This window comes from Desmodus rotundus, chromosome 12 (genome assembly GCF_022682495.2).
Source record: "Desmodus rotundus isolate HL8 chromosome 12, HLdesRot8A.1, whole genome shotgun sequence".
Classification (NCBI taxonomy): Eukaryota; Metazoa; Chordata; class Mammalia; order Chiroptera; family Phyllostomidae; genus Desmodus; species Desmodus rotundus.
Genome location: NC_071398.1, coordinates 65,430,726 through 65,491,673, shown reverse-complemented (window position 1 = coordinate 65,491,673; position 60,948 = coordinate 65,430,726). Strand labels below are relative to the sequence as shown.

The 60,948-nt window shown below is 45.2% G+C and overlaps 1 protein-coding gene across 1 annotated transcript; it reads left to right on the top strand.

Annotated features, from left to right (window-relative positions):
- The first annotated feature begins 847 nt into the window (after nucleotides 1-847).
- On the top strand, nucleotides 848-53,982 carry CD58 (CD58 molecule). The gene is made up of 5 exons (XM_024570643.3): nucleotides 848-992; nucleotides 33,739-34,041; nucleotides 39,411-39,674; nucleotides 48,016-48,084; nucleotides 50,636-53,982. Exons 1-5 carry the CDS (start codon nucleotides 917-919, stop codon nucleotides 50,674-50,676), a joined length of 753 nt encoding a protein of 250 aa, XP_024426411.2. The 5' UTR covers nucleotides 848-916; the 3' UTR covers nucleotides 50,677-53,982.
- Nucleotides 53,983-60,948: the final 6,966 nt, after the last annotated feature.

Here is a 60,948-nt window from a genome sequence, read left to right as displayed (position 1 = left end):
TGGGAGAGTTTCCTTAACTCCCTCCCTGGGCAATTCTGCCGCCTCTCTCCCAGAGAAAAAGGGGGCGGCCGGGGGGCTGACGCAGCGGCCGGTTCGGGGGGTGACCCGCTCTGGGAGCCGGCGGACTTGAGGGGCGGCACCGTCAACCGAAAGCTAGCAGCTATCGGGCGGGAGTCCCGAGCGTCTGCCCCGCCCAAGGGGCAGAGCTTTTTGCGGGCCTAACACTAGGCCAACGGATCCGACCCCTCAGCCCGAGGGGATCCGCGGCTGAAGGGAGGGAGCAAAGAGGGAAACGGAGGGGGGAAGCCACGGGGAGGAAATTCTAGCCGCCCCCCCCCCCGAAGGGACCACTGGGACTGGGGGTCAGGCTGCAGGAGAAGGTGGCGCGCGCTTGAACGAGCAGAGAATGGAGTCCGAGGTGCTGCTCCGGGAACCCCACTCATCCCAGCAGCGCTCTGGCAGCCCCCGTGTCCTTTTAACACCCGAGGGAAGCGTGGCTTCAGGAGGCCGCGTGTCCCGGGCAGGAAAAGCGGGCTCGGCGCGGCGGCGGCTGCCAGGAAGCGCTGCAGGATGAAGCTCTTCAGAGCCTCCCTGCCCCGCGGCAGAGCTCTGACGTTCCTTCAGGGCCCAGCACAGCGGCAAGCATCTTAGGGGGTGGCGAACGCCCCGCTGTAGAACCACCTCCGTCCCGCTCCCAGGCCAAGGGACAGTTCTAGAGCGCACGCGCGAGGCCGCGCATGCGCGAGGGGGGAACTCCGCCCCGTGCTGTGGCAGACGCGGTGGGCCGACGCCATGGGACAGACGGAGGGGGCGTGGCGTGAAGGGGGCGTGGCGTTTAGGGGGCGGGGCGAGGGAGGTCCTGGCGGGAAGCCTGTGGCTGCTACGGCGCCGCAGGCATTTGCGCTCCGGAGGGGCCATGGGCACGGTCAAGGTCTCCGGGCGGACCGCAGTAGCAGCGGTAATCAACCTGGCCATCCTCCTGCTCCAGTTTGGTGAGTGGCGGCCTTCCCAGGAGTCCCCGCGGGGACTAGGCGGCGCTGGGGTGTCCGAGGTCCCAGGACTTTGGGGCCGGATGGAAGGGTGTGGCCCGAAGCGACTGCAAGTTGGGTTCGGGTTGGGGGAAGGGTGACAGCGGGTAAAAACGCCGCGAGCGAACCTTGTCTGGGAGAGAGAGTGGTCACTGCATCTGCAGGTCCCCCTTGGGTGGGCCGGCAGCAACTGGGACGTCAGGCGCCGGGATCGCGTTTGGGAAGGAGACGGAAAGACTCCAGCGCGTTCACCCCAGCCTGCGCTGCCTCCTTCCTTTCCCTGGAGTTCTTTTTAAGCCCCACCGCCCCCCATCGCGGTTCCCCTTCCCACCGAGTGTTCCCCGGAAGGGTGTGCCTTTTTCTCAGACTACAGTCTGAGTCCCTTGTGCCGGGGCAGGAGAGACCGACCCACCTGCCCAACAACTGGTTTTGCCGAGGCCACCGCTCCTCTCCCCGCGGCGTCGGCGGGCTGGCCCCGCGGAGGTGGGCCGGGGGGAGGGCGGAAAGAAGTGTCCGTAGGCGAAGGTCTTGCAGAAGGAGTCCTCAGTAGGGCGGCAGGTGCGCCTTTCCTCCTGCTTCAATGCGTAAAAGAAGTTCCTGCCGTGTGTCTAGAGCTGCCCCCATCCCTGTCACCATTCTTCTAATCGTCACAGCAGCCCAGGAACGTTGGTTTCATTGCGCCCATTTCTATCTCCCCACCCTCAGAAACCCTTCCACACACACATCCCGAGTCAAGTGATGGCCAGACCCCTGGAGCATAGTAATAACCCCCTTAACTAGCTTTTCTCTATTCCTTGGGGTTTCCCATCGGGGTCCCCTTAGCACTTCCTACCAGATCAACCTTCCGTCTCCATTCTGCATTCAGCATTGACGGTGTGCCTGACAGGTACCTTCTTCCCCGTCTCCGGAGTACAGCCTAGGGGGAGGGGCCGAACTCTGCTCAAAGTACCTCCTTGATAAGACACAGAATTAAATGTAAGAGAGGTTACACGTGATGCGTTTAATGTGCGTGGGGTATGCGGCGGGAGAGGGCAAAGAAGTGTCCTTAGGTGATGGCCTCACTTCACATACCTTTTGTGAAACGGACTTCATGAAAGGGAGAGCATTTGACTGTGGCCTCTGGGGACAGGTGGTTTGTGGACATGATGTGGGGCAAGATTCCAGGAGGAGGAGAGCAGGTAAGAAAGACAGGGCCACCCAGTGTACAGGGGGAGATAGGGCAACACAGAATCATTTGGTGTCACTGCAGAGGAAGTGTGTCCACTCGAGCTGGAGCCCTAGGTGTCCCCTTTGGGAGTTTGGATTCTCTTCTCCAGGCAAAGGAGAAGTCTTCTGGAGCCTGTCAGGCCCAGAACCAGGCCCTTAGGAAGAAAACTCTGGCGGGAGCGGAGAGGAGAGACTGCGGTTGAGAGGAACTGAGGGCAGAGACCATCACAGGGCACAAGGAGCTGGGAGGCTTTCACAAGCCAGGGTCTACAGGACAGGGGGAGAGACCCGTACAGAGCTGATCTCTCCCCAGTTCCAGAACGCACCTTCGGTGACCGTTGTCTGAACCCATGGTCCCCTCAACTGGAAACCCAGTTTACTCAAGTCCCATATCTTCCAGCAAGATGTTCGGAACAGTTCCATCAAGGTGGCATCTGCCACCTAGTTCATGTATTCATTCAGAGGTCATGTCATTTAGCAGGCACGAATGTCACCTGCTCTGAATAGGCCATGCCCTGACAGAGCCGAATGGATGGTGTACCCCACAGAAGGTGAGCCCTTTGGGGTGCAGCCTGCCTCACTAGGGGAGCTGCCTGCCAGTGACTGACAGCACCAGTTCTAGAGTCAGATGCCAGGCTTCAGACCCCGGATCCACCCCTCACCTGAGTTATAACTTCTTTAAAGTTACCACCCTTCTGTGTGCCTCAGTATCTTTGCCTTTGATGAGAGAGAGAAGGAGAACCACCCACGTGAGAGAAGGGATAATAACAGTATCTACTTCATAGAATGATGGTGAACATCAGTCATTCAATAAATACTTCATTGAGGGTCAGCCTTGGGTCAGACACTGTACCAGGGCCTGAGGATGCAGCACGGAGCAGACTCCTTCCTGCCTTTGGGAAGCTTATGTTACAGTGGGGGAGACGGTAAGTAACTGAACAAGTAACTGTGTAGATATGGGGTTCATTTACTCATTGGTAATGCAGAAGGGGAGGGGAAGTGGTTAAGATTTCCTTTTAAGTGTTAAAAACTTGGGAACATTTAAAATGTTTAGAAGAGCTGCCAAAAATAGTCCAGTGAACATTTTGTCACACTTGGTTTACTTCTCTTTTTTGGTACCTACATGCATATACTTAACATTTGTTTATGCTAAACCATTTGAGGGTTGCAGCTCCTCCCAATATTTCATCATGTGTCTTCTAGGAAGACCGTTGTCTCGTCATAGAGCCCAGAAGCCAAAGATGGCTCCCGCTGCATTTGGAAGTCACGCCTTTTTAATCCCCTTTAACCTAAAACTTGTTAACTTTTTTTTTGTATTTTGTAACATCACTGTTTTTGAAGGATTTGTTGTTTGATACAATGTCTCTCCATTTGGATTGTCTGTTTCCTCGTGTCTATGATTGGACACTTTCTGGGGCGGGAGTTTTTTGTAGTGCATCTTGGTGGTGGATGCAGCTCAGGTGTCTCATTACTGGAGATGTTAACTTCGGTTATTTGGTTCAGGTGAGGTTCATCAGCTTCCTTCATTGTAGAGGCACCTTTCCCCTTTGTAAGTAGTACATGATTTATTAAGGAACACTTTGAGATTGTGTGACTATACTGTTCTCCAACGATCTTTCCTGCAATGTTTTAGCATCCAGTGGCGATTCTTCCCTGAGTCCATTGTCACTAAAATATTTGTAGATGGCAATTTTCCATGCCTATTTTTCTTTATACATTATTGACATTCTTTTTTTTTTTAAGATTTTATTTTATTTTTAGACAGAAGTGATGGGAGGGAGAAAGAGAGGGAGAGAAAACATAAATGCGTGGTTGCCTCTCATGCGTCCCTAACTGGGGATCTGGCCTGCAACCCAGGCATGTGCCCTGACTAGGAATGGAACCGGTGACCCTTTGCTTCACAGGCCTGTCCTCAATCCACTGAGCTACACCAGCCAGGGTACGTTATTGACATTCTTCAGTAATGAAGAACTTCGGCACCTCCCTTTTTCATTTCCTTGGTTTATTATTAGTATGGACTCATGGATGTTTTCTAAGGTGGTATTCCTGCATTGTCCATTTTGATGTTCAGTGATCCCAGATTTGCAAGTGAGATCCTTTACAGGCTTTAGCTCCCTTTAGCCACATTTCTGAGAATTTTTGACCACTTCCTTTCTTTCTGGCACAGAAAGAAGTTCTGGGCTCCTTTCGTACTTTCCTGCCTCACCCTTGGAATGCTAGATTTCCTTGTCCCTTTTAGTGGGGGCAGTATTCAGAAACGCTCTGAGCATGCTCAAGGTACTGGACTCGTGGCTCCAGGCCCTGCCTGCTGCCCGAGCTCGGAAATAGTGTTTACGCAGAGTCGTGGGTTTATTGTGTTAGGCTAAGGCTAATCCTGTCATTTGATTCTTCTTCCTTCCCCTCTCTTCCATTTATGCGTCTCGCTGCTCCACCGTGAAAATATACTGAAACTTACCAGCCTAGGTATATTTTCGAAGTTTATGGGGAGATATACTGAAGCTTAGTAGCATCAATATATTTTCCTAATTTATGTTAAACACAAAATAGTTTCATAATTGCTATACTATTACCGCTACCAAGCACAAACATTACTAAATACAGTTGAAGATTTCTTTGCTGTCCTTTTTATTTTTCCATATATCCCACTGGATATGTACAGAATACTGGATTTTAAAGTTACTTGAATCAACCTTTTCTTTCTCTTCTGTGTGATTATGTTATCAATTTGTATATAGTTGCATTAATGGGTTCTGTTTATTCAACTTAAGGTTTTTCCGCCTTACTTTAATTTTTAAATATGTAATATACTAACATTCAAATCACAGCCATATAAAAAGATATGCTCAGAGAAATCCTATTGTCTCCCTCCACTCCCCACCCATAGTATATAATTTGTTTCTGTTTTGTCTTTCTTGTTTTTGTTTGCTGATATAAACCGATACATATGTTTATTTCTAAGTCCTTTTCTTAAACAGCAGGTAACATACACTGTGTATATATATATACACACACACACACACACACACACACACACACACACCCTTTTGTACCTTGCTTTTGTCGATTAACCATGTGTCTGGAAAATCATTCTCTGTCGCTTCATAGAAATCACCCTCATTCCTTTTGCACAGCTGCCTAGTGCCCCATGGGGCGGAGGTATGATACTTCATTTGGCCACTCTTGGGTGGTCGGTATTTTGTATACTGTGGGCAGGAGAGGGTCTCTTTAAAAGGGTGGCAGTGTAGACTTAAGAAAGCGAGAGAGCAGGCTTGGTGACCGATGGCGAACTAGTAACCCAGGCAGAGAGGATGGCAGCAAAGCTCTGTAAAAGGCTTCAAGCATTTAAGGAACTTCAAGGAGATAATTTTATCGGAAAGCATCAGGAAATGAAGTTGTAAAAGCAGTCAGGACTGGATCCTAGAGATGACGTTTTGTGGGCCCTTTAAAAACTGTGACGTTTTTACTCCCAGCAACATGGAAAGGTTTGGAGGGGTTTTGAACTGGAGTGAAATCGTGATGCCTGGAGTGTTTAAATGAATTATTCTGAGTGCTGGGTGAGAATAGTCTGTGGAGCCCAAGGAGCGAAGGAGCAGCACGGAGCGGTTCGGTTAGGTTGGGAGGCTGCGGCAACACTGCAGACAAGAATCAAGACTCTGGGGGCAGGTGAGAAGTGGGAGATACTGGGATGTGTTTTGAAGGTAGAGCAGGCAGGATTTTGGCACGGGATTGCGTCAGTGGGTTGTTGATTTGTGTACTGGGCAAGTAGCAAGTTCAAAAACAGGAACTGTTATTGTATTAGCTCTTTTTAGCCGAGCCTGCCCTATTCTGATGCTCTTTACCTTTTATGGATCCCTCTTCTTGTCAGCTGTCTCCCCAACTAGTGTTTGGTCCCTTGTATGCAGGAACCAAGGCATATACTACTTCATAAAAAAATTCCTTCCATTGAAAAAGGAATTCCTACCTTTTGCAACAGCATACATGGAAATGGAGAACATTATGCTAAGTGAAATAAGCCGGTTGGTGAAAGACAAACACCATATGATCTCCCCTCTAAGAGGAATCTAATGAGCAAAATAGAACCAGAGGCATGGAAACAGGGGCAGACCGAGAAAAATAGAACCAGGGGCAGACCGACAGTGACCAGAGGGCTGGGTGGAGGGGGATAGTGGTGGAAAGAAGGGGAAGGGCCTAGTCAGAGAACATGTATGGATGACCCACGGACATGGACAACAGTGTGGGAATGGACTGTGGGAGCGGCATGTGGGATGGGTGGAGGAGGGAAAAGAGGGAAAAATTGGGACAACTGTAAAATAATACCAACAAAAAATTAAAAACAAAAAAATTCCTTTAGGTATTGAAAAATCTAAACAATGAGATAATACCACATTTGTCAAGCGTATCTCCATTTTAACCCACGTTATGATGTGAGACTTGTTCATGAACTTTGCTGCAGTCCAGATTCAGGGAGTCTGTGTGGTGCGTTCCTGTCGGAAAATTACGCTCAGTCTTACAATGCGGTGTGAATCATGACAGCAGCCATGAATTAGGCACACGTTCTGTGCTGGGTGCTGTGCTTAGTAGGTTAGATTTTTGTTTTCATTTCATTGTCACATTGTTATGCTTTTTAGATTTTATTTCTTTATCTTTAGAGAGAGGGGAAGGGAGGGAGAAAGGGAGAGAAACGGGGAGAGAAACGTCGATGCACGAGAGAAACTTTGATCAGTTGCCTCTTGCACGCCCCCAACTGGGGACGTGGCCCACAACCCAAGCGTGTGCCCTGACTGGGAATTTAACCTGCGACCTTCTAGTTTGCAGGCTGGCGCTCAGTCCACTGAGCCACAGCAGTCAGGGCATCACACCGTTTTTTTAAAGGCAGGGACTATTAAAGAGAACAATGCTTAGGCTAAATACCTTGTTTCAAGTTCACACAGCAGGTATGGGTCCGAGTGTGCGAGAACCCAGGTGTCTGGCTCAGTTTCTGCTTCCCTGACCCAAGATAAGCGTCTGTTTGAGCCTTGGTGAAGCCATAGGCAGTCTCTTTATGTGACATGTACACATTGTCCAGTGTAATTTTGCTGAGGCATGTGAAATTACATAGGGCAGCACAGTGACCAGTCCCATTGGGCCGTATTCATATCATAGTCTACGGTAGGGGCGTGGGAAGACCTTTGGGCCCCAGAATTCAGAATGATAGTTATTTATGTACATTTTGCTCTAGTTACACTCTATATACACCCACACCTCACTCCTAAATACCTTTGCGTAATTCCGATAACATTATCATATTTACAAAAATAATAATCTCATAATATCCCCTAGCTTCTATCCTCACTCAGATTTCCTCACTTCTCACAAGAATGTCTTTTTGAAATAACAAAACAGGATCTAGTCAAATTTTACACGTTGCATTTGGTGCTATGTTTTTGGCGTAATTTTGATAGGTGTCTTTTAGAAATTTGAAAGAGACTTGGAACCACTTTTTAAGAACTAGATCTAGGAATCTGTGCCATTGCCCTCGGTCACACTAACGTTCCTTTAGCAAAAACAGGCTCCGAGGGGAAGTGTTGGTTTCTCTGTTTAAAAGCAACATCAGCCCCGATTGGCACAGGTGTTCTGTCTTTGATTTCTTCTCACTTGTTTCTTCTCCAGCAGAAAACTTTTTAAAGCTTGCCCTCGAGGGCACGGCTCCTTAGATTCTGCAGTGACAAATCACACTTTCTCAGGAAGGCAGGCGGAACCAGGACACCTGGCATTCCCTGCGCTCAGACAGATTGAGGTTTGAATGTGTGCAAGAGTGAGACCGAGACCCTGCCCAGCTAAGTGCCAGAAAACGTGTCAGCAGGGCCTCTTTGGAGGTGGCTTCTGTGTCATCTGCCAACCTCCAAGGAAAACGCCTGTCAGGTTCGTTATAGACCTGATGCTCTCCTTTGGCTTCTTCCCCTTGTCCCTTTGGCCTTCCACTTATCAGCTGCTGCTGGTGCCTAGGCTGGTGAGCTCTTAGCCTACGTCCCCGGGGCTCCAAAGGAAAACAGTGGGAGTGACGAGAAACCATGGCCCAGAATCACTGAAATAAATTCATGTCTGTCCTCTGCCCCCAGTTGGGAGCCATTAATCCAAAGGTCTATCCTTGGAATCATTGGCAAATATAGTTTCCACTACGGTCGGTTCCCTTTTCATGTTGCTGATGTTTTCTTTAGCCGTGCAGAAGCTTTTTAATTTGAGGAAGTCCCATTTGCTTATTCTTTCCTTTATGTCCCTTGCTGTAGGGGACATATCAGTGAAAATAATGCTGTGTGGAATATCTAAAATTTTCTTGCTTATGTTCTCCTCTAGGACTTTTATGGTGTCACAATTGTGTTTAAGTCTGTTATCCATCTTGAGCTTATTTTTGTGTATGGTGTAAGTTGGTGGTTGAGTTTCATTTTTTTGCATGTAGCTGACCAGATGTCCCAACACCACTTGTTGAAGAGGCAGTTTTTACTCCATTTTATGCTCCCGCCCCCTTTGTTGAATGTGAATTGACCATAGAGACATGGGTTTATCCTGAACTCTATTCTGTTCCATTGATCTACGTGTCTGTTCTTCTGCCAGGACCAGAGTGTTTTGAATACGGTGGCCTCGTAATATAGTTTGATATTGGGTATTGTGATCCCTCCTACTTTGTTCTTCTTTCTCAAAATTGCTGAGGCTATTTGGGGTCGTTTATGGTTCCATATAAATTTTTGAAATGTTTGTTCTATGTGAAATATGTCATGGGTATTTTAATAGGGATTGCATTGAATCTATAAATTGCTTTGGGTAGTATGGACATTTTGATGATGTTAACTCTTCCAGTTCATGAACATGGTATATGCTTCCGTTTGTTTGTGTCTTCCTTAATTTCTTTCTTCGGTGTTGTGTAGTTTTCTGAGCACAGGTCTTTTTACCTCCTTGGTTAGGTTTATTCTTCAGTACTTTATTTTTCTTCTGGCTATAGTAAATGGGATTGTTTTTCTTGATTTCTATTTCTGATAATTTGTTGTTGGTGTACAAAAATGCCTTCAATTTCTGAATATTGACTTTGTATCCAGCTGTTTTGCCAAATTCTCTTACTAGGTAGAGTAGTTTTTGGTGGAGTCTGTAGGGTTTTCTATGTACACTACATGTCATCCACAAACATTGACAGTTTTACTTCCTCCTTTCCAATTTGGATGCCTTTTATTTCTTTTTCTTGTCTGATCTCTGTGGCTAGAACTTTGATCTCCAAAATATATGAAGAACTCACATGACTCCACTCCAGGAAGACAAACAGCCCAATTAAAAAATGGGCAAAGGACCTGAACAGACACTTCTCCAAGGAGGACATACAGAGGGCCCAGAGACATATGAAAAGATGCTCAGCATCACTAGACATCAGAGAGATGCAAATTAAAACCACAATGAGAGACCACTTCACACCCATCAGAATGGCCATCATAAACAAATCAACAAACAGCGAGTGCTGGCGAGGTTGTGGGGAAAAGGGAACTGTAGTGCACTGTTGGTGGGAATGCAGACTGGCGCAGCCATTGTGGAAAACAGTATGGAATTTCCTCAAAAAACTAAAAATGGAACTGCCTTTTGACCTGGCAATTCAACTGCTGGGATTATACCTTAAGAATCCTGAAGCACCAATTCAAAAGAACCTATGCATCCCAGTGTTCATAGCAGCACAATTTACAATAGCCAAGTGCTGGAAACAGCCTAAGTGCCCCTCAGTAAATGAGTGGATCAAAAAAACGTGGTACAATGGAATACGATGCAGCAGAAAGAAAGAAGGAGCTCCTACCCTTCACAACAGCATGGATGGAACTGGAAAGCATTATGCTAAGTGAAATAAGCCAGGCGGTAAAAGAGAAATACAATATGATCTCACCTATAGGTGGAACCTAATAAAACAAACAAACAAGCCACCAAAATAGAACCAGAGACATGGAAATAAAGAACAAACTGACAGTGACCAGAGGGGAGGGGGGAGGGGGGATGGTGGGGGAAAGAAGGGGAGAGGTTGTCAAGGAACATGTATAAAGGACTCATGGACAAGGACAACGGCTAGGGCAGGTAGAATGTGGGAGGTGTGGGGGTGGGTAGGGCAGGGGGAGAGAAATGGGGTGAAAATGGGGACAACTGTAACTGAACAATTAAAACAAAATAAAACAAAACAAAGGTCTATCTTTTATGACCATCTATTCTATCAACCAAGTCTCCATCTGAGGGAACCAAATAATTTCAATAGGCTCGTTCTTAGGAAGTGAGCCCCTTTTGGTTCCTGGTGACAGTCACTTTCTTTTCATAGTATTTCCAGAATGTCTGTTGGGATTAGAGCCTGAACTTCAGTCAGGCTCGCTGGTGGCTTCTTGAACGTTTCCCCCACACAACAGTTAAAAACTGGGGAAAAATCAAGGTTAATATGCACATTCATCAAATATAAGAAATTCAGATTCATAAGAAAGTAATAAGGCTATGTCATAAATTAGTTGTAATAGTTAAGCTACTAAATGGACAATAAAAGGGATTATAAAGACATTTTTTAATGAAATGATCAATAGTGTATTGGAATACCTTGAATCAGACTTTAGAGAATACATTTAAAAAGACCGACAGAGTCTTAAATTGCTGTAGTGAGAACCTAGTTCCCCAAAGCAGGCTGTAGATCTCAGATATGTTCTAAGATAAGTACAGTCGAAGGCACACGGAGCTTTTGAGCGTGACGGGTTGCGGACATCTCGAAAGCACAGGCTGAGTCTTGCTGGCAAAGAGATTCTCTTTAATAACAGATTTCATTTAACCTCATACAGCCACCGCATTTTCACTTCAACATGTAGTTGATATAAATAAGAGATTTTGACATTCCCTTTTTCATACTTAATCTTCGGAGTCTGGTTACTGTTTTACACTCACATCTCACTTCGGACTGACCACCCCTTGTGCTCAGGAGCCACCTGCGGTTAGTGGCTACTGAAGTGGGCTGCCCCAGGAAGCAGCTTGGGAAGGGAGAAAGAACCAGAAAAGGAGAGTGTATTAGCATAACGGAAGACAGAAACGCTCAAAAGGAAGTCGATTCAGAGAATCAACTGAATTCTGGTTGTGCTCACCCAGGAGGCAAGGAGTAGCCTTGACGGCCGAGGGCACATGTGAGGCAGGTTCTGGGGGGTTTCTGGGACTGGGGGCCCAGGGCACACATTGCTTTCCGGGAGTCAGGTGGCTGCAGTTTCAGTCTGAAATAGACTGAGACAGCGAACAGTGCTGTTGTAGCTGAGAGCAGCGGATTTCTGCCTTTGGCAACTATGGAAACAGAAATTACTGACTGGGACTGGGTGGGGTGGAACCCACCTGGGAAGACCGAGGCAGCCCACGTGGTGGCTGCGGCGCAGGGTCGGAGCCGGACCCGCCTGCGTCCGGACCCCAGTTCTGTCCTGGACCAGCCGAGTGACTCAGGGAGCTTCCGAACTCTCCGAGCCCCAGGTTCCTCTCCGACCCGGTGCTTCTCACTCTTTGGAATGCTCTTCCCCATATTCCACGCCCCTCCCTCACTTTTTCTGGGCCCTGCTCACACACCAACTACGACCACCTGGCATATAATGTCAGCCCTCACTAGTACCCCTGCAGTACTCTGCCTCACTTTCTCAGTGGCACTTAACATCGCCCAACACAAAGATACTTCTCCATTTTTTGTGTTCCTGCCCCAGTCACTCTAACGAGGACTGCAGGAGGCCAGGGCTTAGTGTTGGTGTACCACGGTGCCCTGACTGCTTGTTGCCGGGCCGGGGACGCAGGATGGGCGCAGGATGTACACTATTGGGTGAGTGAACATGTGAATAATAAGTCCAACCTCATGGAGTTGTGTTGAAGAGCAAACGAATGAAGATCGATCGATCGATCTAACTTTTTAGAACAATTGCTTGGCACACAGTAAGCCCCAAAATGTAGTGAATGTTTGTGCTGCTGCCATGTTGTTAAATGTCCTCAAACTAGGTTAAAGAAACAAGTCTGCACTAAACTTCTTTATCATCTGCATATCTGGTGAGCATATTTCAACCCTGAAACGGGGCGTGGGGTCTGACGAACTGAGAATATTTGCGAGCTTACTAAGGCAGGCAGTTGACACCAGCACTGGCCTAGTCATTTGGGGAGCGTGGCCACTCTTGCGTACCTAAAGGGCTGTGCCTGTGTACAAACAGGGACTTTGTTTCCCAGACTGCCAGCCAGCTCTCTCGTCCTCCACGTGGGTGTCAGCTGAAAGTGAGATGTTATTTTTGAGAAGTGAGAGGGTCCAGATTTCCATCCCAAGTGACCACGTCTGCCTCAAGGTGCTGCTGTCTCCAGGCTCCATCCATGCTTCGACCAACCACCGTTATGACGTCATACATACCGGGGAAATCCCAAGCTTATATACATTTGGGTAATGAAACTTTTAGGGGATTTTTTCTTTGCATCAAGTAAGTTTTTACCTTAACTCCAACTATCTGTAGGCCATGAGAACTCTAAAATTGTTTTAGAGAGAGAAAGAAGTCTTTTAAAATCACATTCACTTCTAAGAGAAACCTTTTCTCCAGTCCTGGAAGAGTGCTTAGCTTGTCTCAAAAAAGGGGCACCAATACAAGTTGCATCTCCTTGAACTTCAGACAGGCTGTTAACTGGGACTGGGGGCGACACCCCTGAGTGGGAACAGGCTTCTCAGGTGCGGTGCCCTGAGCCCCACCGCACCTGATGGGTGATACCTTGTTCAGCTTGCAGGGGAACAGGAGACAAAGGGATCGTCTCAAAAGGAAGAGCAGTGGGGCAGGAGTCGGGGATGAGGAGCCAGCAGACCCTCCAGTCTGGCTCTGGCGCTGGAGGCACGTGGGGAAAGAAAGGGGCCTGTTTTGACCACATCTGAGGGGTCCCAGGCCATTGATTCTTCAGCTCCAGTTAAACATCTGTATGTCTCCCTGAAGTCACGGGCCTTCGGCCAGGTTCCACAGCAGTTTGGGGTGGCATGGAACTCACGGTCTGGGGCAGCTCAGATTTGCTATTCTATCAGGAAGCCCTGACTTTGGGACTCCATTTAAAGTGTATTTTAATCAGTTTTGTTAATTCACTTAACAAATACTTACTGAGTTTCCCTAAGACTTATTTGATGGCTCCTTGGATGGATGGATGGATGGATGGACGGATGGATTTGCTCTGGCTTTTCTCCCTCCCTGCATTCAAGTCCCTCTTGTCCCCTTTCCCCCTCACTTTTTCACATCTCACTTTTTTTTTTTTACTTTTTAAATTAAATTTATTGGGCTGACACTGGTTAATAAAATCATATAGGTTTCAGGTGCACAATTCTTTAGCACATTATCTGTATGTTGTATTGTGTGTTCACCACCCCAAGTCAAGTCTCCTTCCATCACCATTTATCCCCCCTCTACCAGCTTCTACCCCCAGCCCCATTCCCTCGGGTAATCACCATACTGTTGCCTGTGTCTATGAGTTTTTGTTTTGTTTTTGTTTAATCCCTTCACCTTTTCCACCCAGCCCCACAACACACCTGCCTCTAACAGCCTTCAGTCTGTTCTCTACCTATGATTCTGTTTCTGTTTTGTTTGTAAGTTTATTTTGTTCATTAGATTCCACATATGACTGAAATTATGTGGTACTTGTCTTTCTCCATCCATGCTGTTGCAAAGGGAAAGACTTCCTTCTTTTTTATGGCTGAATAGTATTCCACTGTGTAAATGTACCACAGCTTTTTGATCCACTCATCTACTGATGGACTTGGGCTGCTTTCAAATCTTGGCTATTGTAAATAATGCTGCAGTGAACATAGGGTGCATACAGTCTTTCAAGTTAGTGTTTTGGGTTTCTTTGGATATACACTTAGAAATGGAACTGCTGGGTTTTAAGGTAATTTTATTTTTTATCTTTTGTGGCAACTCCATACTGTTTTCCACAGTGGCTGTACCAATCAGCATTCCCTTTTCTCCACATCCTAGCCAGCACTTGTCTGTTGATTTATGGCTGATAGCTATTCTGACACATGTAAGGTGATATCTCATTGTGGTTTTAATTTGTATTTCTCTGATATTAGTGACACTGAGCATCTTTTCCTTTGTCTATTGAGCAATTATGTCCTCTTTGGAGAAATGTCTCTTCAGGTCCTTTGCCTATTTTTAATTGGATAGTTTGGGGGGCTTTTTGGTGTTGAGTTGTATAAGTTTTTTTAATAAATTTTGGAGGTTAACCCCTTATTACATGTATCATTGGCAAATATGTTCTCCTATCCAGTGGGGTGTCTTTTCATTTTGTTGATGGTTTCCTTTGCTGTGCAAAAACTTTATAGTTTGATGTAGTCCCATTTATTTTTTCTTTTGTTTCCTTTGCCTGAGGGCATGTATCAAAAAAAAAAACATTGCTACAAGAAATGACTGCCTAAGTTTTTTTGTAGGATTGTTATTGTTTTGAGTCTGACATTTAAGTCTTTCATTCATTTCAAGTTTATTTTTGTGTGTGATGTAAGAAGATGGTCTAGTTTCCTTTTTTTTTTGCATGTACCTGTCCAATTTTCCCAACACCATTTATTGAATACACTGTCTTTAGCCCATTCTCTGTTTTTGCTTCCTTTGTCAAATATTAATCGACCATGAAGGCATGGGTTTATTTCTGGGCTCTTTATTCTGTTCCATTGATATATATGTTTGCTTTTATGTCAATACCATGCAGTTTTGATTACTGTGGCCTTGTAGTATAGTTTGATATTAGGTAGTGTGATTCCTCCAACTTCGTTCTTCTCAAGATTGCTGTGACAATTTGAGATCTTTTGCAGTTCCATATACATTTTTGGAATATTCTAGCTCTGTGAAATACGTCATTGATATCTTGAGAGGAATTGCATTGAATTTATAGATTGCTTTGACTGGTATGGACATTTTAATGATGTGAATTCTTCCTATCCATGAACACAGTATGTGCTTCCACTTATTGGTATCTTCTTCAATTTCTTTCTTCAGTGCCATGTAATTTTGTAAGTACAGGTCTTTTACATTCTTGGTTAAATTTATTCCTAGGTATTGTGTTCTTTTTGAAGCAGTCATGAATGGGATTGTATTCTTAATTTCCCTTTCTAATAGTTCATTATTGGTGCATAAAAATGCAACTGTTTTCTGGTATTAATTCTGTATCCTGCTTCTTGACTGAATTCTTTTATCAGTTCTAGTAGTTTCGTGGTGGAATCTTTGGGATTCTCTGTGTACAGCATTATTTCATCTGCAATAATGACAGTTTTACTGTTTCCTTTCCAATTTGGTTGCCTTTTATTTCTTCTTGTCCAATTGCTGTGGCTCGGATATCCAGTACTATGTTGAATAAGAGAGGTGAAAGCAGACACCCCTGTCTTGTTCCCAGTCTTAAGGAAAACACGGAAAACACTGACAGTTTTTGCCCACCACGTATGACATTGGCCACAGATCTGTCATATGTGGCCTTTATTACGTTGAGGTATATTCCCTCTGTTTCCACTTTGCTGAGAGGTTTTATCATAAATGGGTGCTGGATTTTTATCAAATGCTTTTTGTGCATCTATTGATGTGATCATGTGGTTTTTATTCTTTGTTTTACTTATGTGGTGTATCACATTTATTGATTTCCAGATATTGTAACAACCTTGCAACCCTGGAATAAATCCCACTTGATCATGGTGTATGATCTTTTTAATGTATTGCTGGATCCGGTTTGGTAATATTTTAAAATTTTGATTGATTTTAGAGAGAAAGAGAGGGAAGCAGAGAGAGAGAGGGAGATTGAGAGAGAGGTTGGTTTGTTGTTACATTTTGTTTTTATGCATTATTGGTTTGCTCTTTCATGTACCCTGACTGGGGATCAAACCCACAACCTTGGCATATAAGTACGATGCTCTAACCAGCTGAGCCAATGACCCTGTGCCTGTAATATTTTGTTGAGGATTTTAGCATCTATGTTCATCAAGGATGTTGGCCTATAATTTTATTCCTTTGTGGTGTCTTTTTCTGGTTTTAGAATCAGGATAATGCTGTTCTCTTAAAATGAGCTTGGGAATCTTCCGTTCTCTTGAATTTTTGGAATAGTTTGAGAAAGATAGGCGTTAGTTCTTCTTTGAACATTTGGTGAAATTCACCTGTAAAGTCCGGTCCAGGACTTTTGTTCGTTGTGAGTTTTTTGATTCCTGCTTCAGTTTCATTGATTGTACTCTGTTTATTCAGATTTTCTGATCTTCCTGATTTAGTTTTGGAAGATTGTATGATTCCAGGAATTTATCCATTTCATCCAGACTGTCCAATTTGTTGTCATTTTTCTCACAATCCTTTGTAAAAAAATATTTTCTTTCAATTCTTTGTATTTCTTTTGTGTCAGTTGTTACTTCTCTTTCATTTCTGACTTTATGTATTTGGGTCCTCACTGTTGTTTTCCTTGGTGAGTCTGGTTAAAGGTTTGTCAAACTTGTTTATCTTTTCAGAGGACTAGCTCTTATCTTCATTGATCTTTTGTAATGTTTTTACAGACTCTATTTTGTTTATTTCCGCTCTGATCTTTATTATTTCCTATCTTTAATTCACTTTGGGCTTTGCTTGTTCTGTTTTTTAAGTGAAAATTTAGATTTTTTCTTGCTTCTTGAGGTAGGCCTGTAATGCTATGAGTTTCCTTCTTGGGACTGATTTCCCTGCATCCCACAGATTTTAGGCTGTTGTGGTCTCATTTTTGTTTGTTTCAAGGTATCTTTTAATTTCTTCCTTGATCTCATTGTTAGCCCATTCATTGTTCAGTAATAGGTTATTTAGCCTCTATGTCTTTGTATATTTTTCAGTCTTTTTCTTGTGATTAATTTTCAGTTTCATACCATTATGGTCAGAGAAGATGCTTGATGTGATTTCATTCTTCTTAAATTTATTGAAACTTGTTTTGTGTCCTAAAACCTGGTGTCTCTGGAAAAGGTTCCATGTGCACTTGAAAAGCATGTGTATTCTGTTGCTTTGGGAGGAAATACTCTGAAGATTTCAATTAGATTCATTTGATCTAGTGTGTCGTTCAAGCCCACTGTTTCCTTATTGATTTTCTTTTTGGAAGATCGATCTATTGATGTCACTAGGGTGTTAAAATCCCCTACTATGACTGTGTTACTGTCAGTCTCTTCCTTCATGTCCATCAAAATTTGCTTTACATACGTAGGTGTTCCTGTGTCGGGTGCATAAGTGTTTATAGAGGTTATATTCTCTTAATAGATTGATCTTTTATCATTATTTAGTGTCCTTCTTTGTCTCTTACATAGCCTTGGTTTTAAAGTTTATGATGTCAGATATAAATATTGCTACCCAAGCTTTTTTTTTTCCATTTTCATGAAATATCTTTTTTCATCCCTTTTAGTCTGTGTGTCTCGTTCACTCTGAGATGGGTCTATGGTAGACGGCGTACAGATGGGTCTTGTTCTGTTATCCATTCAGCTACTCTGTGTCTTTTGATTGGAGCATTTAAGCCATTTACATTTAAAGTGATTGTTGATAGGTACATATTTATTGCCGTTGCATTCTTTTTTAAAATAATTCCCAAATTAATGTATTTTTAAGTATAAGTATTTTTAAGTATATTTTATTTTTTACACTATTATGGTCATCCCATTTTTTTCTCGCCTTTATCCCCCTCCACCCTGTACCCCTCTTCCCTCCAACATCCCCCCCCCGCCCCTTAGTTCATGCGCATGGGTCGTACTTATAAGTTCTTTGGCTTCTCCATTTCCTATGGTATCCTTAACCTCCCCTGTCTATTTTATGCTTACCAATTATGCTTCTTATTCCCTGTACCTTTTCTCCCATTCTTCCCCCTTCCCCTTCCTACTGATAACCCTCCATGTGATCTCCATTTCTGTGATTCTGTTCCTGTTCTAATTGTTTGCTTAGTTTTTCTTTTTGAGGTTCAATTATTGATAGTTGTGAGTTTGTTGTCATTTTACTGTTCATAGTTTTGATCTTTTTCTTAGATAAGTCCCTTTAACGTTTCATATAATAAGGGCTTGGTGATGATGAACTCCTTTAACTTGACCTTATCTGGGAAGCACTTTATCTGCCCTTCCATTCTAAATGATAGCTTTGCTGGATAGAGTCATCTTGGATGTAGGTCCTTGCCTTTCATGACTTTGAATACTTCTTTCCAGCCTCTTCTTGCCTACAATGTTTCTTCTGAGAAACCAGCTGATAGTTTTATGGGAACTCCTTCGTAAGTAACTGTCTCCTTTTCTCATGCTGCTTTTAAGATTCTCTGTCTTTGACCTTTAGCATTTTAATTATGATACATCTTGGTGTGGGCCTCTTTGGGTTCATCTCTTTTGGGACTCTGCACTTCCCGGGCTTGTGTGTCTTTTTTCTTCACCAGGTTAGGGAAATTTTCTTCCATTATTTCTTCAAATACATTCTTGATCCCTTGAGTTCTCTCTTCTCCTTCTGATGTCCCTGTGATGTGAATATTGTTATGCTTCATGTTGTCCTAAATGTCCTTTAAACTATCTTCATTTTTCAAAATTCTACTTTTCTTTTTGCTGCTCTGATGGGTGGCTTTTTAATCTTGTCTTTCAAAACTCTGATTTGATCCTCTGCTTCATCCATCCTATCATTTAGGTTTCTTTCAGTGTATTCTTTTTTTTTTAATCCTCACCTGAGAATATCCTTAGAGAGAGAAAGACAAACATCAGTTTGTTGCCTCCTGTACGTGCCCTGACTGGGGATTGAACCCGTAACACATGTCTGTACCCTGACCCAGAATCACACCCACAGCCTTTTAGTGCATGGGATGGCACTCCAGCCATCTGATTCCCCTGGCCAGAGCCCAGTGTATTTGCACTTCAGATAATTGTACTCTTCGTTTCTGTTTTTTTTTTTTTTTAATGGTTTCTATATCCTTTTCCCTGCTATTGAGCATCCTTATAATCATTGCTTAGAACTCTATATCTGATAAATTGCTTGCTTCCATTTCATTTAGCTCTTTTCCCCTGTTCTTTCATTTGGTGCACGTTTCTTTTTCTCCCCATTTTGGCTGCCTCTTTGTGTTTCTTTTCTAGTACTGGATAGATCTTCTATGCCTCCTAGTCTTGGTGGGTGGCTTCATGTAGTAGGTGTCCTGTGGAGTCCTGTGGGCAGTCTACTTGATCACCTGAGTTTGGTGCTTCAGAATGTCCCTTGTGACCGGGAATTCCGGCCAAAGTGGAGGCATGGGTAGACACAATGTGCCTCCTCGCACAACCAAAAGAAGGACAACAACAAATTTAAAAACAAAAAAAACAACCAGAACTGACAGAAAATGAAACTGTATGGAAGTCCGACAACTGAGGAGTTAAAGAAGAAACATTCATCCAGACCTCTTGCTGTTAGCCTGTTCGTGTGTGCCCTCGACCCCCAGCTGGCTGGCTGTGAGGCTCAACCCCGGCCACCGGTGCAAGCTGCCGTGCAGGTGCCGACCACACAAAGTGGAATTCACCCCCACAGGCCCTGGTGCCGGCCCAGATCTCCCTTTGGACATGCCGTTTGTGAGGCTTGTGGACCTTGCTCTTATGTTGTCTGAAGCTGGCCCTTGGGTGTGTTAGTTCTGGCTTCTTGGGAAGGACCCTGGTGTAGACCAATGTCGATGCTGCCAGCCACTGGCCCTGGGCAGTCCTTGAATCTACAAACAGTTCCCCATTGTGGCTGCCTCTGCTGTGCGTCGGCATACATGTTAAGGACCAGGCTGCACACCAAGGTCTCCTTTTACCGGCACCAGGTCCAGAGACAGGTCAGTGAAAGTTCCAAGGCACCCTGAGACCCATCTTTGTCTGCCCTTGCTTGGCAGCTGCTTGGCAGGCGCAGGCACTGAGAGAGCGTGTGGCGGCACTCAAATTGCACGAGGCAGGCGTTTTCTCAGTGAGTCACCAGGTAGGAGTGACTGGTGCTCCCCAGATGGATCCAGGGTCAAACTCTGTGCCAGTGCTGCACCTCAGGCCACTCAGCAAATGTCCCTGCATGTACCAAGTCTACATGCTACCCACTGGTGCTCACACACCTTTGTACTGGGGCGGGGCGCCAGGGAGCGGTCAGGCTCAGGCAAGCAGAGTTTATCAGGCCCACACAGACCAGTATTTGGCCACATTAGGAAGGGTTCTGCTCGGGCCGGGCATGCAAGGGGGAAAATCCATATCTCACCTTTTGTTTGCCATTATCCACAGCATAAACCTTTTAGGCCTTCCTTTCAACTTAGTTTCTTATGGTCTTTAATTATGAAACCCTGTCTTATTTTCCTTAGTAACATGTTTAAAGAGATAAGTAACTAGATAAAAGCCACACCCACACTTGGGTTTAAACTTGGATTCGCATGAACTGTTTTGGAGATCTGGGTTCCCCACTACCTTGCTCAATCAAACCTCCATAAACTCACCTCCATGAGGTGGGTTCTGGGAGGGGCACAGTGGCTTGCTCTCTGAGGTCCTCACTGGCCCTGGCATTCCATGATTTGGGGGCCACCGAACTTGGTGCCCCACCTAGGTACCAGAGGTACGCTTGCATCCCGCGTAGAGTGGTTTGACTTTCTCATTCCCGGTGTTTGCTGTTCCAGTACAGTCTAGAAGCTGCATCTTGAGAAATCCTGTATCATGTCACTGCTTGCACAGTAGCCATCTACGGCAGTGGTTTAGGGCATTCTGGGTCAGACTATCTGGGTTCAGATCCAGTTTCACCACTTGCAAGTTGCAACTTCACAACTAGCAAGTCGCTTAACCTTTGTGTGCCTCGGTTTTGTCATCTGCAAAATGGGGTTAAAAATAACCTGCCTAATATGGTTTTTAAGACGATGCATTGAATATATGTTTGTAGAGCTCTTCCAACAATGCCTACTGGACAGTAAGTGTTAGATTAAATAAACTAAAATGCCCTGGCCAGTGTGGCTCAGTTGGTGGGAGAGTCATCCTGTAGACTGAAAGGTCATGGGTTTGATTCCCAGTTAGGGCACATACCCAGATTGTAGGTTTGATCCCTGGTCAGGATGCGTATGAGAAGGCAACCAATTGATGTTTCTCTCTCTCTCTCTCTCTCCTTCTCTCCTCCCACCTCCTTGTCCCCCCCCTTTAACCCCCCTCTCTTCCTCTGTTCCTCCCTTCTTCCTCCCTTCCTCGCTAAAAGCAATGGAAAAAAAAAAGACCCTCAGGTGAGTATTAAAAAAAATGAATGAATGAATGAATGAATGAATGAATAAATAAAACTAAACCTGGTTCTCAGCCTAAATCCCAGGACCCAAGTGAAAATGTGCAGAGGAATTTGTGGCTGGGAGCAGTGGGGGGTCCTTTTCAGTAACCCGATAGTTACGGTAGCCATGTTCTCTAAACCAAAACCAGACACTCCATTTGCAATATTTCGCCTGTACTCTTGGCTTTAAGCCATATAAGACGAACTGTCAAAAATGAGGTGTAATGATGATGTTTTGTAAGGATACAGCAACAGATTACTTGACATTGAAGTTGTTTTCAGACAGATGAGTCCTGCCCATGTACGCATTAGGTACTGTCCTTTCATGTCTTTAGCAAGAAAAGATCACTCAATAGTCTTCCAAACAAGTGAACCTCCCATAGTTACAGCAAAATTATGGCTAGCAGGGGATGTCTGCTTAGGCAATCACATTAGGGAGAACACGTTTTTTCCCCTCCCTCTCTCTCTGCTTTTAAACAGCAAACGTTCACTCCTTGCCCAGTTTTCATACAGCCAGGGTCACCTACAGCAGATGCCTTGGGGGTAGCCAGACTCTCAGACAGAAAAGGGGAAAGCCTTGTGGAAAGCCTCCTTCAGGCCAGTCATTTTGCAAAGCCTCTCAATCTTAATCAGGCCTCAGAGGAATCTTTTGTGGTCAGCATTATGATTCTCATTGTTTTAGCTGAGCAAACCTGCGCTTGCGGGCTTTTGAGAGTTCACCCCGTTCCTCTCTGGCTTGGAAGTCTCTGAGGTCCCCTTTCTCACTGCTCACTGTTACCAGCAAAGCCATCAGCTCCCTGCCAACTGCTTTGTTTTGCTGTGGTTGGTTTGCTTATTCATTCATTCGTGGTGTGTCACCTCTGAAGAAAAACTCATTCCACTTTCTCCTAAGTTTTCATTGGGAATTATCATATCAGCGATTTCCTTTAGAGTTAAGTTTGGAAGTACAACAGGAACGACTTTACTGTAGGAAGGAAGTGATACACAGAACCGCTACAAGCATGGTGATTCTCAAATCTACCATCCCCTGTCTACGGAATATCTCCACTTGGGCATCTTACACTGTCAGGAACTGTAAACACGATCTTACAGCTCAAGCCTGGTCCCCCTCCCTGGGGTGCCCTACCTGAGGCAATGGCAGCACCACTCACCTTGGGGGAAACAAGAAATTTATGACATGCAATGAACTCTTACACTTTTTTGAGAGAAAGACAAGCAACCTAATAGAAAAAATGAAAAAGGATATGAAAAGGCAGTTGTCAGAAAAGGCGACCTAGATAATCGACAAACAGAAAGACACTTAAATCTGTAGATGTCAGGAAATGTGAATTCAAATAGCAGTGAAATGCCACATTATGTCTGAGAGTTAAATGTGCAGGAAAAGTCACCAAATGCCATTAGGAAAGGGCAACTTGGGCATTGCTCACGGTAATGTAAATTGCAGAAGTCCTTTTTAAAAATATATTTTATTGATTATGCTGTTACAGTTGTCCCAGTTTTTTCCCCTTTGCCCCCCTCCTCCCAGCAACACCCCTCCTCGCCTTAGTTCATGCCCATGGGTCGTGCGTGTGAGTTCTTTGGCTTCTCCCTTTCCTATACTGTTCTTAACCTCCCCGTGTCTGTTTTGTGCCTACCAATTATGCTTTTCAACCCCTCCATCATTTCCCCCATTCTCCCCCTTCTCCCTCCCAGCTGATAACCCTCCATGTGATCCCCATACCTATGATTCTGTTCCTGTTTTGGTTGTTTGCTTAGTTTTGTTTTGTTTTTATTTTGTAGATTCAGTTGTTGATAGTTGTGAGTTTGTTGTCGTTTTAATGTTCATAGTTTTGATCTTCTTCTTCTTAAATGTTAAAGTTCCTTTAACATTTCATGTAGTAAGGGCTTGGTGATGATGAATTCCTTTAGCTTTACCTTCTGGGAAGCACTTTATCTGCCCTTCCATTCTAAATGATAGCTTTGCTGGATAGAGTCATCTTGGATGTAGGTCCTTGCCTTTCATGACTTTGAGTACTTCTTTCCAGCCCCTTCTTGCCCACAGTTTCTCATGAGAAATCAGCTGACAGTCTTAAGGGAACTCCTTTGTAGGTAACTGTCTCCTTTTCTCATGCTGCTTTTAAGATTCTCTCTTTAACCTTGGCATTTTCATTATTTCATGTCTTGGTGTGGGCCTCTTTGGGTGCAACTACTTTGGAACTCTCTGTGCTTCCTGGACTAGTAGGTCTATTTCCTTCACCAGGTTGGGGAAGTTCTCCTTCATTATTTTTTCAAATAAGTTTTTATTCTCTTGCTCTTCCTCATCTCCTTCTGACACTACTTTGATTCAGGTGTTGGTATGTTTAATGCCTCTCCTCATTTTTTTGAATTATTTTTCTTCTTTCTGTTATGGGTGAATGCTTATTTCTTCGTTTTGTTCCAAATTGTTGACTTGAATCCTGGCTTCCTTCCCTTCACTGTTGGTTCCCTGTATATTTTCTTTATTTCACTTTATATAACCTTCACTTCTTCCTTTATTTTGTGGCCATACTCTATCAGTTCTCTGAGCGTGCTGATCACCACTGTTTTGAACTGTGCATCTGATAGGTTGGCTATCTTTGTTCGTTTAGTTCTTTTTCTGGGGTTCTGCTCTGCCCTTTCATTTGGGCCATGTTTCTTTGTCTCCTCAATTTGGCAACCTCCCTGTGTTTGTTTCTGTGTATTAGGTAGAGCTGCTTCGACTTGGTGTCTTGGTAGTATGGCCTAATGTAGTAGGGTCCTGTAGGGTCCAGTGGCACAGTCTCCCCTATCACCCAAGCTGGGTACTTGAGGTGCGCCTTTTGTGTGGGCTGAGTACACCCTCCTCTTGTAGTTGAGCCTTGGTTGCTGTTGGCAGGTCAATGGGAGGGATTTACCCAGGCCAGTCAACTGTGAGGATTGGCTGTGATCACTGACCATCAACCTCCATCCTTCATGGAGGATCAGCTGTGCAGGGGCAGGGTGGTGGTGCTCTGTTGTGGTCTGTAGCTGCCCACGGGGTGCACAGGCCCTGGGGTTTCCCAGGTGGTGCAGGCCAAGGTCAGCCCCAACCTGTGTTCTGCCTGGAGCCACCCTGCCTGAGCTATAAAGCAGTCTGAGATGGCTGCTACTTGTGCGGGGCTGGAGATTCCCAGGTGAAGCCAAGCTGTGAATCTAAGGCTGGCTGCTGCCAGTGCCAGGCCTGGGGCTCACTAAGGCCAGCTGTTGCTTGTTTGAGAGGATTTAGGAAGTTGTGAAGCCTGAGCCAAGGCCAGCCATCCATATGGAAAAGCAGCTTGGGTGGGACTGTAAGTTGGGTGGGGTGGAGTCTCTGGGATCTCCATGACAGGTCAAGCAGTGTTAGCTCAAAGGTTGATGGAGTCTCAGATATGACACCAACTTTCCTTCTGGATGGATATGGTTTCTGTAATTCCATAGTTGTCAGACTACCTTTCAACTCGATTTTTGATGGTTCTAAGTGACAGTTGTTCTATATTTTAGCTGTAATTTTGATGTGGTCGTGCAAAGAGGATCTGCCTACGCTGCCATCTTGACTGGATCTTCACAAAACTTTTTTTCGTAAGCGGTGCGGCAGCCTCTAAGAAAATAAAAAATCTACCCTTTGATTGAGCAACACTGTATACTCTCCCACAGATACAAAACCATAAGTACCTAAGGACATGTACACATGGGTAGTTATTGCAGGGTTACTGCAATAGAAGTAGCGAGGGACAGATGGGGCATTCAGCAATGGCAGTTGCTAATTCATTATGGTGCATTCATAACCTGGAATAACATGCAGCCATTAAAAAGAGTAAAGCCAAGAATATTTCGGTCTTGAGGGGGCTAGCAAATGTTCAATGACCCCGACGGTGTAGAGGGGGTGAGAGGCTTCATTCAAATCCTTCGTCATTTTTTTGGTACTTTTTCCCATTACCATTTATCCCCCTCTTCTACCTCTACCCACCCCTCCCTCCCCTGCAGTCACCACACATTTATCCATGTCCATAAGTCCCTTATCTTGTTTTGCTCGACCCCTCCGCCACTTAGAGCTGTCAGCCTGCTCTCTGTCTGTATTTTGCTCGTTAGTTCAGTTTGTTCATTAGGTTCCACATATGGGTGAAATCATATGATATTTGTCTTTCTGTGACTGGCTTATTTCACTAAACATAATGTTTTCCAGGTCCATCCAGGCTGTTGCAAAGGGTAAAACTTTATTTCAACTGCCAAATAGTATTCCACTGTGTAACGTATCACACCTGTTTTGTTCACTTACCTACCGATGAACACTTGGGCTGCTTCCAAATCTTGGCTATTGTAAATAACGTTGCAATGAACATAAGGGTGCATATATTCTTTCGAATTAGTGTTTTGGGTTTCTTTGGATAAATTCCCAGAAATAGAATCTCTGAGTCATAAGGCAGTTCCATTTTAGTTTTTGAGGAATCTCCATACTGTGTTCCACAGCGGCTGCACCGAAGTGCATTCCCACCAACAGTGCACGAGGGCTCCCTTCCTCCATGCCCTCGTCAGCACTTGTTGTTTGCTGATTTGCTGATGGCAGCCATTCCGACAGGTGTGAGATGATGTCTCATTGTGGTTTTAATTTGCATTTATCTGATGATTAATGATGTTGAGAAACTTTTCATGCCAGTTGGGCAGCTGTGTGTCCTCTTTGGAGAAGTGTCTATTCAGGTCCTTTGCCCATTTTTAAGTTGGATTCTTTGGTTTTTTGTTGCTGAGTTGTATAAGTTTTTTAATAAATTTTGGATGTTAACCCCTATTACATGTATCATTGGCAAATATATTCTCCTATTCAGTGGGTTGTCTTTTCATTTTGTTGATTGTTTGCTGTGCAAAACCTTTTTAGTTTGATGTAGTCCCATTTGCTTATTTTTTTCTTTTGTTTTCCTTGGCCAAGGAGATATATCAAGCAAAACTATTGCTACGAGAAATGCCTGAGATTTTACTACCTAAGTTTGCTTCTAGGTTTTATGGTTTCAGGTCTAACATTTAAGTCTATAATCCATTTCGAATTTATTCTTTTTATAATAACATTTTTAGAATGAGGGCAAGGGAGAGAGAAAGAGGCAGAGAAACATCAATGTGTGGTTTCGTCTTGCACGTCTCCAACTGCGGACCTGGCCCACAACCCAGGCATGTGCCCTGACTGGGAATTGAACAGGTGACCTTCCGGGTCACAGGCTGCCACTCAGTCCACTGAGCCACACCAGCCAGGGTGGTATTTGGGGTCTTTTGTGGCTCCATATACATTTTTGGAATATTTGTTCTAGTTCTGTGAAATACGTCATTGGTATCTTGAGAGGAATTGCATTGAATCTATAGATTGCTTTGGGTAGTATGTATGTTTTCATTATTTTAATTCGCCCTAACCATGAACATGGTACGTGCTTCCACTTATTTGTATCCTTTTCAATTTCTTTCTTCAGTGTCTTATAATTTTCTGAGTACGGATCTTTTACATTCTTGGTTAAATTTATTCCTAGGTATTTTGTTCTTTTTGAAGCAGTCATAAATGGGATTGTATTGATGTGATCACGTGGTTTTTATCCTTCGCTTTGTTTATGTGGTGTATCATGGTATTGACCTGTGAATACTGTACCAACTTTACATCTCTCGAGCAAGTTCCATTGATCATGGTGTATGATTTCTTTCATGTATTGCTGTATTCAGTTTGCTGCTATTTTCTTGAGGATTTTAGAATCTCTATTCATGAGGGGTATTGGCCTATAATTTTCTTTCTTTGTATTGTCTTCATCTGGTTGTGGAATTAGGTTAATGCTGGCCTCATAAAATAAGCTTGGGAAGTCTTTCCTCCCCTTGATTTTTTGGAACAGTTTGAAATGGAGAGGTGTTAGCTCTTTTTGGAGTGTTTGGTAAAATTCACCTGTGAAGCCATCCAGTCCAGGGCTTTTGTTTTTTGGAAGTTTTTAGATTGCAGCTCAATTTCAGTAGTTATAATCTGTCTATTCAGATTCTCTGGTTCTCCCTGGTTTAGTTTTGGAAGATTGTATGTTTCTAGGAATTTATCCATTTCTCCCAGGTTTTCCAATTTGTTGGTAATATTTTCTACAGTTCTTGTATTTCTATGACGTCAGTTGTTTCTTCTCTTTCATTTCTGGTTTTATATATGTTGGTCCTCTCTCCTTTTTTATTGATGAATTGTGTTGAAGGTTTGTCACTATTGCTTATTTTTTCAAAGGACAAGCTTTTGGTTTCATTGATTTTGTGTATTGTTTTTAAGACCATTTCATTTATTTCTGCTTTGATCTTTATTATATCTGTCCTTCTACTCACTTTGGGCTCTGTTTGTTGTTCTTTTTCAGGTTCCTTTAAGTGTAAAGTTAGATTGTTTATTTGAGAATTTCTTTGTTTCTTCATGTAGGCCTGTATGCTATGAATTTCCCTCTAGAATTGCTTTCCCTGTGTCCCACAGATTTTGGATTGCTGTGTTCTCATTTTCATTTGTTTCAAGGTATCTTTTGATTTCTTCCTTGATCTCATTGTTAACCCATTCATTGTTTAGTAATAAGTTATTTAGTTTCCATGACTCCATATTTTTCTGTTTTCTTCTTGTGATTGATTTCTTGTTTCATACCATTATGGTCAGAGAAGATGCTTGATATGATTCAGTCTTCTTAAATTTATTGAGGCTTGTTTTGTGTCCTGACATGTGGTCTATCCTAGAAAATGTTCCACGTGCACTTGAAAAGAATGCATATTCTGTTGTTTTGGGATGAAATGTTCGAAGATATCAATTAAATTCTTTTGATCTAGTGTGTCATTTAAGGACGTCTGCTTATTGATTTTGTGTTTGGAAGATCTATTCACTGAAGTCATTAGTTTGTTAAAACCCTCAATACGATTATATTACTGTCAATCTCTCCTTTATGTCCATGAAGATTTGCCTTACATATCTTGGTGCTGCTAGGTTGGGTGCCTGAGTGTTTCCTAGGGCTATATCCTCCTGTTGGATTGTTTTCTTTGTCATTATATAGTGTCCTCCTTTGCCTCTTACCATAATCTTGGTTTTGTCACACAAAAGTATTGCTTTCCCAGCTTTATTTTTCTTTCCATTTGCATGAAATGCCTTTTTCATCCTTTTAGTCTGCCTGTGTCTTTCCTTCAGAGGTGTGTTTCCTTAGGACAGCATATATATGGGTTTTGTTTTCTTATCCATTCAACTCCTCTATGTCTTTTGATTGGACAATTTAATCCATTTGCAATTTAAAGTGATTATTGATAGATATGTATTTATTGCCATTTTATTTATTAACTATTTTCTTCTTTTGTTTTCTTCTTCTTCAACTAAGCCCTTTAACATTTGTTGCAATGCTGGTTTGGTGGTAACAAACTCCTTTAGCGTCTTCTTGTCTGGGAGTTCTTTATTTCTTCAATTTTAAATGATAACCTTGCTGGGTAAAGTAGCTTTGGTTGTAGGTTCTTGCTTTTCATCACTTTGAATATTTCATGCCAATCTTCTCTGGCCTGAAATATTTCTGTTGAGAAGTCAGATGATGCTCTTATAGGAGGTCATTAGTAGGTAACTATCTGCTTTACTCTTGCGTCTTTTAAGATTCTCTCCTTGTCATTAAGGTTTGCTATTTTAAAATATGATGTGTCTTGGTGAGGGCTTCTTTAGGTCTGTTTCGTTTGGGGCTCTCCACACTTTCTGGACTTTTGTGTCATTTTCTTTCACCAGGATAGGGAAGGTTTCTGTCATTATTTCTTCAAATAGGTTCTCAAATCCTTGCCCTCTCTGTTCTCTTCCACAGAGGGAGTGGAAGGTGCTGCTATTCCTGTGATGTGGATGTTGTTACACTTCATGTTGTCCCAAAGGTCCCTTAAACTATCCTCATTTTTGAAATTTCTTTTTCTTTTTCCTGCTCTCATTGATTGGGGTTTTCTTGGATGATTTTTAAAAAATTATATTTTATTGATTATGCTGTTATAGCTGTCCCAATTTCCCCCTCTTTGCCGATCTCCATCCAGCACCTTCCACTCACTCTGTCAATCCCACACCACTGTTCATAGCATATAAGCTCTTTGGCTCCTCCATTTCCTATACTGTACTTTACATCACCATGGCTATTCTGGAACTACTTATTTGTACTGCTTAATCCCCTCACCTCTTCACCCATTTGTACTGCTTAATCCCCTCACCTCTTCACCCACTTAGTCAGACACGAGGGGGTGGTCCCCCACACCTCTCCTATATGGCAGCCATCAAGATGCTTTCTGTATCCCTGATTTTCTGTTCTTCTTATTTGCTTAGTTTGTTTTTTAGATTCAATTGTTGATAGATATGCATTTATTGCCATTTTACTCATAGTTTTGATCTTTTTCTCAAATAAGTTTCTTCAATGTTTCGTATAATAATGATTTGGTGATGATGAACTCCTTTAGTTTTTTCTTGTCTGGGAGGCTCTTTATCTGCCCTTCAATTCTAAATGGCAGCTTTGCTGGGTGGAGCAATCATGGCTGTAGGTCCCTGCTTTTCGGTACTGAATATTTCTTGCCCGCCCCTTCTAGCCTGCAAAGTTTCTTTTGAGAAATCCTGCTGAAATAGCTGAAAGTCTTATGAAAACGCACCTGTAGGTAACTAACTGCTTTTTTCTTGCTGCTTTTAAGATTCTCTCTTTAACTTTTGGCATTTTAATTCTGATATGTCTTGGGGTGGGCCTCTTTGCATCCATCTTGTTTGGGACTCTCTGTGCTTCCTGGACTTACATGTCTATTTCCTTCACTAATTTGGAAGTTTTCCTACATTATTTTTTCAAATAAATTTCCAATTTCATGCTCTTTCTCTTCTCCTTGTGACACCCCTACGATGCGAATGTTGGACCTTTTAAAGTTGTCTCAGAGGTGTCTTACACTATCCTCATCTTTACTGATTCCCTTTTTCTTCTTGTTGTTCTGATTGGTTGTTTTTTGCTTCCTTATGTTCCAAATCATTGATTTGATTCTTGGCTTCATCAACTCTACTGTTGTTTCCTTGTAAATTGTTCTTTATTTCAATTAGTGTGTCCTTTGTTTCTGACTGGATCTTTTTTATGCTATTGAGATCCTCACTAAGTTCCTTAAACCCCCTTATAATCAGTGTTTTGAACTCTGAATCTGATAGATTGCTTATCTCCATTTTGTTTGGTTCTTTTTCTGGAGTTTTGATCTGTTCTTTCATTGGGCCATGTTTCTTTGTCTCCTCATTTTGGCAGCCTCCCTGTGTTTGTTTGTATGTATTAGGTAGAGCTGCTATGACTCCTTGTCTTTGTAGCATGTCCTAATGTAGTAGGTGTCCTGGAAGGTACAATGGCACAGCCTCCTGTATCACCCAAGCTCGGTATGTGAGGTGCACCCTTTGTGTGGGCTGAGTACACCTGTCCTCTTGTATTTGAGCCTTGCTTGTTGTAGGCAGGTCAACGGGAGGGATTTACCCAGGCCAGTCAGCTGCAAGGACTGGCTGTGACCACTGACCACCATCCTCAGCCCTCTGTGGAGGATCAGCTGTGAGGGGGTGGTCCTGGTGTGGGGCTGGACACCTTGCTCCTGCAATATCCCTCCTGAGTATTTATCTACCAGCCATGGGTGTGGGACCAGCCCAGTTCATGTCTCTACCCTCCTACCTGTCTGGATGGATGTGGTTTCTTTAATTTCATAATTGTCAGACTTCCGTTCAACTTGATTTCTGACCGTTCTGAGTGATGGTTGTTCTATAGTTTAGTTGTAACTTTGATGTGGTTGTACAAGGAGGTGAGCCGTGTTTACCTATGCTGCCATCTTTACCGGAAGTTCTGATTGAGTATTTTTTTTCTACCTTGTCTTCCAAATCACTGATCTGATTCTTTGTTTTATATAATCTACTGTTTATTTCTTCCTGTGTATTATTTATTTTAGGTATTGCATTCTTTATCTGACTGGTCCTTTTTATGGTTTCTATGTCTTTTTTTTATGTTGTTGAGCATTCTTATACCTATTACTTTGGGTTCTTTATCTGATGAATTGCTTGTCTCCATTTCATTTAGTTCTTCTTCTGGAGAATGCTCTTTATTCATCTTGGTCCTGTTTCTTCATCTTCCCACTTTGGCTGCCTCTTTTTGTTTGTTTCTGTGTAGATATGCAAAGACTCTGTCCTTAGTCAGACACTGCCTGTTCCTGGCCTGGCCAACCTGACTGGAGCTCTCAGTGATGCACAGCTTGTGTTCCCTCTGCTGGTCCTGGGCGCATTTGGAAAGGACCAATATGTGGACCAAGGCTGGCTTTTCCTGGCACCAGGCCCTGTGGTGCATCAGCTAAAGTCTCAAAGCACCCAGAGATCTGCCCTCACCTATAGGCTGCCTGTTAGGCTTAATCACTGAAAGAACCTGCACCTGAACTCTTTAGCGGGGTTAAGCCCCACGGGGCAGGGTGAGAGGACTTCGTGCAGGTGGGGCTATTGCTTACCCCTCGGCTGTGCCACATGGAGGGGAGTTCTCTTCCTGAGAAAGACTGCCTCTACAGCATGGGAATGATGAGTACAGCTGTCCTAGCAGCTGATGCTTCAGCTCTCTCCCCAGAGCCACCAACCCCAGACGGTCCTCATGTGGCATTAGTCCACTCTGCCCTCCCTCTGCCAGAGCCCAGGGTAAGTGGCTGCAAACAAAACCTTGTGTGTTGATCTTTTAGAATGGTGTCTGCATCTCTAGTTGTCTCCCCCTGGCAGACAGAAATCTCGCTGCTTTCACACTGGGATGTTATGTGGGCAGTTTTTCTGGTTCTGGTGCTCTAAGCCTGGTTTGCAACCCCCCTGGCTGCTGAAATGTCCCTCTGGAATTTCAGCTGCTGCCCGTGTGAGCCCAGCCTATCCTCCCATGCCTCCACACTTCGTATCAGTCTCGTTGTGGTGGTGTGGTTTCTTCTGTTAGTCCTTGGTTATAGGGCTTCTCTCCAGCTAGCCTTCAGTTGGTTATACAGGATGATTTTTGTATACTTTGGTTGTCACTCCAGTTGTTCCTGGGAGGAGGTTAGTGTAGCTTCCACTTACTATGCCACCATCTTGGTTCCTGCCTTTGTCAGCCTGTGTTGACAGGACTCCCACTAGTGGGACCTGACTGGAGTCCATCAGAGAGGCTAACACGGCTTGTGACAGCAGGTTTGAATCAGCTCTAGCATGCCACTGTAGTCCCCGAGTCCTTAATCTTCCTCATAACCTGACTTGCTTCCTGTCATTGTTTTTGACCTCAGTAGCTCCCCTGTCAGCCAAGAAAGAGGCTTGCCTGACAGTCACCATCAACTCTCCCCTCCCCCTCGTCCCCCACAGCCAGGAGTCAGTGAACCCCTGGGATTTCTCTGTCATGTGGATCTTGAGTCTGTGCACTTGTGCATCCTGAGTCTGGTCCACCCTATCTGCCAGTCTCTCCTCGCTACCGCGCTGCCTCTGTTTTGCTCTTTCTACCTCTGTGCTTGCGCCTGGCAGCCATTGTTCACTCTGCCGTCAGCCTGTGGAAACAGATTACAGCATGCTTGTCTTCTGTTTACAACCGCTCTGTGGCTGTCCCTTGCCACTGTCCTAATGAGCGTAAGTTCCAAACCCTTAGCATATCTTGCCTAACACCCTCCAGCCCCCTGCTCGCATACCAGTTCTACCTGCCACTGCCTGCCTCTGCAGCCTCCTTCCCGACTCCTCACTCTGTTGGTCTCTTCATTTCAGCCATTGGAATTGCTTTTATGTCCTCCGACAGACCAAACTCCTCAATCAGGACATGCCTTTGGAGTGCTGCTTCCTCCACCTGTATCTCCACTCGCCTCCCCTCCTTATCCAGCCCTCAGCTGGCTAACTCCTCTCATCCTTCAGTGATTTGCCACCCGGTGTCACTTCCAGCATGACTTCCTGGGTGAAGGCCCTTACCTAGGTGGTTGTCCTTGCCTTCCCAGTGTCTTCTCCATGGGGTGAGGGGGGTGAGGCTCCTCGAGGGCCTGGAGTGATTCTTGTCGTCTTTGCTGCCATATTCCCAGCATTGCCCACAGTACCTGGCATGCAGTTCGTGCCCCATAAATCTTGGCTCCACCTCCTGGATTTACGTTGGCCCCAATTAAAGAGTAAATGCTCCATGGTCAAGCATCTGACACTCGCTGTGCTTTTTGTCAGCAGTGGATCAGCTTAGCACACAAAGTAGCTGGTGCATCATTTTTACCGCTCCATTTAACTCCTTTCCCCAAAGAGCATCTTGGAAGATGGTTTGCTGTTTTTGACAGCAAAGTGATGCTGTTTTTTCTAACCAATTATTTTGTTCTCCTAGATTTCAGCAGCTCTAAGAGCTCATCGCTATTTTCAGCTGTGGGAACTGTGAACGGGAGTGTCATTCTGTCTCCATCAAACGTGCAACCCTTTACAGAGATAATGTGGAAAAAAGGAACTAATAAAGTTATTGAATGGGATTCAGATGGCGTCAAATCTTACCCACCTTTTGACGGTAGGGTTCGTTTGAACAATACCTCAGGTGACCTCCACATCTCAAATTTAATACCATCGGATGAAGGTGAATATGAAGTTGAAATGCTACACTCTTCAAATGGCATGAAATTTTACCTCACGGTCTTTGGTGAGTATTACATAACTTGGTTTGTTTAAAATGGCAAATTTCCAACTTTTTAAAGAGACTTATACAAATTAATGGCTTGTGAGAAGTAAAACAGTTTGTTGTCACACGCAGGCAGAGTTTTCCTCTCTTTCTGGTACATGGTGCCTCTTTTAGCTCCCGCATCATCCTCTGGGCCAGGCGAGGCGAGAATGTGACTGAGGTGAGGAGGGCAGCACCATCGGACAATGCCCTGGCGTGGGATGCCGTGGCAGCAGTGAGCTCAGATCTCTGAGCTCCATGGATAGGGGATGGTGCTCTGAAAGTTAGAGTTTCTGTTTCCTCCTGCAGCCCACCCAGGAGAGGCTTTTCTCTGTCATTTTAAACTGGAACTGGAGATACGCTACAGGTTCCCCCACGCTTCTCCTTGATGCTTCTAGGTTATTCTCCCTCCCTCACCTCTAGAGTCCCTTCCTCGTAGCTGCCGTCTGTAGGTGCGTGAGTACCGCCCCCCCCCCCCCCCCCCCCCGAGTGCTGTTCGTTGCAGAGTCGCTGAGAAATAATGTACGTGCATCACTGGATGAGTTTCGGGCGTGCAGCACGGTGGGCTGACGTGCACAGGCTGTGAAATGATGACCGCCACAGGGTCGGCTAACACCTGTCTTCTCACAGAGAGACCTGAAGGAGAAAAGGAAGAAGAGAAGAAAAGGGATAAAAAGTTTTTTTCTTGAGTTGAGCAGTCCTAACAACTTTCCTGAGTGTCCTTCGGCAGTGTTAAGTGTCCCTGTCATGTTGGACACTACAGTCCCAGTGCCCGTTATCTTGTCCTGGAAGGCGGTGCCTTTCTACCACTTCCTCCAACTCCTCCTCCCCGTCCCCTTCGCCTCTGGTCTTGTCTTCCTCTGAGTTTGGTGGTTCTTCCTTTTTATAGATTCTCCATATCAGTGTAATTATATGGGACAGCATTTGCCCTTCTCTTTCTGACTCATTTCTCTTGACGCAATGCCACCATGACCCACCCATGTTGTCGCGGATGGTAGGGTATTCTCTTTTTAAATTTTATTCTTCAGTTACAGTTTACATTCAGTATTATTTTGTATTAGTTTCGGGTGTACAGTATAGGGTATAGACTTTACCAATATTTACAGTATGGGGATAGACTTTACCAATATTTACGGTATAGGGGATAGACTTTACCAATATTTACGGTATAGGGGATAGACTTTACCAATATTTCAAGTCCCAGGATTTCTTCATTTTTTATGACTGAATAATACTCCTGTGTGTGTGTGTGTACCACAACTTTTTTATCCATTCACCTGCTGATGGACACTTAGCTTGTTTCCGTGTCTTGGCTACTGTACATAATGCTGCAGTGAATGTCACCCCAGTTTTTCTTGATCATTTTAGTGCCTGGTTCATTCTCACTGTTTCTGCTGTTTCTGCTGTCATAATTCTTGATGACTGTAATATTGAAGTAAAAGTTATTTGAATGTCCTGATTTCTCAGACCTTGCTGCCCTCTCCTGTAATGATGTTGTTCTCCATGTACTTACGGCCCCCAGGGATGTAGCCTAGAACTTGTCGTTACTGGTCATTCTGATCCCTCCTGTTTGAGGCTCACTTCCTGTGCTGTGCTGACTCTGGGAGCCCTTGGGAAGCTTAGCGAAGGCCTGCAGAGGGGCGAGTGCGGGGAGGCGAGTTTCCAGCAGGGAGCAGTGACATGAGTAGCATTAAATGTGGGACTTCCAGTCCTGCTTTGGGAATATTGATTTTAGCCTGTGGCAGCGAGAAGCCACTGTATCCAATCCTGACGAGGGGTGTGACCGATGAAATATATTTTTTGGAAGATTAATCAGTTGGTAGATATTTATGGTGGATTAAGAAGAGACACCAGGTTAGAAGCTACTGTGATTCTTCGAGTAGACAGAGGTATTGGTAATAGTTGTTTAGAAAGCAAAGAATCAGAAGATAATACCAAGAAAAAGTCAACAGTATTGAGATTGTGTTATAAAAAGACATAAGATGACTCAAGGTTTCATACTTGAACGGCAAAATGATTGGTTATACTCTTTTTCTTAGAAATGAGGAAGTCACACTTTTTTGAGGGTGTGCTTAAGTGACTTGACATTTTCCTGCTGGAGACACCGGACCTAACGGGAGACTTGCAGAAAGGGTATTTCAGACGTGGGGGTTTCCTGGCGCCTTTTCTTTCTATGTATAAGTTGCTGTCTAGCTTTCCCTTTTCCTGCAAAGTCCCCTTAAAATTTCCACTAATAACGTTTATTAGTTCTTTCACATCCCCTCACGACCTTTATTGCACTGGTGATGTCCATGGAAGTAGAGTGAGCTGATCTGCCTTAAATGGTTCAGATTGGTGCATAGCCTGTTATTAAAGTTAATGGGAATCTACAAATGCCATCTCATGTATACAAAAGAAATTCTTACAGAGAGCTGAATTAATTAATTATAAAGCAACTAAGTTACCTTAGGGGATGGAGTAGGCACCATTTCTTGCCTGTTTAATGCTGCTTAAGGTACAGCTGTACCTTTGTTACATATAGCAGTGCGAAGTCCCCTGGGAGAGAATATTAAGGCTATAGGCCGGAGGTGCTGGTCTGACCCAGATGCTGCGGAAAGGTTTGCGTGCTTTTTGGTGAGCAGATAGGCTCAGCTCTTCCAGGTTAGGTATGTGATGATGGCAGTGTAATGAGATTATACAGGAAGAGCTTCTGTATAGCTAAGTGGGGGCTAACGGCCTAGAAGATACTACTGGCGCTTCCGTGTGTCTCCCCTCACAGCATTTTTATATCCCGCTTGACCATTACAATGTTCTTATAAAGTATTATATTCCCTTTTACAGATGAAAAGGAGATGGGCTTTGCCATGGCTTTCTCCATTTGTAAAACAGGAACCTGGGTTGGATGTTTTCTTTAAGGTCTTACAGCTCCTATAAGAGCTGCGGTCCAAGGTCACACAGCAAGCCAGGACTAACACTCACACCTCCCAGCTCCTGGTCAGTGACTCTGTCACTGTATCACACGCCCTCAGGAGGCGCTTGGGCTTGCTGACCTTGAGCTCCATTATTATGATTGTCAACTCATGTCATCCTCATCACAGTTGTATAGGGTAGATACGATTTGTTTTCTTAACGTGTGGGACAGGAAGCCTAGGCACAAGGGATTACATAACTTGCCCAGGGTCAAGTGGCACTCAGTAGTAGAGTGGGCTGTGAACCCGAGGCCGGCAGTCCGTGCTCGTAGCCACCATACCATTGCTTGTGGGAGGTGAGCTATTGAACTGACGTTGTATAGAGTGGAGAGAGCAATTTGAACACTGTCTCTCTGACTCTATTTATCTATCCCTCCATCCCTCCAAGTGTCCAACATCATCCTCCATATCATTTAGAAGCCAACTGTGTGACTTGTATTCTGTCAAGTGCTATGGCTAAGAGGTGAATATTTCCTAGCTTTGCCCTCCAAAGGCTCACAGTCTGAGGGGCTCCCAGGCACCTCTGTTCAGTTTGGAAAGTGAGGAAAGACTAGACGTGGCCTAGCTGGATCGAGAAACCAGAGTCTGTGACGGAACACATGGGGTGCCCACATCAGAATCACCAGGGGTGGTGCGGCCCAGGAATCTGGGTTTTTAACACACACCTCAGGCGACTCTTATGCCCACTGACATTGGAGAAATGCGTCTACAGAATATGTCTAAGGAAGTGGGAAGCTCAGTTTCCTGCCCCTGAGCAATGCCCAGCCTCGGGGCAGAGGCAGGCGTAAGCACGTGCAGTGCCTGCAACAGGCACCTCCATTTCTTAGCTGGAGGGGCCTCTGGAGCTGCGGCGGGGTGTGCTGGGCGGGTCGGACCTGAGGAGGCTGGGGGGCGAGGGCTGTGGGCACCCATCTTTTAAGCCAACTAGAGCAACTCCTTATCCTTTTGAAGGGTAATGGTCAGCTGCTTAAGATTGAATTTGGAGAAAGGTTTCCAGTGCTTAAAAATGATGAAAATTTCTGCCCTGGCTGGTGTGGCTCAGTGCACTGGGTACAGGCCTGTGAACCAAAGGGTCGCTGGTTCGATTCCCAGTGAGGGCACATGCTTGTGTTGCCGGCCAGGTCTCCTGTGGGGAGTGTGTGAGAGGGGGTGTGTGCATTGATGTTTCTCTGCCTCTCTTTCTTCTTCCCTTCTCCTCTCTCTAAAAATAAATAAATAAATTCTTTAAAAAAAAGATTAAAATTTCTTTTAAAGAAAAACTTGGTGGCAGCAGAACAAGTTATGTGAACCATTTTAAACCTAAAAACTGAGGACGCCCCAAGCAGAGAGGGGAATCCTGTGTGACTTGGGTCTCTAACGAGGCAGGCCGCGTGTCTGAGCGAGAAGGAATTTAGGAGGAGAGTATGAGAGGAAAGACGAGTTGGACACTTCCATTTTTAGATTATGTTTTGGAGCTTAAGTGTTCCTTTGTATTTGAAAATAGTATTTTTAATGGCAGCATAGTATTCCGTCATCTTGGTGAGCAACGCTGTACTTTGCTTTTTAGGAGGTGTTTATAAAGTATTGGGATTTTATTTCCCAAATGGTCCCATGACTTCTGTTTTGCATATTCCATATATATGTACATGTTTTCTCAGATCTCATATGATTAGTTTTAGGGGGAATGTAGAGATGCGAGAAGGCATATGAATTAAACACACAACCAGTGGGACGGATCAGCATTAAGATTTTAGGGGGCAACGATGGCGCACGTGAGGTGTGTCTGAACCTGTGGTGTGTGGGTGTGGGTGCCTCAGCCAGTGGGGTCGCCTCCTGGAGGAAGCGTGGGAGGGAGGCCTCTGGGCTCATGGGGCTCTGACAGGTGCCACCCCCCCTCACCTCTCCACAGGGCCAGCCCACAGTACTTTTTGCAAAAACCTTTGGAGTCAGACAGCTTTTGGAATTAAACGTTTTTCAGATGTTAGAAAGGTAATATAAGCTATTTCTTCTCTGTATGTTAAGAAGCACCCCACTTAGTTATAGGGAGCACCCCTACACTCAAGCATGTGACTAGTTTTAGTAAAATACGATAATTAATATCTAAAGTAAGTGAGAAAAGTTAAAACTGTAAATCCTTATGTTAATTCAGGTACGGACCGGCAGCTAAATGACTTGGCCACCCTTCTGTCTAAGATCTTCGGGCTTTCAGAAGTGAGGGTGAGGGAGTGGGGGCCTGTGTGTGTTCTGAATTGGGGCAGGAAGATCAGACTCAGGGGAAGCAAGAGTCCTCTCCTGTTGGTGCCCGAGGAAGTGGCCAGCTCATCCCTTCAAATTCACAAGAAAGTGGGGGGCTCTTCATAAATTTAAAGATGAAGCATCTAAATTACTCTTTTTTGTACTAAATATGACTTTTTTTTCCCCCAGACCCTCTTCCATCTCCGATGTTACAATGTGAGTTGGTTAATGAAAGCATTGAAGTCCGGTGCGAGGTCCCGGAAAGTTACAGCAGGCATCAGAAACTATTAAACTACTCGTGGCATTGCCGCGCACCGCAATGTGAAGGAAGCACAACACCTGTATTGCATTTTAAGAAGAGCGATGACCTCTCAGAGCAAGTACAGTGTTTTGTTGCAAATCCAGAGTCTACAAGGACGACCTCGGTGGTTTTGTCCTTCTGTGCTCCACAAGGTGAGTGAGCAGATGACCATTCTGTGCCAGAGACACAAATACCAGTGGGGTTCGTGAGCCAGTGGTGGTTTGCGGTTTTGCTCCACAGATGTAGTGGCTACATTTCACAAGTTTGAAATGTAAAGTAAGTTACAATTTTCAAAGATGACCCATTAGAGATAGAAGGCTAACATGTTTAGCACTTGCTGGGGCAAACCCCATTCTAATGCAGGTGTCAATGCTCACACAACCCAGTGGGTTGGATACTAGTAATTATTCTTATTTTATGGGGAGAAACCAAGAGTTTGAGTTGCCTGCCCAAGGTCAACAGCTAGTAAGTAGCAGAGTCTGGTTTCGGGATCAGGCCATCTGACTCCAGAGCTCCTGTTCTTAACTACTTACAATACTGCTTCATAGCATTCTTAGTAACAGTTATGTTTGTACATGTGCTACAAGATTAAGTATTTGATACACCCGTCTGGGCCAGTGATTTTCAGCCAGTGTGCTGCAAGGATTTTTAAAACACACAATACCTGAATATTTAGTCAGGGACACTGGCCTTTTCCCCTTAGACTGTCAAACAAAAAAATGATAACAGCCAACACAATAGCCATCCAGTGTGAATGAATAAAAATTATGCCTACTTTCTTGTCAGATCGGCAAAAAAATACGTTTTTTGGTGTGCCCGCAGAATTTTAGTAGTTGTAGTTCACGTGCGCCCCGAGACCAAAGAGGCCGAAGGTCGCGGGTCTAGGCTAACACCCAGCTAAGCTCGTGAGAGGCTGTCTCGAAAACCTGTGGTTTTTCATGTTGTTTTAGTCGTAAGTACGTTTGTAATTGGCGATTTTTATTATCTGTTTCTTATGTTCTATCTTCAATTTACAAACAAAAGCATCAGTGTTTTGAAGTGGTTCCTTACAACATAAAAGATAAGCTGAATTATAGTGCTGACGATAATTCAGAATATCCACAGTGTAGACAGCAGACAGGATTCCCGGAGCAACTAGATAATACGAGTTTCTTTGGGCTGGGATAAGGCGATTCCCTGGATGACTGTTTTTTTTCTGAGCAAGCAACTGAAATATAGAAGGACAATTAGTAAGTATAACGAATATAAAAAACTTGAATTTTATTTGATGAGTGAGCTATTCTCTCTCTGTGTCCAGTGTATCACGCTTGCTGAAACTTCAAAAAGTGACAGGAAGCCATTAAAGTTATGGTTTCCTTTTCAGACAAAGCAGTGTGATTTCTCGGGTAAAACAAGTATTTGCAGAAAAAGTACAAAGTGAGTTCCGATTTGTAGCCCACGGATTTGGTCCCTAAAGGCAGAGAAGTGAGCAACCCCACAGAGGTGTCACTCCAAGTGGCACTGTTTACACAAGTCACACAATTGCCGAGAAGATTTAAAAACCAGCTGCAAGGTGAATGACAGTTGTTGTGCTGGGAGTGAACATTCCTTTATTAGTCCCGCCTCTTGGGTGGGGCTTGCTTGCCCAGTCACAGTGCGGGAATACAGTGGGCGTGCTAGCAGGTAGCTGCTTTATAGTGGGAGTGGCGGAAGAACAACGCCGGTGAGCTTCGGGCCTGCGTGCGGTGTGCACGAGGAGCAAGAGCCCCCCATGTACAGAATGAGTAAGCAGGTGGAAAGTTTCAAAAGCTCCCAGTGTTCCAGGTGGCAAAGTACTGGAAGGAAATCATTTCTGAATAAGATCCTATGTAGAATTAAATGGATGGAATATTTTAAGAGATTTTCAAGCATCCTGTCCTTGCATGGTTTTCATTTAACGTTTGCCATTAGAATTGAGTGCTTATACACCGAGAGTCCCAGTTATGATGGATGCAGACAGGCCCACTCCAAGACATATCATTATTAAAAGGCCAAAGGTTAAAGATAAAGAGAGACTCTTACAAGCAAGAGGAAAGAAGTTAGTTACCGAAGGCTGCCAGATGGGAGGGGAGAAGGGGAGAATGGGTGAGAGGTGAGGGCAGTAAGAAGAACAAATAGGTAGTTACAGAATAGCCATGGGGATGTGAAGTACAGTGTAGGAAATGGAGGAGCCAAAGAACTTACACACATGACCCATGGACATGAACAACGGTGGGGGATTGCCTGAGGGAGTGGGGGGTGCTGCGTGGAGGGGGGCAAAGGGGGAAAAGTCAGGTCAACTGTAATAGCATAATCAATAAAATATAATTTAAAAAGAATTGAATGCTTATGTAGAATGCTCTTCCCCGTACATACCATGAAGAAAAGGTTGTCACCATAATATCCCTCTCACTGATAGGAAATAAGAGTTGTGAATTTGAAAACAAGCCCTTTTTTGTTATTAAATAATTGTGATTCATCTTTTTAAATCTCCCCCCAAATTGATTCTTCACTTTACATTGTAGATTTTGAAAGTTTGAGACACATTGCTAGATAGTTCTTCGGTCCTTTAAACCCTGGAGAGTATGTTGACGTATGAGATATGTAGAGCAGGGGTCCTCTGTCTGCTATTCAGTAACGAAATGTTTTCTTTTCTGCAAAGCTGGGCCTGAACTTAATGATCCGAATGATTCTTTGCAGCAATTTAAAGTCCAGGGTCGCTTTCTTCCCTCCCCGATGATTTGGAATACTTTTCTGTGGAATTGCATGCATCACAACAGATATGAATCCATAAAGGTATAACACATAAATACTGGATTTCACTTGTTCAAGTGTTAGTTTTTAAAAAGGATATAATTCATTTTTAGAGAGAGGGGAAAGGAGGGAGAACGAGGGAGAGAAACATTGATGTTCGAGACAAACATCAATCGGTTGCCTCTCCCATGCCCCAGGCGTGTGCCCTGACCAGGAATCGAACTGGCAATCTTTCAGTTTGCAGGAAGTTGCCCAACCCACTGAGCCACAGCAGTCCGGGCTCAAGTGTTAATTTTTGATGCAGACATACTGATGCCTTATCAGCGAATCATAGTAACTCGCATTGACTAGCCTGCTACTGTTCAGCAAACCCTTCCAAATACGGTCTCATCTGCTCCTTACCACCACCATTCTAGACTAGACTGGCTGGACAGGAGCTGCTACTTAATTTTTAAGGTGAGGAGACAGGTTCTACAGCTGGGGTGACTTCACCACAGTCACCTTAGTGATGGAGACAGAATTAAAATGTAGGTCTTTGAATTTTGGAATTTTTTCCAATGATACCATCTTGATTCTATATGTCTCAAAATAAATCAAATGAAGAAGAATTTGGACTGACTCACAGGAATCAGCTAGCGTAAACCATACCATGTTAAGCAATAGGGCAAATTGTGGGGACTTTTGCAGAACCAGGGATCAAGTTTCTTCATCAGTAAATTATGTGGGGAGGGGGAAGAGAGGTGATAGGGAAAATTGGAGATTAATTAGATTTAAGAACCATTCATTCATTGCACTATATAGACCTTATTTGATCTTGATTCAAACAAAAAAAAATAGGAGAAATTGAAACCTTGACTAAATATTTGAGTATATTAAACAATTAGTTTTTTAGATGGTAATGCCATGGTTATGTGTTACAAACACTCCCTATCTTTTGGAAATGTAGACTGAAGTATTTATGACTTAGAAATCATGCTCTCTAGGGTCGAGCAGACAAGGGTTCCCATCTCTACTTGCTTCATAGCAAGTGGGAAGGGAGAAGAAGAGGGATGATGCACATTCTATTTAAAGATCAACCCAGTGTGGCATGCATCACTTCTAGTCACACCCCCTTGGCCACCCTGAGTTCATGGCCACGCCTAACTGAGGGAGTCTGGGGAACTGGGGAATGTCGTTGTCAGCTGGCTGGTCACATGTCCAGTGAAAACACAGGAATTCTCTTGCCAACGAAAAAGGAGAGATTGGGTAGTGCGAAAGGATAGATGCTTCTACTGTAGAATACTACCAAGTGAATATAACTTGTAACATTTTAAAGCACATGCAAAATCAAAATATACTTAAAGAATGGGATAGATAGTAAATATCAAAGTGCTACATTTTTTTTTGCACTTAATTGGCCATCTTGGGGACTCCCCTGGGTATATGCACCTAATTTGGAAACTCTTGATCTTGGGCTAGAACGGCAGTGGTGGAGGCTGGGGGAAGTGATGCAAGTAGGATGCATTTTTAAAAGAGAGCCAGCAGAACTTCCTGGTTTGGGCCGGGAGGGGAAGAAGGCTGCCTTGTAAGCCGTGATTAAATGACTACTAGTTTCTGGCCCAAGCAACCAGATAAATTGTGTCACTATTTATTGGTACTAGAAAACGGAAACAGTGGGTGTGTGGAGGAAATAAAAATTCCGTTAAGGACATGATGTTTGAGTTGCCTGTTAGATTTGAAGTGGAGACATGAAGTAAGGCCTTCTGATATGTCGCCAGGTCTCTAGTATATAGAGACCTGGCGACAGCTGGAGATGTAAATTTGGGCATAGAGTAAGGAGAGTGGGCAGTGAACGCCCTGGACTAGAGGAGATTATTTAGCGTGGATGTCACAGAGCAGAGTCCCAGGACGGGGGGACTCTGGCACTTAAGGCTGTCAAGGGGAAGAGGATCCAGCAAAGGACACTGAAAAGGACTGAAAGAGAGGTGGGAAGAAAAATCCAAAAATGTGGTGTCTCGGCAGCCTAGTGAAGAGGGAGTGATTCACTGTCAGTCAGTGCGAGGGACAGGGCAAAGAGGAAGAACAGAGAATTAAGAACTTCTGTTGTTGTGATCTCCCCTGAATCTCTGCTCTTCCAAAGTGATGACAGCATCTGGCGTCTTCCCTGGGAGAGAGGTTTTTGAAAGGAACTGTATCAATTAGCATCAGACTCAGCCGTTTAAAATGAAAATGTATCCATGGCTTAACGGTGAGATCCCTTCTTTCATGCTGAAAATCTGGAAGTAGGCAGCTCTGGGCACACTGTTGTTCTGTGAAGTTGTCAGAGACCCAAGAGCGGTCCGGCTCCTGCTGCCTCCCCATCTGTCTCAGGCAACAGGATTCAGAGGGAGAAATGGTCTGCCTTTTCCCTTTTAGGGAGACGGGACATACCACTGAACCCTTCTTGCATCTTATTGCCTAAAACTTAGTCACATGGTCAAACCTAGCTGCAAGAAAGGCTGGGCATTTAACCTTTTAGTTGAGTGTCAGTGTGCCCAGCTGAAAATCTGAGTTCTGTTACAAAAGAGCGGAGAGTGGATATGGTGGCAACTAGCAGTATCTGGCCAGGGGCCTCTCCAGTTGAACTCATAGTGACTGCCTATTTACTCTACTCCACCTGTGTTCCTAATAAGAGGAAAGGGTGTGGGGGAAAAAGATGGTGACAGAATAGGTGGAAGTTAGACTCACCTCATCCCTGGTCTGAACTGGATTACAGAACAATCAGCCTGGATAACCACCTGAAGAGTAGCTGAACAGACGCCTGTCACCAAGGGTTTGCAGAAGAAGCCGTGCTGAGACTGGCAGGAAGGGTGGAGGCCTGAAAAGAACTGGCCCTGCACCCGTGTGCAGCAGGGATTGAGAACCTATTTGAAGAAATAGTGATGGGAAACTTCTCTAACTTGGTGAAGGAAAAACACACATGTCCAGGAAACACACAGAGTCCCAAACAAGATGAACTGAAAGAGGCCTTCTTCAAGACACATCATGATTAAAAAGACAAAGGTCAAAGACAAAGACAGAATCTTAAAAGGAGTAAGAGAAAAATGGTTAGTTACCTACAAGGGAGCTCCCATAAGACTGTCAGCTTATTTCTCAACAGAAACATTTCAGGCCAGAAGGGACTGGAGTGAAATATTCAAAGTGATGAAAAGCAAAGACCTACAACCAAGACAACTCTATGCAGCAAGGCTCTCATTTAAAATTGAAGGAGAAATAAAGAGCTTTCTAGACAAGAAAAAGCTGATAAGTTCATTACCACCAAACCAGTATTGCAACAAATGTTAGAGTCTTCTTTAAGAAGAAGAAGAAAAAAAGAGGAGCATAGTTATAAAGAATAAAGTGGCCATAAGTACATGTCTATCAATAATCATTCTAAATGTAAATGGATTAAATGCTGCAATCAAAAGACATAAGGTAGCTGAATGGATAAGAAAACAAGAGCTGTGTGTGTGTGTATACTGTGTGTGTGCGTGTATATACTGTGTGTGTGTGTGTGTATGTATACATGCTGTCCTTAAGAGACCAACCTCAAATGAAGGATAGAGACTAAAAGTAAAGGGATGGAAAAATATTTCATGCAGATGGAAATGAAAAGAAGCTAGGGTGGCAATACTTAGACAAAATAGACTTTACAAGAGAGGCTACAATAAGAGACAAAGAAGGGTATTGCATGACGATAAAGGGAACAATCCAACAAGAGGGTACAGCCCTTGTAAACAATTATGCACACAGCTTAGGAGCCCCTAAATATGTAAAGCAAATCTTGATGGGCGTGAGGGGAGAACTTGACAGTAATACAGTCACAGCAGGGGATTTTAAGGCCCCACTGACATCAATGGCTAGATCTTTCAGACAAAAAATCAACAAGGAAACAGTGGTTTTCAATGCACACTGGACGAGATGCGTTTGATATTTTCAGAGCATTTTACCCCAGGAACATACATTATTTTAAATAGGCAGAATATACATTATTTTAAACAGGCACATGAAATATCTTGTAGATAGACTATGTGTTAGGACACAAAACAAGCCTCAATAAATTTAAGAAGATTGAAGTCATATCAGGCATCATCTCTGACCACAGTGGTATGAAACTAGAAATCATACACCATGATCAAGTGAGATGTATTCCTGGGATGCAAGGTTGGTACAATATCCACAAATCAATTTCTGAGATACACCGCATAAGTAAAAGGAAGGGTAGAAATCATATGATCATATCCATAGATGCAGGAAAAGCATTTGATAAAATCCAGCACCAATTTATGACTTAAAAAAAACTCTCAGTGGGAATAGAAGTAACAAACCTTATCATAATAAAGGTCATATATGACAAACCTGCAGCCAACATAATAGTCACCAAGGAGAAACTAAAAGCTTTTCCCTTAAGACCGGGAACAAGACAGGGATGTCTGCTTTCACCAATGTTATTCAACACAGTACTGGAAGTCCTAGCCACAGCAGTCAGACTAGAAGAATAAATAAAAGGCATCCAAATTGGAAAGGAAGAAGTCAAACTGTCATTATTTGCAGAGGTGATATGATAGTGTACATAGAAAGCCCAAACATTCCATCAAAGAAACTAGAACTGATAATACATGTAGTAGGATAGAAAATTAACATTCAGAAATTGGTTGCATTTCTGTATACCAATAATGAACTATCAGAAAGAGAAACGAAGAGAAAACAATCCCATTTATAATTGCATCAAAAATACCTAGGAATAAGTTTAACCAAGGGGGTAAAAGATCTGTACTTGGAGAATTATAAGACACTGAAGAAAGGAATTGAAGAAGATACAAATAAATAGAAATATATCCATGTTCATGGATAGGAAGAATTAACATCATTAAAATGTCTATACTAACCAAAGCTATCTATAGATTTTTAATTGGGTTGTTTGATTTTTTTGGTGTTGAGTAGTATGAGTTCTTTATAAATTTTGGATGTTAACCGCTAATCAGGTGTATCATTGGTGAATATCTTCTCCCATTTGTGCTATTGATGTTTTTTTGCTGTGCAAAGGAAATAGCAGTTGATTGTCTTTATCTGTGGTAGTGATGTTCTATAAAGTCACTGCAAGCACAGACCTAGCCGACGCTGAACCGCTGCCCCCAGGAGAAATACCAGGGTAGGCTCCTGCCAGCCTCCGGTCACAACGGTTTTGGCAAAATATCAATAGATAACCTTGTCGTTTTTTTTTAAAAAAAGACATCTTAATTAATACATATCACCGACTAATTCACATCGAACTCACGGCCAACAGCTTAAATGAAGCTTACCTAACATACATATTTTCTTTGTAAGGCACGTCACAGCCTTCTCGTGTGCAGGGCTACCAGACAGCATTTCAGCACTGTGCCTGGGGCCCATTTCAACAGTGGGATCACCAACCAAAAAACCAAACCAAAAATACGTGCAAAAGCAGAACCAAGGAGAACAGGAACAGAACACTCGTTCATGGTGTGAGAGCTGAAACAGGAGGCAGAGCGCTGCCTTGCTCAGACTCGGCAGGACACGTGCAGCGGGGGACTTGTGTTTTCATCTCTCTGCTGCGCGTGTCCACAGGTGACTGAGAAGGAGCTGCGAGTGCTGGTTTGGGGAATACAAATAAGTTTTAGCAAGTGGGTAAATTGTAAGCCTGGAAACTGCAAATGCAGGGCATCAACTATATATCTATTTTGATCAGTTGAGCTAATTGTATTTCTTTTCTTTTTTTTACAGATAATTCAAGGCATAGATATCTACTTGTACCCGCGATAGTAATAGCATCCTTGTGCATGCTTATAATGTGTATGTATACTTTTCTTTAAAACTAAAATTTTTCAAACTTGAATTGGTATTTCAAAGGCTACAAAAGGAAGATTTCAAAGTTGAAAACAAAGTTTGAAATTTTAGGCAGTTTGAAAGAAACAAACGTTTGTTTTACTTGTTGTCTGGGTTGTGGAGTGTGCCAGGTTCCTCCAAGATTCTGCTTTGTTTTTAGGTGGAATGAATCCTGGGGCTGCGGTAAGCTTTCCAGGCAGGGGCACAGCTGGATATTCCTGGGGCCTAATCCACAGCCTCCTGCTGTCTTTGGTCCTCTTCGACATATAGTTATACTTCTGGGCTTCGAGTTAGATTTTGCAAAAGACCCCTTGCTCTTGGCTGCTATAGTTGTGATGTGCACATCTTATAGCCTAGGAGGGCCCAGGTGGGGGGAACTTTTGTTGAGTTGGGTGACTTGGAGTAGGTATTAATGATCTGGCATTCCTTCCTGAGCCTTCCTCAGTCCCCCAGAGATCTTGGGCCAACCTAGAAAGCAGCCCATATGCCCTGGAGAACTGGTGGCCAGACAAGCAACCGTTTCTCAAGTCCCAAAGGACATTGACCAGATGTGGTCAGATGTCCTTGCAACTCCATCAGTTTCCATGTCAGCCGTCACCAGAGGGTGTTTGCAAGACTGATTTGTCCCTCCCACGGGGAGTGCTGAAGAGGAAGCTTTCTGCAAGGCGATGGCATTTAGGGCCTGTGTCATTTCACACACACGCTTTAAACCAAGGGGGGCAAACTAGATTTCCGTTTTCTGAGACCTGCACTATTCACTAAGTGGGTACTAGCCCCATGTAGTGATTTACGTCTAAAATTTAATTAACTAAAAATAAATAAAATTTAAAATTTAGTTCTTCGGTCGAACTAGCCACCTTTCAAATTCTCGGTAGCCACGCACCATAAAAATGGTTAGTGGCTACCATTTTTATTTTTACTGATATTTTTAAAAATACTTTTTATTTTTATTTATTGATTTGAGAGAGAGAGAGAAACATTGATTTGTTGTCCACTTATTTATGCACTCCTTGGTTGATACTTGTATGTGCCCTGACTGGGCATCAAACTCGCAACCTTGGTGTGATGGGACAACGCTCTAAGCCACTGAGCCAGCTGGCCAGGGGCTGGCTGCCGTGTTGGATAGCCTAGATAGGAAACAGCTCCCCCATTGCAGCAAGTTCTGTTGGTCAGTGCCGACCTAGACTATGTGGGGATATTGGCACTGGGATATGATTTCCCAAGGGTACTGTTTCCATACCACAAATACCAGGTTGCAAATACTATGAAGACCCCTAAGTAATAGAGTATCAATTCATTGACTCACCTCTAAACAAGTTATAAAAAGTCAGCTGAAGAAAGTTTTAAGGCATCACTACCAATGAGTAAAATTTGGATCTCAAGTGTTCTTTTTTTTTTAAGTTATTTTTAATTCCCAAATAGTGGGTATTAGAGTTAGTCATCTCCTCACCAGATTGGTCCCCAGAAATCAAAATCATTTTTCACTCAGTGTTGTTAGGGGCCTTTCACCAGAAGACCTGAACCAAAGGAAGGGGCCACTGTGTACCCAAACTCTGTGACAACTGCTTGATTTAACTTAAAAAAAAAAAAAAAAAAGCTCATTCAATGGAAAGGAAATTACTCCAGGCATCAGTACTGCTAGCACCATATAACTTGAAAAAAAAAAATGTTCTAAAAAATAATTTCTTTGGCAAGCATCCCAACTCTAAAGCCATTAGTTGGAAAATGGTGAGGTTCTTGGTCTGGAGCTTTTGGAGGGAGAGGCGAATGGAAACAGTTCCAGCGTTGACAAACACCTTTACATGCTCAGTCACGCCTGTGGGCGAGGCTGCTGGACCACTAGCGTGGCTCCAGGCCAAGGCTGATGCTTTGCGGGAAAGAAACTGATGCCTACACATCTAAGCCTGTGCTGCCCGACACAGTAGCTGTGAGCCGCCTGTGGCTCTTGAGCCCTTGAAGTGAGCGAGTCCAAGTCGAGATGTGCTGTAAGTATAACATGCACACTAGATTTATAAGACTTAGAATAAGAAAAGGAATGTGAAATATCTCATTAGATGAGATTAGATATGAGATTAGATATCTCATTACATGTTGAAAGTATTTTTATACATTGGGCTAATAAATGAAATATATTATGAAAATTAATTTTACTGATTTATTTTTACTCTGTAACGTGGCTACTAAAATTTTGTAAATACTTGAGTGGCTCACATTATACTTCCGTTGGGCAGCGTTCGTCCCAGCCACTCTAGTCTTGCCTTCGTCTTTATGCCCTAGCTGCTCTGGAAATAACCATTTTCTCAGCAGCTTTTGCCTTTCTATCATCTGATGACTAATTTTGGAACAACTCTCTGTGGCCAATTTCATTTAAGCATTCAGGAGAGTGAGGAATGCCAGCTCGACGGGGCTCTGGTTTCAGAGTTTTCCAGATTCGGGTCTCTAAGAGGCAGTTAGTGGCTGCAGATTTCCGCTTCTGTTTCCAGTTCTTTAACTGAGATGAAAATCTCTTCCTTCGTAGGTTATTGGAAATACAGCAGAAGACCGGGACCAACCTCGTAAGTACCCTGTGGACTGTGCAGTGGGTAAAGTGTGTGTCATATTCTAGAACCAGAACAGCCTAGAGGTTGAGTGCCTGCCACCTGGGGAGGGAGCCAGATTCCACGTATCTGCCAGCACCCCGAACCGTAATCAGTGACATCAGCAGATATACTGACGGCAGCTCGTTAAGCACCACCCGCATGCCCCACCCTGTGCCGGCCACTTCCGTACCTCATCCAGCCCTCTCAGTGAGCCTTCCACGGGGTATCAGTGCCGTTCGCTCAAGATGCTGAGTGTGACCCTCAGAGGAGTCAAGCCCCGTTGTTAGTAAGTGGTGGGCCGAGGTGCTATGTAGGTCTTCAGACTCCAGGGGTTACACCACTCACCAGCACAGTCCCTGCCCCCCACACCTGGAGCATTGGCCCGAGGACTGAGTTCTCTTCGGGCGCCAGGGCCAGAGCTGGGCCTGGGCCTGGGCCTGTGTTGCAAACAAAAGATAGGACACCCATGTAATTAGCAGTGACAGTGTGGTTAGTCAACTGCCATAAGGAGGCTCCCTAAGGCCCCTCGTGATAGATCCCACTGGTGGTAGGAGGCAGGGGCCTATGAGCTGTGCTCTGAGGGGTGAAGGGAAGAGACAGGGCCCAGGGCTGTAGAAGGCAGGATAGGAGGGGCAAGTCATCCTCTTTGCGGTGGCAGATGGCAGGGGCAACAGGAAGATGGGGCTCAACTGGCAGGTCGGGCCAGACCAAGACATGGAGAGTTGCTGAGAGTTTTGGGTCTTTTCTTCGGGGAAGCCACTGCGGAATTTTGAGCAGAGCTTCGCTTTAGAAAGATCAGTCTGCTAGCAGAGATCAGGATGGATTAATGGGCAAGTGGCCAGAGGCGGGGACACCGGGGAGTGGATAGATAGAATAGTCCAGCCCAGCGCAGAGGGCCTGAATCAGCAGTTCGTGGCAGAAATGAGGATGAAGGGCTAGGTTTGCGAGGACGTCGGAGGTTGTGTGAGCAGTAGAAGTTCAGCAGGGCGGGCGGCTCTGGCCCCGCAGTTGCTGGGTGTAAATGCCAGCTGCGTCTCCCAGGCCCCGGACTAGTCACTTACCCTCTCTGTGCCTCGATGTCTTCCGTGGAAAATGGGCGTCACAGTAGTACAGACGTGACAAGGACAGCCATGTAACAACAGCGTAGAAATAGCACGCAGAAACAAGTTAATGTAAGTAAAATGCTTCCAACAGTGACTGGCTCATACTCCAGCTTAATAAATGTTTGCTATTAGGATTATTAACATTCTGCAAGAAAGAAGCCAAACGACAAGATTTCTGACCCTGGTGCCCAGAAGACAGTGGTACCACCAGGCACAGCCACGCAGTCAGACAGGGCTCTTCTTTGGAAGGAAAAATGATGAATTTGGGCTTTGACAGGTTGAGTTTGGGGTGCGGGCACATTGCTTGAGTAGCGATCTTCAGCAGGTAGTTGGAGAAGGGGCTTTAGGGGCTGGGGCTGGAGTTGCAGATTGGGGAGCAGCCTGAGCAGGACAGTAACCGCTATCCTGAGCACCTGAGGTCACCAGGGAAGAGAGGCAGGAGGTCCTGGGGTGGGGGGAAGAGCGGGGGGTGCCAGGTGGGTGCAGTCCACGCTGTGAGAGATCTGGGGCGAGGGGCCCCGTGTTAAAGCTGCAGAGAGGCAGAGGAGGAAGACGGGTGGTCAAGACCTTTGACTTGGTGAGTTGCTGCTTTTCAAGCAAGCCTTTGCGTGTGTGGTTGGAGTGGGGCTGAGGGGAGGCCGGCTGTGCGGCAGTCTGGGTGAGGTCAGACCAATGGCTGGACTACGAGGGTTCCTTTCTCCCCAGCTGTGGGGTGGGACAGTGACCAGCTGACCCTGGAAGTCAGCTGTGGCAGAAGACTGGGGGCAAGGATTCCAGGGGACAGCTCAGCTAGCCAGGAGGCACAGGCTGGGCAGGGCAGTGAGGCTGTGAGGGGCTGATGGGCCGGAGGCCACGTGGAGAGGGGCTGGAGGGGAGTCGGGCAGCCAAAGGCACATTGCAGTGAGGAGCAGGTGTGCCAGCAGTGAGGTGGAGCATTTCGGATGAGTGCCAGGTGAGGGTGGGGTCCAAGGTGCACCTCTGCTGGGGTCCCGCTGGTGGCAGTGGAGGCTTGGCCATCGTGAACAATGGCAGCACCGGTCATGTGGGTGAGGGTTGTCATCTGGGGCCACTGAGAGAGGTGATGGAGTATTCCAGAACTTCCTCCTTCAAGGGCTCCTTTACTTTTTCCACAAACACTTGTGGAGATGCCCTGATGGTAGGCACTGTGTTGGTGGGATGCTGAGAAAGCCTGTTGGGGCCCCTGCCGTTGAGAAGCTGCGGTCACACTGGGGAGAACGGATGACTGCCTGAGACACAGAAGCACTTAGGCAAGCGGCACGTGGTGACTGCAGGGGTTGGCCCCTGCGAGGGGAGGTGAGGACAGTGAAGGGGGAGACGCAGGCTGGATCTCCAAAGCAAGAGCGGTGTAGAAAAGGGGCCCCAGCGGGGAGAGGCAGCCGAGGCAGAGGTCTGGAGGGGCACCAACCTGGCCATTTGCTGGAGAGGCCTGCTCAGCACCAAGTTGAAGAAGTGGCAGCAGAGTCTGAACGTTTGCAGGGAAATCTTCGGGAGTCAGGGCCCCTAAAGGGACAGGTGTGGTCACAGGGAGCCCGGGCAGCTTCCCGAGCAGGAGAGATTTGTGTGAAACGCTGCTTTGGGATCACGAGTCCAGGAAGGTAGAACTGACATCTTGGGGTGACGTCCTGGGGGGAAACCTGGGTGGCTTGGGGCTGCCGTGGGAGAGGGGCTCACTTTTCTCAGTATATTTTCATATAATCGGTATACTATTCAAATTTTGCACTTTGTGTGTTTCCTGCCTATTTGGTAATAATTTTTAAATTTAAAGAGCCCACTGTGGCTTCAGGGGGTATGCCCTAAACTCACTGAGGAAAGTTCCGGGTATGATGGAGGGGCAGGGATTAGGGGAACAGTTGGGGGGGGGGGTAAGTATAACCAGGAGCAAATGCAGACTTGTCACCTCTCCTTGAGGACGGTGTCCGGAAGGTTGAAGCCCAGGTGGACGTATCTGGGGACAGCCACGAAGACACAGATGTCAGAGGGAGAGCGGACGAGACAGTGCAGCTTCGGCAGCTGCCAGGAGTGCTGGTGTTCTCCGTTTGTGCTAAATGTCTGGAAAACAGCAAAATCGATCAAATTAAAAAGGCAGCAGAGTCGCCTCTTTCTCTGGGGGGGGGGAAGATTGGCAGGCGGCACCTCAGCCCACAGGGGAGCTGGCAACGCAGGCCTGATTCTTTGGCAGTGGCTGAAACAGGCTGTGGGGTGGGCGGGGAGACCCCTGGGAAGAGGGCGGAGTGGGGGGGAGGGGGGCACAAGCTTGTCAAGGTGCTGCTCTCAGGGAGGCCTGGTCTGGCCAGAACTAGTTTGAGAAGGGCCGCCCCTTCCATCCCCCTCGGAAATCACAGCACGCGTTTCCTTGTTCTGTGAGGCTCCGACTGAGAGAAGCTCCGATGTGTCTCCCTTTCCCTGAGCCTGCGACCCAGCTGGCACTTCTGTAAAGGCTGGCGCTAGAGTCCTATGTTTTGGGAACTCCCGTCTGATCTGCCCTGGTCTGTGGAAATCTGGACTGTGGAGGGGACGAAAAGCAGAGAAGTGGAAGGTGGAGGGGCATGCTCGGGTGGGGGCAGGGGGACTTCCTCTGAGCTAACCCAGGCGTCTGTCCGCATCGCAGAGGCCATGGAGAAGTTGCGGTGGCAAGGCGGTCACCCGGGAGAGTCACGTGGCAAAGAAGGAAATACATGTTGGAAGGGGCAGCAGGTCGGTGTGGGCCTTCCTGGCTCGTCTCAGCTCTGCTGGGCGGAGACTGTAGTTCTGCTCCAAGACTGAGTCGGGGAGGAGACAGGTTGTTAATTAGTGCTGCCCACAGCCCAAGGTAGCGCTTCTGAAGGTGGCACTCCTGTGGCCTCCAGACCAGTCTCCCTCCAGCTCTGCTCCCTAGCACCCTTGCTGCTGATGGATTTATCACAAAAGGGCAACTCACATTTGAATGGGAGGGTAATCGTGACTCTTGACCTGCAACACCTACTGACTGCATTTTTCCAGGTACTGATGGGGACACTTGTTTTTTGCAGCTCCAGTTGATGGCTTCTAGAAGACGAAATCAGACCCTTGATCATGAACTTTAAAAGCCATGTGATTTACCATCGTATATTTTTATACCATCTTTTTTAAAGTAGCGATGAAGTCTACAGTGTCTTCCCCACCTCAATATCTATCTGTCTCTCTCTCTCTCTCTGTCTCATTCTCTCCCTCACTTTTTCCCCAGGCTCTCCTTTTTCCAGATTTGTGTTATGCCCTGGCCATTGTTGGTTGGAATGTCTTCCCACAGATCAGAAGGTTGCAGGTTGGCATCCTAGTCAGGGCACATACCCAGGTTTTACGTTCAGTCCACCTGGTCGGGGTGCGTATGAGAGGCAACCAGGCGATGCTTCTCACATCGATGGTTCTCTCTCTTTCCATTCCTCTCTCTCTAAAAGCAATGAAAAAATATCCTCAGGTGAAAATTTTAAAAATGTATTATTTTTTATTTATTGATTTTAGAGAGAGACAGGAAGGGGAGAGAGAAAGAACCACCGATTTGTTATTTCACTTATTTATGCACTCATTGCTGGCTGCTGAGTGCCCTGGCTGGGGGTCGAAACCGCAGCCTTGGTGAATGGGGATGGTGCTCTCACCGATGACCTACCTGGTCAGGGCTGCGTCGTGTTCAACGAAACTTGAGGAACCTGAGAGAAGTCGGAGCTCAGCCGACAGACATGTGTTAGTTGCTCCACTGTCCATGTACTTTATAACACATTGTAAATAAATGTAAATGTGTACATAAACAAGTAGGGAGTTCGGCTCTTTTTTCCTCTGAAGTTAGAAAATTAAAATTGTCACATCCCTCAGGAGATAAAGGCTTTTTGCTGAAATCTATATCCCACTTGTCTTTTGTTTTAGAGGAAAAAGAATTCACAGTGAGATTGGTGGTGGGGAGGAGAGGAGGAGAGGGACAAAGCCCTTTTGCTCATGGGTGCGTGGACGCTGATGGGAGGCAGGTCTCAGGGGTCTTCTGTTTCCCACAGAGACACCCCGGCCCCCCACCCCCCAAATGCAGGTGTAGGACCTGGGCTGGGCAGGGAGACTCATGTCATTAACATCTCACCCATTTAGGGCCTTGTGTTAGTGGTCACACTGACAGGTGGATGGGGGAGAACTCTTAGAAACCATTCCAACATATACTAGTGCAGGAGGAAGTAGGTGGCCCCGGCCCCAGCCCCGGCCCCAGCCCCGTGCGGGTCTCAGGTAGCCACCACCGTTGCCTGTGCCCCTGGCGGCTGGGCCTAGAGGGGGAAGGCCTCCGCCTGGGTTCTCTCTGCTTCCAGACCATCCCTCAGCTTTGGTGCTCCTGCCGCCCGGCACCCCCTTTTCTGCGTCTCTCTGTGCTTCCTCATCCCGTGCAGATTTTAGCACTCAGTCAATGTCACTCTGTCAACGCTGCGTTCTTGCAGCATCTGAGTGTTTCAGAACCTACAACGCAACATCCTGGCACGGTCTCCGCCGAGATCTTGACTTCCCCTTTCTCACCAGCCCTGCCCCAGTCCCGCCCCAACCTTTTCCTCCTGGACGCCTGCAGCCTCCGCAGTCCCAGGGTCCCTGCCCTGCTGTCCTCCGCGTCACTTCCTCGGGGCCCACCGACCCGCCAGCCAGCGGCCCCACCAGTGCTCTCCAGCCTTCACATTCTTCTTCCTGCTTTGGATCCTCGTCGTTCCTCATTGGTATTGCTGCTTGACCTTCACGCTCTTCCCTCTACTTGACTTTCTCATTTGGCCAAATCCCAACCGTGATTGTAGTGACCGCCACTGAGTTCCCTCCCAAACTGCTGAACATCCCTGGAGAAGAAGGCCCCGGCGGACTCAGTTTCATGTCGGTGACTGCAGATGTCACACGGATCCACGGCGTTTCTAGGATGTGCACATGATGTCGCCCTGGTCTGAGCACTGTCTCCTCATCGCTCATCTTAGACCTGCAGGCCTGGCCTCTCAACTCCCCCCTCCCCGTGCTTCCTCTGCCACTGACAATAGAAACATTCAGAAAGCCCCTGGGCCTCCCCTGTTCACACCCCCAGCTGCACTGGCCGGGTGCTCGCCCCCAACCACCCCCTGCGGGCTCCTGTTACTGTAGATGAATTCCTGCCTCTTCTAAAGCCAGTCTCTGCTTTTCTTACTTTCCTGTCTGCTGGAGCTAACAGAAACCACAGACTGGGTGGCTGAACGAGTTTATTATTATTAATATTATTATTATTATTTTTGCACAGCCCTTGAGGCTGGGGCGTCTAAGACCCAGGTGCCAGCCGGTTTGGTCCTGGTGAGGGCCTCCTCCCTTCCAGGCAGGGAGAGGGCTCTAGTGTCTCCTGACTGAGGAGGATCTCTGTTCCATCGGATTAGGTCCCCACCCTGATGACCTCATTTAACTTTTTTGCCTGTTCACAGGCTCGCTCTCCAAATGCAGTCACACTTGAGGGTAGGGCTTCAACACACAGGTTTCAGGGAACAGACCTTCTGTCTCTACCACAGCAACACTTATGCAGAGGACATCAGCCAGTGGGTCACCTCTCTCCTCCACCATCGGCTTTGGCCTCGCCACTACACCCTCGGAACGTCACTTCTATGATCAAAACCCCAGGAGACTCCAGATCCCATCTCCCCATCCAGGTCTCGTCTCACTGCTCTGCCATCTTCCATGGGGACTTCCTCGGGGGAGCGCTCTGTTCTTCCTGTGTCTGACCACTCTCCCCCTGTTCTTTCTAGAGCCCACCTGCGCCAGGTGTTCAGCCCCACTGCTTGTCACGGTGATCATCAGTCCCCTCGCCCTAGGGTCCCACGGTCAGTTCTCAGGCCTGTCTTCCACAGTGGCATGCCTCCCAGGTATCCGTGCTTGCAGGTGCTAGGTTCCATGGGGCACGCGAGATGAAGAATTCTCTCGGTGTGACCAGACAGCACACCTGTGAGCATGTGGGGCGAGGGCACAAAGCCCTACCAGAAGGGCCCACGAAGAACCACGGAATTGCAGCCACGAGACCAGCAGTGCCACGCCTTTGTACTGGTCCGGGAGATCCAAACATGTCCACACAGAATCCGTGCGTGGGTGTTTGCTGCACTCCACAGAGACGCCACACGAAGGGTGTACAGAAGGCCGGGTGGGGCCGAACTCCCCAAGATAGTCTTTTAAAAAATTTATTGGGCTGACACTGGTTAATAAAATCATATAGGTCTCAGGTGCACAATTCTTTAGCACATCATCTGTATGTTGTATTGTGTGTTCACCTCCCCAAGTCAAGTCTCCTTCCATCACCGTTTATCCCCCCTCTACTCTCTTCGGCCTCCCCTGGTCCTCCTCCCAAGTAGTCTTATTCTCAATGAAAGCACCATGGCTCTGCCCCAAACTATTGGTGAAGGAGTGAAACTGGTATGTTTTAGGCTAACAAAAAAGTTTAAGACATGTATACAGGGTCGGGCAGAAGGAAGGCCTGCTTGAGTGTGGTTGGCAGGGTAATAACACGGGTGTAATAATTCATAGTTTTAACTGGAACATGTCACCTAAAATGTCATATGCTGTGCTTGAGTGGGGAATTGCTATGTTACAGAACTACCTGCTGATGAGTCTGTAATAAAAGATTTTGGGATAAAAAGGGGTGTTATTTATGCCAGATCCCATATAATTAGAATTTTCATCTTCCGTCTACTCACACTCATTTACATTAATGTATAAATGCGATTATGTTATACATAGTGTTTCCATTTTAATGCAGTCCTCCCCCCCCTTCCGATTGGGACCTCCCTTGCTTTCTCCCATCCCCCCACCACATCACCGTCCGTGCCCCCGAACCGAGAGGACAGCTGGGTCTGCATCCTGCCGTGTCTTCCTCCACGCTCATGTGAGCTGATGCCCATACACAATCGGGGGTGGGCTGGGGAGGGTGGTATTACTTCTTTTTACAAATGGGGTAAGTTCATACCCAATATCTTTCACTTGCTTTCCCTCACCAATTATTCACGGTAAGTCCTATGATACAGCGCTGATTTATTCTTTTTAATGGCTTTTTAATTCCCTAGCATGTCCATATAGTCAACCACTCCCCTTTGGAAGGACATTAGCTTTGTGTCAAGGTTCTGTTTTTCTACCATAAGCAAGAATGCGTTATACATCCTTATGCGTTCTAATATTTTTCTGGTAGTTTTAGATCTGTGGGGTAGGTTCCTAGGAGTGGAACTGTTGGGTCGAAAGGCACATGTATTTTTAACGTTAATTTTAATAGCTGCTGCCAGATTGCTTTTCCAAATGCTAGCCGTCCAAGAGCGATGACTAACTACTTCCTGTGTTCCCACCAGCAAGAGGTGTTACCAGTCTTTTTTTAAGTCTATTTTATTGAATGTGCTATTACAGTTGTCCCATTTCTTTTCTCCCCTTTACCCCCTCTGCCCTGCACCCCCTCCCTCCCACATTCCCCCCCTATAGTTCATGTCCATGGGTCATACTTATAAGTTCTTTGGCTTCTACATTTCCTACACTATTCTTACCCTCCCCCTGTCTATTTTCCACCTATCATCTATGCTACTTATTCTCTGTAGCTTTACCCCCCTCTCCCCCTCCCACTCCCTTATTGACAACCCTCATGTTCTAGTTGTTTGCCTAGTTTGCTCTCGTTTTTGTTTTATGTGTGGTCGTTAATAACTGTGAGTTTGCTGTCATTTTTACTGTTCCTATTTTTTATCTTCTTTTTCTTAGGTAACTCCCTTTAACATTTCATATAATAAGGGCTTGGTGATGATGAGCTTCTTTAACTTGACCTTATCTGAGAAGCACACTTTATCTGCCCTTTCATTCTAAATGAAAGCTTTGCTGGATAGAGTAATCTTGGATGTAAGTCCTTGCCTTTCATGACTTGAAATACTTCTTTCCAGCCCCTTCTTGCCTGCAAGGTTTCTTTTGAGAAATCAGCTGATAGTCTTATGGGAACTCCTTTGTAAGTAACTGTCTCCTTTTCTCTTGCTGCTTTTAAGATTCTCTCCTTCTCTTTAATCTTGGGTAATGTAATTATGATGTGTCTTGGTGTGTTCCTCCTTGGGTCCAAATTCTTTGGGATTCTCTGAGCTTCCTGGACTTCCTGGAAATCTGTTTCCTTCACCAGATTGGGGAAGTTGTCCTTTATTTGTTCAAATAAGTTTTCCATTTCTTGCTCTTCCTCTTCTCCTTCTGGCTCCCCTATGATTCAGATATTGGAACGTTTAAGGTTGTCCCGGAGGTTCCTAAGCCTCTCCTCATTTTTTTTGAATTCTTGTTTCTTCATTGTGTTCTGGTTGAATGTTTATTTCTTCCTTATGCTTCAAATTGTTGATTTGAGTCCTGGTTTCCTTCCTGTCACTGTTGGTTCCCTGTGTATATTTTTTTCATTTAACTTTGCATAACCTTCACTTCTTCCTCTGTACTTATCCATTTCTGTGAGCATCCTGATTACCAGTGTTTTGAACTCTGCATCTGATAGGTTGTCTATCTCCTCATCCCTTCGTTCTTTTCTGGAGTTTTGATCTATTCTTTCATTTAGACCATATTTTTTTTTTTTTGTCTCAGCATGCCTGTTACATAGTGAGGGGCAGAGCCTTAGGTGTTCTGTAGGGCAGGGCAACCCACGTGGCTGCGTTGTGGCCCTGTATGTGGGGGAAAGGTCCAAGAGGGAACAATGGCACTTGCTCAACTCTCCACCAGCTTTCAGTCACTTCCTCCATTACCCAGAAGCAGATTGAGCCCTTCTGGTGCCGATTCCCAGATGGGTAGGTTTGTGTACATTCTGGGACCCTGTGGGTCCCTCCAACAAACTCTCCTGTGAGTCTGGGAGTTTCTCCCACCACCGAGCTAGGACAGAGAGCTGGGACAGAGGCCAACCCCCACAGGTGTTTTCAATCAGAGGTTTGAGGCTTTATTTCCCCATACTGGAACCCTGCATTGCTTGGTCTGTCTCACTCCCCAGTTGTTCCTCCCGGTTTATCTGCATACAAATGTGGGACTGACTGGTCCGCCAGCCACCGCCTCACCTGCCCTGTCCCTCCAGCTGCCACCTTGCTGCACGGTGTCTCCATCCAGCTGCCCGTCTCCACCCCTCCTACCGGTCTGGATGAGTGTTTCTTTAACTCTTTGGTTGTCAGACTTCCATA

What these genes read in the sequence shown, in the direction of transcription:
- CD58 (XM_024570643.3), top strand. Translation starts at nt 917, where the DNA reads ATGGGCACGGTCAAGGTCTCCGGGCGGACCGCAGTAGCAGCGGTAATC. An exon ending in ATTTTACCTCACGGTCTTTG is followed by an intron (nt 34,042 to 39,410) that starts GTGAGTATTACA and finishes TTTTTCCCCCAG; the next exon opens with ACCCTCTTCCATCTCCGATG. An exon ending in CTTGTGCATGCTTATAATGT is followed by an intron (nt 48,085 to 50,635) that starts GTATGTATACTT and finishes CTTCCTTCGTAG; the next exon opens with GTTATTGGAAATACAGCAGA.